Consider the following 72,089-nt stretch of genomic DNA (forward strand, 5'->3'; position numbering starts at 1 on the left):
ATGATCATTTCAGTGATTGAAAAAATATATTTTTCTCCAAAACTCATTCTTGGTTTATAAACTACGATATTGCGGATTTTTTAATTAAAATTTTGTTGTAAATACTGTAATAATATTTTTTAAAGATTTTGTGAGATATTCCGTTTAGGGATAGCCTCACTATCGGTTCAACTAAAACCTCAAAGTTGTATGTATCCAATTATTTGATTAAAACAAACCATACCCATTTCTTAAAATATAAGACAAATTACCATTAACCCTTATATGACATATATAATTGTCATTTTATTATAGAAATATACAAAATATTTATGTTATTTTTTAATCAAAATATCAATTAATCTCCATGATCTTTAACCAGCTCTAACCTCCCTCCTGCCACAACGAGTTGATACGCTATGGACCACAAAGGGATGATTTATAAGAAATTGTTACTTAATAATGAAAAGAGTAAAGAAAGAGAGAAGAAGATGATGCTGAAAAGGATTCTCTAGCAAGATCAAGGAGTTAATTATTATTTTGGTTATTTTAAGGGTTTTTTTTCTATTAAAAAGAGAATTCAATTTTAAGGGATTTTTTTTTTTTTGTGAAAGGATGAAAATGTCAATGGATTCATATGATCCTTGGTCATGGGGTTAAGATTTTGCACAATGCTTAAGAATCTAACATAATAGATTGGGAAGCCGTATTAAAAACAAACACCCAAATATTATTTAATGACATTTGATCTTAAGACCTCAAATAGAAAAAGGAAATAAAAATCAATTTTTTCGTGCCAATTTATATATAATTAATTTATAAATTGTATTTGATTTTGGCAAATAATATATGCTATTATTGTCCGAAACTTCTTTACATAAAGGTACAAATGGAAAAACTAAAACAAAAACAAATATTTTTAAGGTTTCTCTTATTTTTTTTAATAAAAGCAGAAAGTCTGAAATCGCATCACATTTGAGTAATTACGGCGTATGCTTAAAAAGATGACTTCAGTCCCATTATAAAAGACATTACTTCTAATGCAATTTAGTGCAAATACGGATCCAAAAAGACATTTCTTTTATTCATTTTATCACATTTTTTTGTGACTGATTTTGTGAACTTATTTCTTTTTATAAACTTCCAAAGTATCCAATGCATCTCCAAAAAGTAACGAAAACGTTCTTTTTGGATGTGGATTGAAGCAGAATTGATGAATTTAACACGGCCTTGTTATAGGATGGATGTCCACAATTTCAGTGTTGTAAATACTTTGGTATGATTCGAATTCAGTAGTTTGGATGTGAACAGAAAAAGTTTTTAATAGTTTGCCAAATAAATAATTTGTATAATTTTTAATGCATTCTAACGCTTGTCTGAAACATTTGACCTGAAATATTTTGAAAAACTCACACATTTTGTAGAATGAATTTAAAAAATTTTTCGACAAAATTTAAATAACTTGTACAAAAAAAAAAACAAAAAAGTTAAAATTACTCATTAAAACCCACCCAGCAAAAAAATTTGGAAGTTCTTCCAAAGGCACAACTTTAAAAGCATTTCCAGAAGATGCACTCCCAATGATGTTCTTTATTTTAACTACCCAGGAAGTTCTTTTAATTAAATTTTTTATATCTTGGTTTTTCATACTTTTAATGGGTAATTTTAACTTTTTTTGTTTCAAATAGGTTAAAAACAGGGTAAGAATTCATAAAATGGTAGAAATCATTTAAGTTTTGTCGAAAAAATTCTAAATCCAATCTGAAAAAATTGTGAATTTTTGAAAATATTTGAGGTCAAACGTTTCCCACAAGCGTTAGAATCCATTAAAAATTTAAAAAAATTATAAAAATAATTTTTTGACAAAATATCACAGACTTTTTTAATTTACATCCAAAACATTGAATTCGGATCACACCTAAAGAAGTGATGCAAATTCAGTGCAACGGCTGTTGAAATGGATGACTTCCGTCCTATGACGAGCCCATGTTAAATTCATCGCTTCTGCGTCAATTTTGCACCACTTCCGGATCCAAAAAGAACATTTTCATTACTGACGCTTTTTTTGCTGGGCAGGAAAAAAACGTCGCCAAAAAAGTAGTGAAAATGTCCTTTTTGGATCCGGAAGTTGTGCAAAATTGGCGATGATTTTAACATGGGCTTGTCATAGGACGGATGTCCACCATTTCAACAGCCGTTGCTCTGAATTTGCTTCACTTCTTATGGTGAGGTCCGAATTCAATGTTTTGGATGTGAATTATAAAATTGTGTGATATTTTGCTAAATAAATAATTTTTATAATTTTGTATTTTTTTTTTTTTGATTTTTAATGCATTCTAACGCTTGTCTAAAGCTTTTCTCCTCAAATATTTTAAAAAATTCCAAATTTTTCGAGAATGCATTTAGATTTTTTTCGAAAAAATTTAAATAATTCATACAATTTTATTAATTCTTTTAACCTATTTGAAACAAAATAATTTAAAATTTCTTATTAAAAATATGAAAAAAGCGAGTTTTAAAAAATTGTATCAGAACATCTTTAGGAGGGCATTTGTGGAAGTGCTTTTAAAGTTGTGCCTTTAGAAGAACTTTCAACTTTTTTTGGTGGGAATATGAAAAAACGCGTGTTATAAAAAAATTTAATTAAAAGAACTTCCTGTGTAGTTAAAATAAAAAAACAATTTTGGAAGTGCTCTTAAATGTATTCCATTAGAACAACATCCAAATATTTTATTTGGGTAGAAAATTTAAATTATTGTTTTTTTTATTTTTTTTTTTTTACCCACACTGTGTATTATAAGTTAGTGCATATTTTTGCAACACCCAGAAGGAGACGAGATAGACATATGGTGTCTTTGGCAATATTGCTCAGGGTCGGGCCCTGAGTCGATCTAGCCATGTCCGTCTGTCTATGAACACATTTTTGTAATCAAAGTCCAGGTCGCAATTTTATTCCAATGAAATTCAAATTTGGCACAATTATGTTTTCTGGGTCAGAATAGAACCCTATTGATTTTGGAAGAAATTGGTTAAGTTTTAGATATAGCTTCCATATTTTCAGCGAATTAAAGTAAAATTTTGCACAAAAAGTGCAACTGATTGTGTCGTAAAATGTGCCGAATTTAAATTAAATCGGTTCAAATTTAGATATAGCTCCCATATATATCATTCGCCCGATATGTACTCATATGATCCCACAAGACTGAATTTTGTCCTAATTTGCTTTAAATTTTGCATAGGGAGTAGAATTAATATTGTAGATATGAATGCCAAATTTGGTTGAAATCTCTTCAGATTTATATATAGCTCCCATATATATATCGTTCCCTCGATTTCCATTGACCACAGAGGTCATAGTTGTAATTCGATTTACGTGAAATTTTGCACAGGGAGTAGAAATAACTTTGTCACTATGCATATCAAATTTTAAGTCTACTGTTTTTTAGAAGTCTAACAAATTTTGTCCAGATAGAGTCAGATTTAAATGTATGTATAGGGAAACAAAAGCCTTTATATAGCACCCAACACATTTGACGGATTTGATGTGATATCGAAAATGTGGATCTACAAAGTGGTACAGGGTATAATATAGTCCGCCCCGCCCGACTTTAGACTTTCCTTACTTGTTTTATTTTCTTTTAGTTTTTTATTTGCTTTAAATTTAAATTTGATTCCAATTTTAACTTTCTCTATATTTGTAATTTAATGTTAAATTTTATTTTAGTGTTAATTTCAATGGGATTTTGCTTTAAATTTAAATTTTTATTTTAATTCCATTTCCATCGTTTTCTTTAATTTTCTTTAAGTTTTCAATTTACCTTAAATTTAATTTTGATTCTAATTTTAAACTTAGGCATGTTTTTATTTTAATGTTCTTTTTTTAGTTTAGTGTTAATTTTAATAGTAATTATTTGTTTTAAATTACATTTGAATTAATTTTAAATTGCATTTTTTATATTAGATTTATTTAGATTTTAATTTAATTTGACTTAATTCAATATATTTTAAATTTAATGTAATTTAATTTGAAGTGAAATCGCTATCTATTACAGATTTTTTTATGTTTACATAAAAAGTCTCTGGTCAAGATAATTTACTTTGACTTAAATATTTTTTAAATTGAAGAATTTCGTTTGGACTCATTTTTCGTTTTTTTTTCTGTTCACTTCTTTTTCTATATGCTTCATATTGCCCCTCTATCTTTAATGAATTTCATTTGCAATGGATCCCATTATAAATAGTCCATGGGGCGCCTTCCAACAACCTCTACGACTTTTCATAGCACTCTTTGATGAGTTCCTGCATCCAATTTCCTTCGGAAAAAATATTGAAACAAAGAGGGGAAAAGTACATCGACAATGAATCTTTCCATGAAGTTTAACACACAAAAAAGTGTATATTCCCTAATCTTAAATTTCCTTTCGAATCAAAGCAATACAACGGCAAAAACACCATTCATCCAACTTTCATTTCCCTTTAAACTCAATCAAAAAAAAAAGGAAAGGAAGCGAAAAAAATTTGAAATCTTTTTTTTTTTTAATTTTATACTGTAGCCACAGAAAACCCAAAGCACCGACGCAAGCATACCACAGTGAATTTAATGTGTCACTAAATGCCATCCATAGTAAAAAGTACACAAAAGTAAAAAGGCTCCCCTTCTATAGCAGAGACACAACACAACAACAATAATAACAACATACAAAAGTTGGAGCAACATAATGCCACAGTTGGGGAAAATACATCAACCGGAATATATGTGTGCAATCGTTTGGTTGTTGTTTGTACGGAGAGGTGGTAGTGGTGCCAAGACAGCAAGACCCCATATTTATTAGAGCGAGACAACAGCAGATAGGGCATACATTTAACTGTAACCCCAAGCATACTGTCATGCACTCACAATGCTTACACTTGCACGCACACACTCACAAATACTCAAGCAAAACATGCCTTATTATATTTGCAAATCTCATTTATTAACCAACCAAAATACTCTCAGTGGTATATTCTCAATTTCCATAAAATTCACTCATATGTCTCTCATCGTTGGGTTTTTTAAGGGCGGAGTTATTTCCAATTGGAATTTTGAATTGAGCATAAAGTATTTTGAGTGAAAAATCATTGGGTAGATGTTTCGTTAAGTTATACCATAGCCCCGTATTAGTCTTTTCAATTATCTGTGTTTGGTTTACTAAATGGAATATCTCAAAGTTGAATTCTTAACAGAAATGTTCAGTAAGTATTTGACTGTTAGAATATTAACAGTATGGTGTTAATGCTGATAAGAAAATTTTTGGTTTGTCTTATTTTTATGTAAACACATAAGAATGTAAGAGTGAACAATTGGAAAATCGCTAATGTTAAGCTATGTGAAATATATGCACGCTCACAAAAAATCGCTTCTGTAACATATACTCCCAAACATATTTTGCTTCAAGCATATACATTTTTGGCTATTGCCCAAACATTTATATGTTTGATCTCTTCCAATATATAATATGTTTGAAAGCATATTGGTCTAAACAATATATGTTTGGGTAGTCTAAGTTCCAAACATTTTGTATTTTTGCATCCAAATTCAATAATGTTGTCTTCCAAAAAACAATATGTTATTATGTGAACATATAATATGTTTGGAAGCATTTTGCACCCAAAAATATTATATGCTTAAAAAAATTCTCCCAAACAATATTGTGCTCAAAATTTTATTTATTTATTTATATATTTACAATCATAATGAATTATGAAAATAAACAGGTAATATAGGTGCTAACAACATAGGTTTTCGACCTGAATGCTCAAAATTTTGTTTCTGCCCAATTGTATATTCCTCCACATCTTTCTCACTTCCACGAGATTTTTTAGTTCTTAGCACCGTTTTCTGTAATACAAACATTGTAGAATAAATTATTCAATTGTATGATTTTTTTATTTTAATTTTACCTTTTGCCGGACGGGGATTCGAACAGCGGACCACACAGTTTGTAAGGATCAAAGAAGTAGCTGATCAATTGCCCAAGGAAAAATAAAATGTTAATTTTGTAATAACAAGCAACCACCACCAACTTAATTCAATATCGCTCCCTGTTAAATAGCGCTCCAAGCTACTAAACACATATATGTTTATAGGCTATTTCTAAATTAATATATGTTTGCATCCAAGCATATTATATTTACAAACATTTTATGTCCCAAACATAATATGTTCTAACATATTAACATATATGTCCCAAACATGTTATGCTAGATTATGAACATTATATGCTTGCACTCAAAAATATTGTGTTTAAAAATTTGTGTTCCAAACATATAATGTTTATAGCCAAACATATGAAAAACAGTCTTTTTCATCCGTGTGGGAATTAAAAGTTAAGTTGTAAATCTCTAAAGTTAATAAAATTGTGGATATCTAATAAAACTGTAATATGTTCAGAGCAGTCTGCATTTTACCATATCATAATTACATCGCTCCTTATCAACTTTGCATTGAACTCACACCGAGTTCGTGAGGATAAAAATGGTACAACAGAGAAATGGTACAACTGTGGCTACTACGGTTGCCACAGTTGGTAGAATTCTACAAAAATGTTTTTTTTTTTGTTTGGTAGATTAATAGAATTCATGATAATTTTGTAGATTTTGTAAAATATTCCTTTCCAATTAAGAAATACATAAAATTCTATAGAAATAAAATATTGACAAAATTTTCTATAGAAATAAAATTTTAACAAAATGTTCTATAGAAATAAAATTTTAACAGAATTTTCTATAGAAATGAAATTTTGACAAAATTTTCCATAGAAATAAAATTTTGACAAAATTTTCTTTAGAAATAAAATTTTGACAAAATTTTCTTTAGAAATAAAATGTTGACAAAATCTTCTATAGAAATAAAATGTTGACAACATCTTCCATAGAAATAAAATTTTGACAAAATTTTCTATAGAAATAAGTTTTTGACAAAATTTTCTATAGAAATAAAATTTTGACAAAATTTTCTATAGAAATAAAATTTCGACAAAATTTTCTATAGAAATAAATTTTCGACAAAATGTTCCATAGAAAAAACATTTTGACAAATTTTTCTATAGAAATAAAATGTTGACAAAACTTACTATAGAAATAAAATGTTTACAATATTTTCTATAGAAATAAAATTTTGACAAAATTTTCTATAGAAAAAAAAAACGATGACAAAATTTTCTATACAAATAAAATTTTGAAACATTTTCTATAGAAGTAAAATTTTGAAAACATTTTCTAAGGAAATAAAATTTTGACAAAATTTTCTATAGAAATAAAATAAAAATCTGTAAAAAGAAACTTTTGTCGGACTAAGGTCAATTTGGCTTAAGTCTGAAAAATTATTCAAAATTAATTAGATCGTCCTTGAATTTTGCGACTTTTTGTCGGAATCAATACCAAAATCATTAGGGTAATGACAAACTCTTTGAAACCGATCAATTTTTTTCAATGTACCCTAATTTACTACAGACCCGATATTAACCGAATTTGTACCATGTTTTATCCGCAGCAAAAGTCCGGATTTTTCAGAGAATACTATTGTAGGCGGTCCATCGTGGGGTACACTGAAAAAAATATTTACGTAGTATTAAAGAATACGCAACCTAAATTTGAGGATACGTAATTTACACAATATTAAGGGCGAATTGCTTAATTGATTAATGCAATTTTTATTAAAAGAAAGTTTATAATCTTTGCTTATAAGGACACTCCGACTTCTGTGAAAAGTTGATCGATTTTGGACAAGGAAAAAACTTGTATATACTAGAAAAATGCGTCTTCTATGCTAAGCAAAATTTGCATTCGTATTTTAAAGACATGAAATCTTTGACCTCATGACAATATTTTTTTTCAGTGCAACATCCTCTACTTGCAGCAAAACTATCAACCAAGTATTAGAATAAATTCGAGCAGTTCACTAAACCCAAAGTGAAGCACACTGGAACCTTCCGAAAAAAGGTTTATGATATAAGAAATATAAGAAATAATATTTGGACAATACTTTCAATAGAAATAAAATTACGACAAAATGTTCCATAGAAAAAATATTTTGACAAATTTTTCTATAGAAATAAAATTTCGACAAAATGTTCCATAGAAAAAACATTTTGACAAATTTTTCTATAGAAATAAAATGTTGACAAAATTTACTATAGAAATAAAATGTTTACAATATTTTCTATACAAATAAAATTTTGACAAAATTTTCTATAGAAAAAAAATGATGACAAAATTTTCTATAGAAATAAAATTTTGACACATTTTCTATAGAAGTAAAATTTTGATACAATTTTCTATAGAAGTAAAATTTTGACACAATTTTCTATAGAAGTCAACTTTTGAAAACATTTTCTAAGGAAATAAAATTTTGACAAAATTTTCTATAGAAATAAAATAAAAATCTGTAGAAATAAAATTGTCCATAGAATTAAAATTGTCTATAGAAATAAAATTTTGACAAATTTTTCTATAGAAAACACATTTCGACAAAATTTTCTATTGAAATAAAATAAAAATTTATAGAAACAAAATTTCGACTAAATTTTCTGTAGAAATAAAATTTTGACAAAATTTTCTATGGAACAAGTAAGGAAAGTCTAAAGTCGGGCGGGGCCGACTATATTATACCCTGCACCACTTTGTAGATCTAAATTTTCGATACCATATCACATCCGTCAAATGGGTTGGGGGCTATATATAAAGGTTTGTCCCAAATACATACATTTAAATATCACTCGATCTGTACAGAATTTGATAGACTTCTACAAAATCTATAGACTCAACATTTAAGTCGGCTAATGCACTAGGGTGGAACACAGTGTTAGTAAAAAAATATGGGAAACATTTAAATCTGAAGCAATTTTAAGGAAACTTCGCACTGATTTATCGCACGATATATATGTATTAGAAGTTTAGGAAAATTAGAGTCATTTTTACAACTTTTGGACTAAGCAGTGGCGATTTTACAAGGAAAATGTTCGACCATTTTTGTCGAAATCAGAAAAACGTATATATGAGAGCTATATCTAAATCTAAACCGATTTCAACCAAATTTGGCACGCATTGCTACAATGCTAATTCTACTCCTTGTACAAAATGTCAACTAAATCGGAGCAAAAACTTGGTCTCTGTGGTCATATGAGTGTAAATCGGCCGAAGGCTATATATGGGAGCTATATCTAAATCTGAACCGATTTCAACCAAATTTGGCACGCATAGCTACAATGCTAATTCTATTCTCTGTGCAAAATATCAACTAAATCGGAGTAAAAGATTGGCAACTGTGGTCATATTAGTCCATATCGGGCGAAAGATATACATGGGAGCTATATCTAAATCTGAATCGATTTCAACCAAATTTGACACGCATAGCTACAATCCTAAATCTACTCCCTGTGCAAAATTTCAACCAAATTCGGCCAAAAATCTGGCTTCTGGGGCCATATAAGTCCATATCGGGCGAAAGATATATATGGGAGCTATATCTAAATTTGAATCGATTTCAACCAAATTTGGCACGCATAGCTACAATCCTAAATCTACTCTCTGTGCAAAATTTCAACCAAATTCGGCCAAAAATCTGGCATCTGGGGCCATATAAGTCCATATCGGGCGAAAGATATATATGAGAGCTATATCTAAATCTGAACCGATTTCAATCAAATTTTGCACACTTAACTATACGACTAAGTGTTATGCTTTTACAAAATTTTAAGCAATTCGGTATAAAACTCTGGCTGCTGGGTCCATATTAGTGCATATCGGGCGTAAGATATATATGGGAGCTATATCTAAATCTGAACCGATTTCTTCCATGTACATGTACCAAATTTGAAGGCGATTGGACTTAAATCGCGAACTAGACTTTGATCACAAAAATGTGTTCATAGACAGACGGACGGACAGACGGACATGGTTATATCGACTCAGGGACCCACCCTGAGCATTATTGCCAAATACACCATGTGTCTATCTCGTCTCCTTCTGGGTGTTACAAACATATGCACTAACTTATAATACCCTGTTCCACAATGTGGCGCAGGGTATAATAAAAATCTATAGCAATAAAATTTTCTATAGAAATAAAATTTTGACAAAATTTTTTATAAAAATATAATTTTGACAAAATGTTCTATAGAATAAAACTTTGACAAAATTTTCTATAGAAATAAAATAAAATTTCGACAAAATTTTCGTTTGAAATAAAATTTTGACAAAATTTTCTTTAGAAACAAAATTTTGACAATATTTTCTATAGAAATAAATTTTTGACCAACTTTTCTATAGAAATAAAATTTTAACAAAACTTTCTAGAGAAATAAAATTTCCACAAAATTTTCTATAGAACAAAACATTTCGATAACATTTTCTATAAAAATAACATTTTGACGAAATTTTTCTATGGAAATAAAATTTCGACAAAATTTTCTATAGAAATAAAATTTCGACAAAATTGTCTATAGAAATAATATTTTGACCAAATTTTCTATAGAAATAAAATAAAAATCTATATAGTTGACAAACATTTAAAATTCGACACCCGTTTGCTCTTCGCAACCCAACTGATATTCTTTATAAGCTTTATCAATCCTCTTCTATATAGCAAGCACAAAGTCTCATAGTCCCTTTTGATGATAGAATATATCAATAAGATATTTTACTAAATTTTACCTTCCACATTGCCTCTTCCAAACACACGTTCATGTAATTTCCTTTAAAAGGTGAAATGAAATGAAATCTTTCATTTCTACAAAATGAACAAAAATTTCAGCTGATTAAATATTAGCAATATTCTTGATATCATTCATCATTTTGGTTGGAGATGTCATTAGGGAATCTAAGTGAGACCATTCTGGGTCACAACCATAATAAATGTATATTTTGACAAATTGTTTTTCATTGGCATCTATTGTTCCTTGCATTGTCCTTTGAATCATTACACAGAACGAGTGATAATATTTTGTGCAAAAATCAAGAAGGCTATCAGTGCAGATTACATGAAGAAAACACTAAACCTTGTGACATTTGAAAGGTGTTTTGTTTTTGTTTTTTTTTTTTGTGTTTGTTAATTAGGAAACCCGAATGGTTAAGCGTCAATTAAAATCAAGACAATATACTCCCTCAGGCATTTTCTTATACAAAGACAGCCTAGACATTTAACAAATGGTCTTTGACTGGGGTTAATGGATTTGGCCAATCTTTATGCAAAAGCAAGAATTGATGCGATTAATTCCAATGTGGGCAAGATAACTCATCATTAGTTTATTTTGCCGAACACTAAGTGATAGATTTTGAGGGTTGTCACATGTTAACAAGAAAGGGATAACATTTTCAAGAAATACGATTTATTTTCAAACCAATACACTAAAACAAGTAAGGAAAGTCTAAAGTCGGGCGGTGCCGACTATATTATACCCTGCACCACTTTGTAGATCTAAAATTTCGATACCATATCACATCCGTCAAATGTGTTGGAGGCTATATATAAAGGTTTGTCGCACATACATACATTTAAATATCACTCGATCTGGGCAGAATTTGATAGACTTCTACAAAATCTATAGACTCAAAATTTAAGTCGGCTAATGCACTAGGGAGGAACACAATGTTTGTAAAAAAATATGGGAAACGTTTAAATCTGAAGCAATTTTAAGGAAACTTCGAAAAAGTTTATTTATGATTTACCGCTCGATATATATGTATTAGAAGTTTAGGAAAATTAGAGTCATTTTTACAACTTTTCGACTAAGCAGTGGCAATTTTACAAGGAAAATGTGGGTATTTTGACAATTTTTGTCGAAATCAGAAAAACATATATATGGGAGCTATATCTAAATCTGAACCGATTTCAACCAACTTTGGCACGCATAGCTACAATGCTAATTCTACTGCCTGTGCAAAATTTCAACTAAATCGGAGTTAAAAATTGGCCTCTGTGGTCATATGAGTGTAAATCGGCCGAAAGCTATATATTGGAACTATATCTAAATCTGAATCGATTTCAACCAAATTTGGCACGCATAGCAACAATGCTAACTCTACTCCCTGTGCAAAATTTCAACTAAATTGGAGCAAAAAATTGGCCTCTATGGTCATATGAGTGTAAATCGGGCGAAAGCTATATATGGGAGCTATATCTAAATCTGAACCGATTTCAACCAAATTTGACACGCATAGCTACAATGCTAATTCTACTCCCTGTGCAAAATTTCAACCAAATTGGGGTAAAACTCTGGCTTCTGGGACCGTATTAGTCCATATCGGGCGAAAGATATATATGGGAGCTATATCTAAATCTGAACCGATTTCAATAAAATTTGGCACACTTGACTAAACTATTTAATAAATTCGTTTTGTCTTCATAGTTAAGTGATTCGATTTGAAACTACACTCAAAAAAAAGTTTACTTCGATCCAAAGATTTTGACCATACCATAAGGATTTTGGTATTGATTCCGAGCCAAAGATGTGGCTTCTTTAAAATCAAGAAATTTTTTAGGATCTGGGATCAATAAAAATAATATTAGGATGTAAGGATTTTATTCCGTAGACACAGAAAATAAAGAAATAAAGATACAGATCTCATTTATAGAATTTTCATTCTATTTTTGCGGTATATTAATAGAGATATTCACGTACGAACAACTGTCAGTTTAAAAATCCAAATTATAACGGATAACAGGTTCGCTGATAAGTCCCCGGCCTAAAAAGGAAAAAAACACATTTTTTGTCAAAATTCGTTTTTATTATTCAACATAGTTCCCTCAAGAGCGATACAACGATTATAACGACCTTCCAAATTTTTGATACCATTTTGGTAGTACTCCTTCGGTTTTGCCTCAAAATAGGCCTCAGTTTCGGCGATCACCTCTTCAGTGCAGCCAAATTTTTTCCCTGCGAGCATCCTTTTGAGGTCTGAGAACAAGAAAAGGTCGCAGCCAGATCTGGAGAATACGGTGGGTGGGGAAGCAATTCGAAGCCCAATACATGAATTTTTGCCATCGTTCTCAATGACTTGTGGCCCGGAGCGTTGTATTGGTGGAACAACACCTTTTATACCCTCCACCATAGGATGGGGGGTATGTTAACTTTTTCATTCCGTTTGTAACACATCGAAATATTGCTCTAAGACCCCATAAAGTATATATATTCTGGGTCGTGGTGAAATTCTGAGTCGATCTGAGCATGTCCGTCCGTCCGTCCGTCTGTTAAAATCACGCTAACTTCCGTCTGTTAAAATCACGCTAATATATATATAGGCCCCATATAAACCGATCCGCAGATTTGACCTCCAGAGCCCCTTGGAAGAGCAAAATTCTTCCCATTCGGTTGAAATTTGGTACGGGATGTTAATATATGGTATCCAACAACCATGCAGGAATTGGTTCCTATCAGTCCATAATTATATATAGCTCCCATATAAACCGATCCCCAGATTTGACCTCCGGTGCCTTTTGGAGAAGCAAAATTCATCCGATCTGCTTGAAATTTGGTACATGGTGGTAGTATATGATATTTAACAACCATGCCAAAAGTGGTCCATATCAGTCCATAATCGTACATAGCCCCATATAAACCGATCCCGAGATTTGGTTTTGGAGCCTCTTGGAGGAGCAAATTTCATCCGAGTGAGTTGAAATTTGGTACATTGTGCTAGTATATCGTCGTTAACAACCATGCCTAACTAGGTCCATATCGGTCTATAGTTATATATGGCCCTCAGATAAATCGATCCCCAATCACACAAAAATTGATCCATATCAAGTTCATAATTGTATATAGCCCCCATATAAGCGACCCCCATATTTCAATTCTGGCTCTCTACGTACAAAAAGTCCATATCGATTCGTAATTATTTGTAGACTTAACTATACATAACTTTTTTGTCTAATATATACCATGTATGGACTAAATCACAATTTAGAGAACGATGTTAAGAAGTTTTAAGATACCACAACCCAAGTAATTCGATTGTGGATGACAGTCTTTCGTAGAAGTTTCTACGCAATCCACGGTGAAGGGTACATAAGATTCGGCCTGGCCGAACTTACGGCCGTATATACTTGTTTCTTCTTCATATGGGGCCGTTTTGCCGCGATTTCGACCTTCAAACGCTCCAATAACTCCATATAATAGTCACTGTTGATGGTTTTTTCCCTTCTGAAGATAATCGATAAAAATTATTCCATGCGCATCCCAAAAAACAGAGGCCATTACTTTGCCAGCGGACTTTTGAGTCTTTCCACGCTTCGGAAACGGTTCACCGGTGGCTGTCCACTCAGCCGACTGTCGATTGGACTTAGGAGTGTAGTGATGGAGCCCTATTTCATCTATTGTCACATATCGACGGGTGTATTACGAGTTAACAGCTGCAAACACCGCTCAGAATCATCAACATGCTGTTGTTTTTGGTCAAATGTGAGCTCGCGCGGCACCCATTTTGAGCAGAGCTTCCGCATATCCAAATATTGATGAATGATATGACCAACACGTTCGTTTGATATCTTTAAGGCCTCTGCTATCTCGATCAACTTCATTTTACGGTCATTCAAAATCATTTTGTGGATTTTTTTGATGTTTTCGTCGGTAACCACCTCTTTCGGGCGTCCACTGCGATCACTGTCCTCCGTGCTCATTTCACTACGCTTGAATTTTGCATACCAATCAATTATTCTTGATTTCCCTGGGGCAGAGTCCGGAAACTCACTATCAAGCCAAGTTTTTGCTTCCACCGTATTTTTTACCTTCAGAAAACAGTATTTTATCAAAACACGAAATTCCTTTTTTCCATTTTTTCACAATAACAAAAGTTGCTTCACAAAAGACGCTCTATCTCACACGCAGGAAGGAATATGATCACCTCAAACATGTTTCAAGAGCAAAATGTTATTTTTGTAGGGTGACCATGTAACATGGTTGTCACTAAAATGTTATTTTATCGTCAAATATAACCTGCTTGCCGAAATCAGATACATGATTTCCGAGAAAATAACATGGTTGCGAAAACCATGTTACATGTTCACCACCCAAAAATAACATTTTGCTCTTAAAACATGTTTGTGGTGATCATATTCCTTCTCTGGGTGCACAAACTAATTGACTTACAGGCGTCAAATTTTGACACGATTCTTTTGAAGGTTGGTACTATTTAAAAATAATATGCATTTAATACTAGCGACGCCATCTATGTGTCAGACCGGGGACTTATCCAACCTGTTACTTCAAAGTGAAATTTTTTTTCTTAATTCCAAAAAAAAAACACTTTAAAGCAAAGATGCTAAATCCTCCAAATAAGTCTTAGCCTATGGTACATTTGAAGCGTTTTTTTCTTAAATCTAAAGCTTTAATATTTCAGTTAATTTAAGGACGATTTCTTTAAATCAAAAATGTGTTTCATAGCTTTAGGGAAAATTTGCTTTATTTCAAAGAAATAAAACTTTAACGGAGGCGCGCAAATTTGCAAAATTTGTAATGAAACTAATTTTGAAGCAAAGATTATAAACTTTATTTTCATTAAAATGTCATTATTTTAAAGAAATTTGTGCTTAATATTTTGTAAATTGTGCATCCTAAAATTTAGGTTGCGTAATCTTTAATATCATGTAAATATTTTTTTCAGTGTAGATAAGCATTAAATTGATACAATAAACATGTTTTTTCTGTGCGTGTGGGCTTGAATTATTTTTTACTACCGGAATTGAATTGATTTTGCTTGATTTGTCTGAGTGGCCTCAGGAAAATCATTATCGTACATCATAAAATATTCGCCAAAAATAAACAATAATCCTATAGAATTGAAATAAATTTCATAGTGAAAAGATTTAAACTCATGAAATTTCATAGCCTCAAGGTATATCACATAAATAAATTTTAGGATCTCAAAATAAAACCAAAACACGGGATAAAAAGCCAAATAACACTAAAGAGACTTAAACGAAAATAATTTTAAGGTTGCCTGACACAGGGATGGGTGTATGTAAGTCAAGTGTTACAGAAAATAAAAAAATAAAAATCACACAATAGAAGGAATCAAGCTATTATCATTTGTATACAAATATAAACATTTTTCCAAAAGGAAAATTTACATTTAGTGTATAACGTTTTGCGTGAATATTATACATATGTTTGAGTGTCAAAATAAATTAATGTATGTTTCATTATACCCTGCGCCACACTGTGGAACAGGATATTATAAGTTAGAGCATATGTTTGTAACACCCAAAAGGAGACGAGATAGACACATGGTGTCTTTGGCAATAATGCTCAGGGTGGGTCCCTGAGTCGATATAACCATGTCCGTCTGTCCGTCCGTCCGTCCGTCCGTCTGTCCGTCTGTCTGTGAACACATTTTTGTGATCAAAGTCTAGGTCGCAATTTAAGTCCAATCTCCTTCAAATTTGGCACATGTTCCTAATTTTGATCAGAATAGAACCCTATTGATTTTGGAAGAAATCGGTTCAGATTTAGATATAGCTCCCATATATATCTTTCGTCCGATATGCACTAATATGGACCCAGCGGCCAGAGTTTTATACCAATTTGCTTGAAATTTTGTACAAACATAACACTTAGTCGTATAGTCAAGTGTGCAAAATTTGATTGAAATCGGTTCAGATTTAGATATAGCTCCATTATATATATCTTTCGCTCGATATGCACTAATATGGACCCAACAGCCAGAGGTTTATACCGATTTGCTTGAAATTTTGTACAAACATAACACTTAGTCGTATAGTCAAGTGTGCAAAATTTGATTGAAATCGGTTCAGATTTAGATATAGCTCCCATATATATCTTTTGCCCGATATGGACTTATATGGCCCCAGATGCCAGATTTTTAGCCAAATTTGGTTGAAATTTTGCACTAGGAGTACAATTAGTAGTATAGTCAAGTGTGCAAAATTTGATTGAAATCGGTTCAGATTTAGATATAGCTCCCATATATATCTTTCGCCCGATATGGACTAATATGGTCCTAAAGGCCAGAGTTTTGGCCCAATTTGGTTGAAATTATGCACAGGGAGTAGATTTAGCATTGTAGCTATGCGTGCCAAATTTGGTTGAAATCGATTCAGATTTAGATATAGCTCCCATATATATCATTCGCCCGATATGCACTTATATGGACCCAGAAGCCAGATTTTTATCCCGATTAGCTTGAAATTTTGCACAAGGAGTACAATTGGTATTATAGTCATGTGTGCCAAATTTGATTGAAATCGGTTCAGATTTAGATATAGCTTCCATATATATTTTTCGCCCGATATGGACTTATATGGCCCCAGAAGCCTGATTTTTGGCCAAATTTCGTTGAAATTTTGCACTAGGAGCACAATTAGTAGTGTAGTTAATTGTACTCAATTTGATTGAAATCGATTCAGATTTAGATATAGCTCCCATATATATCATTCGCCCGATATGCACTTATATGCACCCAGAAGCCAGAGTTTTAGCCCAATTTGATTGAAATTTTGCACTAGGAGTACAATTAGTAGTATAGTCATGTGTGCCAAATTTGAGTGAAATCGGTTCAGATTTAGATAAAGCTTCCATATATATATTTTTCGCCGATATGGACTTATATGGCCCCAGAAGCCAGATTTTTGGCCAAATTTCGTTGAAATTTTGCACTAGGAGTACAATTAGTAATATAGTCATGTGTGCCAAATTTGATTGAAGTTGGTTCAGATTTAGATATAGCTCCCATATATATGTTTTTCTGGTTTCGACAAAAATGGCCAAAATACCAATATTGTCCTTGATAAATCGCCACTGCTTAAGCTGAGTACTATGTTCACTTTTCAAGCTGAAAACCAGCTTGTTTTCACGGTTACGTTTTATACCCTCCACCATAGGATGGGGGTATATTAACTTTGTCATTCCGTTTGTAACACATCGAAATATTGTCGATCTGAGCATGTCCGTCCGTCCGTCTGTTGAAATCACGCTAACTTCCGAACGACACAAGCTATCGCCTTGAAACTTGGCACAAGTAGTTGTTATTGATGTAGGTCGTTTGGTATTGCGAATGGGTCATATCGGTCCACTTTTACGTATAGCCCCCATATAAACGGACCCCCAAATTTGGCTTGCAATTGCTCTAAGAGAAGAAGCAAATTTCATCCGATCCGGCCGAAATTTGGTACATGGTATTAGTATATGGTCTCCAACAACCATGCAAAAATTGGTCCATATCGGTCCACTTTTACGTATAGCCCCCATATAAACGGACCCCCAAATTTGGCTTGCGATTGCTCTAAGAGAAGCAAATTTCAACCGATCCGGCTGAAATTTGGTACATGGTGTTAGTATATGGTCTCTAACAACCATGCAAAAATTGGTCCACATCGGTCCATAATTATATATATCCCCCATATAAAACGAGCCTCCGATTTGGCTTGCGGAGCCTCTAAGAGAAGCAAATTTCATCCGATCCGTCTGAAATTTGGTACATGGTGTTGGTATATGTTCTCTAATGACCATACAAAAATTGGTTCACATCGACCCATAATTATATAAGCCGATCTCCAGATTTGAACTCCGGAGCCTCTTGGAGGAGCAAAATTTATCCGATCCGGTTGAAATTTGCAACGTGCTGTTAGTCCATATCGGTCCATAATTATATATAGCCCCCATATAAATCGATCCCCAGATTTCTCCTCCGGAGCCTCTTGGAGGAGTAAAATTCATCCGATCCGGTTGAATTTTGTAACATGGTATTAGAATGTGGCCTCTAACAAACACTCAAGAATTGGTCCATATCGGTCCATAATTACATATAGCCCCCATATAAACCATTCCCCAGATTTGATCTCCGGAGCCTCTTGGGGGAGCAAAATTCATCCGATCCGGTTGAAATTTGCAACGTGGTGTTAGTATAAGGCCGCTAATAACCATGCCAAAATTGGTCCATATCGGTCTATAGTTATATCACACAAAAATTGGTCCATATCGGTTCATAATCATGGTTGCCACTAGAGCCAAAAATAATCTACCAAAATTTTATTTTTATAGAAAACATTGTCAAAATGTTATTTCTACAGAAAATTTTGTTAAAATTTTATTTTTATAGAAAATGTTGTCAAAATTTTATTTCTATAGAAAATTTTGACAAAATTTTATTTCTATAGAAAATTTTGTCAAAATGTTATTTCTATAGAAAATTTTTTCCAAATTTAATTCTATAGAAAATTTTGTCAAAATTTTATTTCTATAGAAAATATTGTCAAAATTTTATTTTTATAGAAACTTTAAACTTAATTATATACGTACTTAATCGGCCTTTTTAGTTTAATATATACTACGTATGGACTATGTGGTATATATTACGGTGTTAGGAAGTTTTAAGATACCTTGCCATCGGCTTCAGTAGAAGTTTCTACGCAATCCATGGTGGAGGGTACATAAGCTTCGGCCTGGCCGAACTTACAGCCGTATATACTTGTTTTAATTAATTAATTTAGAAATATAAAATTATTTGCAAACAATTCCTTGGATCTTTTCCATCCTATATTTGGCAAGACTAGATCAAAATATAATCGTCTTCATAAATATATTTGTACTTTTAATTTAGTGTTTTGGTGAAAAAGCCGAACATAGTACTCACCTTTAGTCGAAAATTTGTAAAAATGACTCTAATTTTCCTAAACTTCTAATACATATATAATAATAAACTTTTGCGAAGTTTCCTTAAAATTGCTTCAGATTTAAATGTTTCCCATATTTTTTTACTAACATTGTGTTCCACCCTAGTGCATTAGCCGGCTTAAATTTTGAGTCTATAGATTTTGTAGAAGTCTATCAAATTCTGTCCAGATCGAGTGATATTTAAATATTTGTATTTGGGACAAACCTTTATATATAGCCCCCAACCCATTTGACGTATGTTATATGGTATCGAAAATTTAGATCTACAAAGTGGTGCAGGGTATAATATAGTCGGCCCCGCCCGACTTTAGACTTTCCTTACTTGTTTAAATTTAAATTGTTAAATATAATAAAATATTTTTTTAGAACTAACTTTAGGTCAATTAAGCTGTTAAACGAAACTTAGCCACCTCTGGTGCTTCTCTTGTTTTTTGTTTTTTTTTTTCACAAAAAAATTTTTTTGGAGTTTTCATCTCATATTCAACTCAAAACCAACATGAAATGCCACAGGAACGCCATAAGAAAATAAAATAAAATTTTACCACCGACCTAACCATCGACACACATACCAACTGAGTGCTTTGGAAGGCCACTTCATCTAACTGCATTAACTGACCGACCGACCGCACACTTTGAGTAGGTGTGTGAATTAGGGCTGGATGCCATATGATGATCATCATCATGATGATCATTATGATGCGCCAATCTAAAGAGCCAAGCCTTAAGATTGTGGTACACCAAAAATTGGTAGTATATGATGGTTGGGGTTACTCATAGAAATTGGATAAGCAAACAAGTGCGTGTTGCAATTTTCCCCGTTGGTGATGGTGATGCCTTTGCTAGAGATATCCAAGTGTAGTGTGAAGTTTGAAAGGGAACGAGCAGGAGGATCATATTTTTTTACAATCATTAAATAGTTAAAGTAAACAACGAAAATGCCTGGCACTTGAAAGTTTACAATTACAAGTTTATGTGAAGAGATTTGTTTTGTGACCACAATGGTCATTCATGACCAGTATACTTTTTTTTTGAGTTTGCAATTTCTATTGTATGCTTTTTTTTTGCTTTTATATATTTTTTTTTTCGTATAATTTAATGATTATTATCATCATTATTTCTCGGTTTAGTGGGATAGTATTAAATGATGGCTACAATTTTTTTTACCGTTTCCAATTTCTGTTGATGTTTTTATATTTGTTTTGAAAATTTCTAATTGTGGGTGCTAGAATCATTGCACAGCGGAAAATTTCGAAAAAAAATTGGGAAATGTTTTGCAAGTAAACTACAACACCAACAAGTATACGAGTATACGACATTAAATTCGACCAGGCCGAATCTTTAATATCCACCTCCATGAATCAAATATAAAAGTTTTGTTTGCCGCAGTTGTTTACTTGAAAATGTATGGAATTTTGCAGATAGGATCGAATGGTACACACAAAAAACAAATTTTTTTTATACCCTCCACCATAGGATGGGGGATATATTAACTTTGTCATTCCGTTTGTAAAACGTCGAAATATTGCTCTAAGACCCCATAAAGTATATATATTCTGGGTCGTGGTGAAATTCTGAGTCGATCTGTCCGTCCGTCCGTCCGTCTGTTGAAATCACGCTAACTTCCGAACGAAACAAGCTATCGACTTGAAGCTTGGCACAAGTAGTTGTTATTGGTGTAGGTCGGATGGTATTGAAAATGGGTCATATCGGTCCACTTGTACGTATAGCCCCCATATAAACCGACACTCAGATTTGGCTTGCGGAGCCTCTTGGAGGAGCAAAATTCATACGATCCGGTAAAAATTTGGTATATGTTGTTTGTATGTGGTCTTTAACAAACATGTAAAAATTGGTCCACATCAGTCCATAATTATATATAGCCCCCATATAAACCGATCCCCAGATTTGGCTTGCGGAGCCTCTAAGAGAAGCAAATTTCATTCGATCCGGTTGAAATTTGGTACATATTGTTTGTATATGCTCTTTAACAAATATGTAAAAATTGGTCCACATCAGTCCATAATTATATATAGCCCCCATATAAACCGATCCCCAGATTTGGCTTGCGGAGCCTCTAAAATAAGCAAATTTCATCCGATCAGGCTGAAATTTGGTACATGGTGTAGGTATATGGTCTCTAACAACTGTGCAAAAATTGGTCCACATCGGTCCATAATTATATATAGCCCCCATATAAACCGATCCCCAGATTTGTCCTCCGGAGCCTTTTGGAGGAGCAAAATTTATCCGATCCGGTTGAAATTTGGTACGTGATGTTATTATGTAGTATCTAACAAGCATGCAAAAATTGGTCCATATCGGTCCATAATTATATATAGCCCCCATATAAACCGTTCCCCAGATTTGATCTCCGAAGCCTCTTGGAGAAGCAAAATTCATCCGATACGGTTGTAATTTGGAACGTGGTGTTAGTATATGACCGCTAATAACCATGCCCAAATTGGTCCATATCGGTCTATAGTTATATATAGCCGATCCCCAATCACACAAAAATTTATCGATATCGGTTCATAATCATGGTTGGCACTCGAGCCAAAAATAATCTACCAAAATTTTATTTCTATAGAAAATTTTTTCAAAATTTTATTTCTATAGAAAATTTTGTCATTTCTGTAGAAAATTTTGTCAAAATGTTATTTCTGTAGAAAATTTTGTCCAAATTTTGTTTCTATAGAAAATTTTGTCAAAATTTTATTTCTATAGAAAATTTTGTCAAAATTTTATTTCTATAGAAAATTTTGTTAAAATTTTACTTCTATAGCAAATTTTGTCAAAATTTTATTTCTATAAAAAATTTTGTCCAAATTTTATTTCTATAGAAAATTTTGTCCAAATTTTATTTCTATAGAAAATTTTGTCAAAATTTTATTTCTATAGAAAATTTTGTCAAAATTTTATTTCTATAGAAAATTTTGTCAAAATTTTATTTCTATAGCAAATTTTGTCAAAATTTTATTTCTATAAAAAATTTTGTCAAAATTTTATTTCTATAGAAAATTTTGTCAAAATTTTATTTCTATAGAAAATTTTGTCATTTCTGTAGAAAATTTTGTCCAAATTTTATTTCTATAGAAAATTTTGTCAAAATTTTATTTCTATAGAAAAATTTGTCAAAATTTTATTTCTGGATGAAAGTTTTGAGTAGAAGTTTCTACGCAATCCATGTTGGAGGGTACATAAGCTTCGGCCTGGCCGAACTTACGGCTGTATATACTTGTTTGTATTGTTTTTTGTTTTTTTTTTTTTTTTTTTTTTGGCAAAACACCAGTTATTTCAATAGGGACTTTCGATGTTTGTCAATTAGACGATTTCAGTTAATAACAATGTGTCGATTTCAAACACCAAAGGACGGCATTTAGATTTCGTTTAGTCCCAAATTTTTGATGTTGGATATTAGTCGATTTACAAACATACAATGACGACTTTTACTTTTGAACTCGTTTATTTGGTTTGTATCGACAAACCCATATATAAGGAAATATCCCGTTAATATCAGAAAACATTCGTCGTTGTGTATTTTGTGTAAAAAATTTTTCCCAATTTCATTCAATAACACGAAAAAAACTCTCAAAATTGGAATGTTGTAAATGTTCACCCATAACAATGTCACTATCCTATTTACGTGTAGGTCATATTATGACACCCATGTCTATATACTCGGGCCAATAATGTTGTGTGTATGATAACGTGTCATCATCATCATCAATATCGATGTCCAGTGGCACACAGATGTCATGAGCCTCAACAATATCATTCACAGCTCGATCTACCTTTGGCTATTATTTGTGTCAATAGTAAATTTTGCACATGATCTTCAGATAACTCCAACACCCGTATGGGTAACCATCACCATCATCAGAATCTGATGAACACATTTCTCCCTGATAGCTTAATCGGTACAATATAATGTGTGTACTTTGATGATGTGTTACAAAGCAAAATGTAAGAGGCTTTGTATAGATGGGCGCATGCCCATATGGCAGCGATCAGTTCATATACCCTCTTCAGTAAGTGTTCTCCTCTTGCAATGAGAGTCCAACGAAAGACTTTAAAATTAAGCTACTGAAGGCTACTACTACTACTGGGTCATGCATATGTACATCATCATAAAATGCTCCATACACATCATGCCATGGTCTAATGTAATTTTTGGCCATCAGTAGTGTGACCGAAGTATCCACCGATGTTGTATCCAAAGACGACTGGCCAAGCGAAGAAGAAACAAAGCCAAAAAAAAACGCAACACGTTTCTCAACTATGAACTTTGACAAAATATGAACGTTGTTTTCTATCCTTGCTTCGTTTTTTTTTTCCTAAATTATGTTGGTGTGTTGTGCTTTATTGTATCTGGTTTGAGTCATTGTTTAACTAATTCTTAAAAAAACTTAATGCACACATCAAACTTATTCCATCAAACAATGCATTATCATCAATATTAGGGTGGACCTCTATAAACATCAACAATTGCATATAAAACACAATTTTTTTCTCGAACATTATTTATTGTGAGAAACGCTTATGGATTAAAGAGAATTACATTCTAGTAACCTAAAGGAATGTTCATGGGCTGAATTTTAAGTACCCAAATAAAGAGATCTTCTTATATTTTGTGAACACACAAAAAGAAAATTTTGGTTCAATCACTATTTTATATGAAATATTTATATTTTTGTATTTTGACAAACTTTTCTGTAGAAATTTTATTAGAAAAGTTTTCTAAAGAAATAAAATTTTGACCAAATTTTCTATAGAAATAGAATTTATTAGAAAAATTTGCTAAAGAAATAAAATTTTGACAAAATTTTCTATAAAATAAAATTTTGATAAAATTTTCTATTGAAATAAAATTTTGACAAAATTTTCTATTGAAATGAAATTTAGACAAATTTTTCTATGGAAATAAAATTTTGAGTAATTTTTCAATGGAAATAAATTTTTGCAAAATAAAATTTTTTTTTATGAAAAATAAAATTTTTTCGAAAATTTTCTAAAGAAATAAAATTTTGACAAAATTTTATATGGAAATAAAATTTTGAAAATTTTTTCTATGGAAATAAAATTTTTTACAAAATTTTCTAAAGAAATAAAATTTTGACAAAATTTTATATAGAAATAAAATGTTGACAATTTTTTTTTTAATTGTGACAAAATTTTCTATAAAATAAAATTTTCTATTGAAATAAAATTTTGACAACATTTTCTATAGAAATGAAATTTAGACACATTTTTCTATGGAAATAAAATTTTGGCAAATTTTTCTATGGAAATAAATTTTTGCAAAATAACAGTATTTTGTTTTTTATATGAAATATACAATTTTGACAAAATTTTCTATAGAAACGAAATTTAGACAAATTTTTCTAGGGAAATAACTGGTTGGCTGATAAGTCCCCGGTCTGACACATAGATGGTGTCGCTAGTATTAAATGCAACTTTTGTTATTGTGAAAAAAATGGAAAAAAAGGAATTTCGTGTTTTGATAAAATACTGTTTTCTGAAGGGAAAATATACGGTGGAAGCAAAATATACGGTGGCTTGATAATGAGTTTCCGGACTCTGCCCCAGGGAAATCAACAATAATTGATTGGTATGCAAAATTCAAGCGTGGTGAAATGAGCATGGAGGACGGTGAACGCAGTGGACGCCCGAAAGAGGTGGTTACCGACGAAAACATCAAAAAAATCCACAAAATGATTTTGAATGACCGTAAAATTAAGTTGATCGAGATAGCAGAGGCCTTAAAGATATCAAAGGAACGTGTTGGTCATATCATTCACCAATATTTGGATATGCGGAAGCTCTGTGCAAAATGGGTGCCGCGCGAGCTCACATTTGACCAAAAACAACAACATGTTGATGATTCTGAGCGGTGTTTGCAGCTCGTAATACACCCGAGTTTTTTCGTCGATATGTGACAATGGATGAAACATGGCTTCATCATTACACTCCTGAGTCCAATCGACAGTCGGCTGAGTGGACAGCGACCGGTGAACCGTCTCCGAAGCGTGGAAACACTCAAAAGTCCGCTGGCAAAGTAATGGCCTGTGTTTTTTGGGATGCGCATGGAATAATTTTTATTGATTATCTTGAGAAGGGAAAAACCATCAACAGTGACTGTTATATGGCGTTATTAGAGCGTTTGAAGGTCGGAATCGCGGCAAAACGGCCCTATATGAAGAAGAAACAAGTATATACAGCACTAAGTTCGGACGGGCCGAATCTTAAATACCCACCACCATGAACCAAATATTAGGGTTTCCTTTAAAATTTCAGGAGGGCTTGAGGACTTGAGGACACTTTCCGAAGATAAATTTAAAGATTTCATCTATGAGGACTATATCAGATTCTGGATTTATAAGAACCATTTTTGTTTGAGTTTTAGAGGAATCATTAACATCTCTTGTAAGTGTGCAAAAAAATTATAAAATAACGTCTTGATTTGAAATTTTAAATCTGTAGAAGTAAAATCTGGAAATTTTACATTGAGTTTCAAGCAATTTTCATGATCAGTGCGCCTTCTACACCCTCACGAAGTGAAGTCGGTCTATATGGAGGCATTACCAAATGGACCGATAAAAACTTAATCCGATATACGTTTTTGTGAGCCTAAAATACCAGAATATTTACAATTTCAGGCAAATCAGATAAAAACTACGGTTTCTAGAAACCCAAGGAGTTAAATTGGGAGGTCGTTCTTATGGGAGCTATACTAAAATATGGACCGATACTCACCATTTTCGGCAAACCTCTTTATGGTCCTAAAATACCTCTAGATTTCCAATTTCAGACAAATTGGACTACGGTTTCTATAAGACCAAGACCCCAAATCGGGAGGTCGTTTTATATGGGGACCATACCAAAATATGGACCGATACTCACAATTTTGGCACACGTATTTGTGGTCTTACAATACCTCTAGATTTCCAATTTCAGGTAAATTGAATAGAAACTGCGGTTTCTATAAGCCCAAGAAGTAAAATCGGGATATCGGTCTTTATGGGGGCTATACCATGGACCGATACTCACCATTTTTGGCACACCTCTTTATGGTCATAAAATACCTCTAGATTTCAAATTTCAGGCAAATTGGATAAAAACTACGATTTCTATAAGCCAAAGTCCCCAAATCGGGAGGTCGGTTTATATGGGGACTATATCAAAACCTGGACCGATATAGCCCATCTTCGAACTTGACCTGCCTGCAGGCAAAAAACGAGTTTGTGCAAAATTTCAGCACGATTGCTTCATTATTGAAGACTGTAGCGTGATTACAACAGACAGACGGACAGACGGACATCGTTATATCGTCTTAGAATTTCTCCCTGTTCAAGAATATATATACTTTATATAGTCGGAAATCGATATTTCGATGTGTTACAAACGGAATGACAAACTTATTATACTCCCGTCACCATTCTATGGTGGTGGGTATAAAAAGTGTTGTTCCACCAAGACGACGCACCGTGCCACAAGTCATTGAGAACGATGGCAAAAATTCATGAATTGGGCTTCGAATTGCTCCCCCACCCACCGTATTCTCCAGATCTGGCCCCCAGCGACTTTTTCTTGTTCTCAGACCTCAAAAGGATGCTCGCAGGGAAAAAAAATTTGGCTGGAATGAAGAGGTGATCGCCGAGACTGAAGCCTATCTTGAGGCAAAACCGAAGGAGTACTACCAAAATTGTTTCAACAAATTGGAAAGTCGTTATAATCGTTGTATTGCTCTTGAAGGGAACTACGTTGAATAATAAAAACGAATTTTGACAAAAAAAATGTGTTTTTCTTTGATAGACCGGGAACTTATCAGCCAACCTGTTAATTTTTTGCAAAATAAGAGTTTTTTGTTTTTTATATGAAATATACAATTTTGACAACATTTTATATAAAAATAAAGTTTTTTTAGAAAATTGAAAAAAAAATAAAATTTTAACGAAATTTTATATAATTTACTTTGCTTTATAAACCCTCTATTTTTTTGTTTGCATTTTTTCCTTTTTTTATTTCTAATACATATAAACATACTAATATCAACAAAAGAATTGCACTCAAAATGTTGTAAAGGCGTTATTGCCTATTAGATAGTACTACTTATAAGTATATAATTTTTGTACTATCAAGGATCTCTAAATAAAAATATTAAATAAATAAAATTTTAACAAAATTTTATATAGAAACCTAATTTTGACAAATTTTTCTATGGAAATAAAATTTTTTAGAAAATTTTCTAAAGAACTAAAATTTTGACAAAATTTTATATAGAAATAAAATTTTGACAAATTTTTTTATGGAAATAAAATTTTGACAAATTTTTCTATGGAAATAAATGGTTGCAAAATAAGAGTTGTTCGTTTTTTATATGAAATATAAAATTTTGACAACATTTTCTATAAAAAATATTTTTTTTTTAGACAATTTTCTAAAGAAATAAAATTTTGACAAATTTTTCTAAAGAAATAAAATTTTGACAATTTTTTCTATGGAAATAAAATTTTTTAGCAAAATTTCTAAAGAAATAAAATTTTGACAAAATTTTATATAGAAGTACAGTTTTGACAAAATTCTAAAAAAATATTTTTTTAGAAGATTTTCTAAAGAACTAAAATTTTGACAAAATTTTATATAGAAATAAATATTTTGAAAAATTTATCTATGGAATAAAATTTTTTAGCAAAATTTCTGAAGAAATAAAATTTTGACAAAATTTTATATAGAAGTAAAGTTTTGACAAAATTTTATATAGAAGTAAAGTTTTGCCAAATTTTATATAGAAATAAAAGTTTGACAAATTTTTCTATGGAAATAAAATTTTTTAGAAAATTTTCTAAAGAAATAAAATTTTGACAAAATTTTCTATATAAATGAAATTTAGACAAATTTTCCAATGAAATAAATGTTTGCAAAATAAGAGTTTTTTTATATGAAATATAAAATTTTGACAAAATTTTCTATAAAAATAAAATTGTTTAGAAAATTTTCTAAAGAAGTAAAATTTTGACAAAATTTTCTATAAAAGTAAAATTGTTTAGAAAATTTTCTAAAGAAATAAAATTTTGACTAAATTTTATATAGAAAAAAATTTTAAAATTTTTTCTGTAAAAATAAATTTTTTTAGAAAATTTTCTAAAAAAATAAAATTTTGGCAAAATTGTATATAGAAATAAATTTTGACAAATTGATCTATGGAAATAAAATTTTTTAAAAATTTTTCTAAAGAAATAAAATTTTGGCAAAATTTTCTATAGAAATGAAATTTAGACAAATTTTTCTATGGAAATAAATTTTTGCAAAATAAGAGTTTTTTATATGAAATATAAAATTTTGACAAATTTTTCTATGGAAATAAAATTTTTTAACAATTTTTCTAAAGAAATAAAATTTTTTAAAAATTTTCTATAGAAATGAAATCTGGACAAATTTTTCTATGGAAATAAATTTTTGCAAAATAAGAGTTTTTTTATATGAAATATAAAACTTTGACAAATTTTTCTATGGAAATAAAATTTTTTAAAAAATTTTCTAAAGAAATTAAATTTGGCAAAATTTTCTATAGAAATGAAATTTAGACAAATTTTTCTATGGAAATAACATTTTGACAAATTTTTCTATGGAAATAAGTTTTTGCAAAATAAGACTTTTTGTATATGAAATAAAAAATTTTGACAAATTTTTCTATGGAAATAAAATTTTTTAGAAAATTTTCTAAAGAACTAAAATTTTGACAAAATTTTATATAGAAATAAAATTTTGAAAAATTTTTCTATGGTAATAAAATTTGTTGTAAAAATTTCTAAAGAAATAAAATTTTGACAAAATTTTATTTAGAAATAAAATCTTTTAGAAAAATTTTATTTAGAAATAAAATTTTGACAAATTTTTCTATAGAAATAAAATTTTGACAAATTTTTCTATGGAAATAAATTTTTGCAAAATAAGAGTTTTCTGTTTGATAGTTATTTGGTGAAATTTCCTTCCAATTTTGGTAGATTATTTTTGACTCAAGTAGCAAACGTGGTTGTATCATAAATCGAGAATCTGATTTAGTCTTCATATATTTAAATTTAATTTTAAAATTAAATTTAAAATTTAATTTGAATAAATCCTCTTGAAATTCTATATATTTTCAATTTAATCGCTAGAACGAGAGGTTTTCAAAGGAAATTACTATAATTCATTCGTAGAGGTGGGTATTTAAAATTAGGCCATGTCGAAATTAATTTTCTTAAATTATATGTAGACTACGACGGTTTGCTAAAAATACTCCCTTTCCTTAGAATACCCACTACTGGAAAAATGGTTCAATTAAATTGCTTAAATTTGGTAATCACTTCTTAATAAACCATTTTTGCCGAACTACCCTGATGTACACTCATATGTAACTATGACTTAAGTTGTATCAAGGCTTTAGATTTTACTTAAACCTGAGTAATGTTTACCCTTGCTTTTTACGTTCCCATCAGACATTCGTTATTCTTCGACTCGAAATTGTAACTAATTTTTAATGCCTTCCATATTTTGTTCAAAATCACAGCTGGTACACAGAAAACAAAGTCCATTGTTAAACTAACGCTAAATTTAACTTATTTTTATTGCAAATACATTATTTTTCTGTTGTTACATTTTATTATTGTTTTCGAAATCTTCCACAGCCCAATGCAATTTTCATTATCCTAAGTATTTCTCAAAAATTTTATGAACTAAACGTAGGTAAAAAGTTCAGTGACCATACACATAGTTCAATGCGAGCAAAAGTGGACGAAATTTTTCATAAATATAATGATTTATTTATTTTAGTTCATTTTTTTCTTCATCTAGGAGAGGATGTATACAGAAAAAAATGTCACGAACAATTTTCCAATTAAAATTTTAATTGAGTTTTAAAAAATATTCAATTAAAAATTTAATTGATTCAACAATTTTTTTAATTGAAACAAAAATCAATCACAAAAATTAATAGTATCAATTAATTTTTTAATTGGATCAATTAATTTTTTAATTGACCTTCAATTAATTTTTTAATTGACCTTCAATTAATTTTTTAATTGACCTTCAATTAATTTTTTAATTGATACTATCATATCTGTGATTGAAGACATTTCAATTAACAAATGAATTGGATCAATTAATTTCGTGATTGAACCAGAAAAAAAAATTTTTTGTGTGTAGTTGTGAATTGAAGTTAAAAAATATACCTGTATATTAAGATTTCTTTATTTTAACAAGGCTTTGTGAAATTTGTGAAGTATAATTTAATTCATTTTTCGCACGAAGTACTTCATTTTTCCCATAAAACAGTTTACTTTGTTTCTGTGTATTACTTTCTGTGCTTTCATATAAATTCAAAACTCCCAGATGCGATGCATAGTTTTCTAATTCCACAATAATTCAGAACACCTGCATAAATAAATCCAATACTAATAATAAAATCCTTAAGTAGAAAAATACTTTTAAAATCAATGTGAAAATTAGTGAGAAAGATCTAAACTTGAGCGAAGCCAAATATAAGATGTCCTTGAACAATCCATAACAAATAATGGAATAACGAACATTTGGAAGAAGATTTAAAGGCTAAACTAAAATTTTAAAGATAATTGTTCGATAAATGCTCAGGTCTAACTATATCGAGTCCGCACGACGAATTCAGTCCAGCTCATGCCATATTCAAATTAGTTTGATATCCCCGAAGTCTTACTCCATTGTTTGGTAGTTACATTGCATGTAACTCCCAAAGCTGTTTTGAAAAGTTTAGAGGATGTCATTCATATATGTATGTATCTCTTCTGCTACCGGAAACAATTATGACAAAAGTTTATGATTATAACGGTTGTTTTATGAATACATCCGCTACTGCAACAATATCCTTTGCTTTGTAAATGTCTCCATATGTATTGAATACACCCACGGAGAATATATGTAAGTATGTTAGTGTTGATAACAACATCATTTTTTTCAAAATTCAACAGGATTCAAGAGAGAGTTAGCTTAGAAGAAAATAACAAAATAGAAATACTCATGCCGCAATATGCCATGAGTATTTTGACAAAATCTTTTATAGAAATAAATATTTGATAAAATCTACTATAGAAATAAACTTTTGACAAAATCTTCTACACAAACAACATTTTGACAAAATTTTCTATAGAAATAAAATGTTGAGAAAATTTTCTATAAAAAAAAATTGACAAAATTTTCTATAAAAAAAAATTGACAAAATTTTCTATAGAAATAAAATTTTTCATTCGTTTTGTTTTGTTATTGTTGGTGTTTTTTCATCATTGATGCTGTTTTTGATTTCAGCGTAAAACCATGCATTGACAAAACTACAAGTGTAGCTTAACCAACAGAGGCAAAGAATGTTTGTCAAATTTATTTGGGCAAAGCCCTATAGACTGCAAGATGGTTGGATGGACGCACGTTTCGGAATTACCACATTCCTCATCAGCATCCTCTACTTGCTAGTTTATCAACCAATTATCAGAATAAATTCAGGCAGTTCACTACACCCAAAAGTAAACCACACTTGAACCTTCCGAAAAAAAGGTTTTACATGATAGCCGGCTTATACCGAAATAAATTCGTACGAACATATCTCTTTTTAAAATTTTGACAAAATTTTCTATAAAAATAAAATTTTGACAACATTTTCTTAAGAAATTAAATTTTGACAAAATTTTCTAATGAAATTAAATTTTGACACAATTTTCTATAGAAATACAATTTTCACAATATTTTCTATAAAAATAAAATTTTGGCAAAATTTCTATAGCAATAAACTTTTGCAAATATTTTCTATAAAAATAAAATGTTGACAACATTTTCTATAGAAATAAAATTTTGAGAAAATTTTCTATAAAAATATAATTTTGACAAAACTTTCTATAGAGATAAAATTTCGTCAAAATTTTCTAAAGAAATTAAATTTTGACAAAACTTTTCTATAAAAATAAAATGTTTACAAACTTTCTATAGAAATAAACTTCTGCGAATGTTTTCTATAAAAATAAAATTTTGATAATATTTTCTATAAAAATAAGATTTTGACAAAATTTTCTATAGAAATAAAATTTTGACAAAATTTTCTAACGAAATTGCATTTTTTGATCAATAAAAATAGAATTTTGACAAAATTTTCAATAAAAATAAAATGATGACAAAATTTTCTATGGGCAAAAAATTTACAAAATTTTCTAAAGAAATTACATTTTGACAAAATTTCTATAGAAATAAACTTTTGGAAATATTTTGTATAAAAATAAAATTTTTACAAAATTTTGTATAAAAATAAAATTTTTACAAAATTTTGTATAAAAATAAAATTTTGACATAATTTTCTATAAAAATAAAATTTTGACAAAATTTTCTATAGAATGTTGACAAAATTTTCTATAAAATTAAAATTTTGACAAAATTTTCTAAAGAAATTACATTTTGACAAAATTTTCAATAAAAATAAAATTTTGACAAAATTTTCTATCAAAATAAAATTTTGACAAAATTTTCTAAATAAATTACATTTTGACAAAATTTTCAATAAAAATAAAATTTTGACAAAATTTTCAATAAAAATAAAATTTTGACAAAATTTTCAATAAAAATAAAATTTTGACAAAATTTTCTATAAAAATAAAATGTTGACAAAATTTTCTATAGAAATAAAATTTTGACAAAACTTTCAATAAAAATAAAATTTTGACAAAATTTTCAATAAAAATTAAATTTTCATAAAATTTTCAATAAAAATAAAATTTTGACAACATTTTCAATAAAAATAAAATTTTGACAAAATTTTCTAACGAAATTACATTTTGACAAAATTTTCTATAGAAATAAAATGTTGGCAATATTTTCTATAAAAATAACATTTTGACAAAATTTTCTATAGAAATAAAATGTTGGTAATATTTTTTTTAAAAATAAAATTTTGACAAAATTTTCTAAAGAAATTACATTTTGACAAAATTTTCATTAGAAATAAAAAATTTTGACAAAATTTTCTAAAGAAATTACATTTTGACAAAATTTTCTATAGAAATAAAATGTTGGCAATATTTTCTATACAAATAAAATTTTGACAAAATTTCTATAGAAATAAACTTTTGCAAATATTTTCTATAAAAATAAAATTTTGACAAAATTTTCTAAAGAAATTACATTTTGACAAAATTTTCAATAAAAATAAAATTTTGACAAAATTTTCTATAAAAATAAAATTTTGACAAAATTTTCTAAATAAATTACATTTTGACAAATTACATTTTGACAAAATTTACATTTTGACAAAATTTTCAATAAAAATAAAATGTTGACAAAATTTTCAATACAAATTAAAATTTTGACAAAATTTTCAATAAAAATAAAATTTTGACAAAATTTTCTATAAAAATAAAATGTTGACAAAATTTTCTATAGAAATAAAATTTTGACAAAACTTTCAATAAAAATAAAATTTTGACAAAATTTTCAATAAAAATAAAATTTTGATAAAATTTTCAATAAAAATAAAATTTTGACAAAATTTTCAATAAAAATAAAATTTTGACAAAATTTTCAATAAAAATAAAATTTTGACAAAATTTTCTAACGAAATTACATTTTGACAAAATTTTCTATAGAAATAAAATGTTGGCAATATTTTCTATAAAAATAAAATTTTGACAAAATTTCTATAGAAATAAACTTTTGCAAATATTTTCTATAAAAATAAAATTTTGACAAAATTTTCTAAAGAAATTACATTTTGACAAAATTTTCTAAAGAAATAAAATGTTGACAATATTTTCTATAAAAAAAAAACAATTTTGACAAAATTTCTATAGAAATAAACTTTTGGAAATATTTTCTATAAAAATAAAATTTTGACAAAATTTTCTATAGAAATACAATTTTGACAAAATTTTCCAACGAACTAAAATTTTGCAACAATTTTATAAAAAGTAAAATTTTGCAACAATTTTATAAAAAATAAAATTTTGCAAAAATTTTCTATAGAAGTAAAATTTTAACAAAATTTTCTATAAAAATAAAATATTGAGAAAATGTTCTATATAAATAAAATTTTAAGAAAATTTTTACAAAATTTTCTAAAGAAATTACATATTGACAAAATGTTCTATAGCAATAAAGTGTTGACAATATTTTCTATAAAAATAAAATTTTGACAAAATTTATATAGAACTAAACTTTTGCAAATATTTTCTATAAAAATAAAATTTTGACAAAATTACGGAGGTTACGATCTCCCCCAGTCCTCTTTAAATTTCAAGTAACTCGGTAAAGTTTAATTGTTTCTCTGTATGTACTTAAGAGAAGCGGATGTCTCCCTATGCCCTTTTATTTTTATTAAAAAATCAGGAACCTGATGCAAATTTCGTAACCCATGTTTTCTGTAAAATTTCAGTCGGGGGAGTTTAGTTTTGTTTGAACTTTCAAAAAAAAAAAACAAAATTGGGCAAAGGGGTGGTCCCCTCCCCGACCAAATTTCGAAAAATAATGTAGCGGATTTTTGTCTACATGCCAACCCCAACATTCAATGAAAATTTCAAGCAAATCGTATAATTTTGTTCCAACTTTCAAAAAGTAGGGCGAGATGGAGGTCCTCCTCCCCATCCACATATGAAATCATCGGGTACCCCATATTAATTCCATAACCTCACCACATGTTCTCTGTAAATCTCAGATAATTTAGAGAATTTTAGTTTTTCACTGTACTTTAAAAAAAGTCGAACAAAAGAGAGGCCCCCCTCCGCCACCAAATATCGAAATAAAAAGTAGCGGATCTTTGTCTAGATGCCAACCCCAATCTTCAACGAAAATTTCAACCAAATCGGTCAACTTTGGTCCAATTTTCAAAAAGTCCGACAAAGGGGAGGTCCCCCTCCGCGACCAGGTGTCAAAAAATGAGGTACCCTATTTTCACCACATGAACGCCCCCTACGATCTCTGAAAGTTTCAAGTAAATCGGTTCAGCCGTTTCGGAGCCAACTCGGTACATACAAACAAACACACAAACAAACAAACAAACAAATAAACAAACATAGATTGAATTTTATATATATAGATAAAATTTTGACACAATTTGCTATAGAAATAAAATTTTGCAAAAATTTTCTATAGAAATAAAATTTGGCAAACATTTTCTATAGAAATAAAATTTTGAGAAAATTTTCTATAGAAATAAAATTTTAACAAAATTTTCTAAAGAAATTACATATGAAAAAATTTTCTATAGAAATTTTTGCAAAAAATAAAATTTTGCAAAAATTTTCTATAGAAATAAAATTTTGCAAACATTTTCTATAGAAATAAAATTTTGACAAAATTTTCTATAGAAATAAAATTTTGACAAAATTTTCTATAGAAATAAAATTTTGCAAACATTTTCTATAGAAATAAAATTTTGACAAAATTTTCTATAGAAATAAAATTTTGACAAAATTTTCTATAGTAACAAAATTTTGACACAATTTTCTATAGCAATTAAATTTTGACAAAATTTTCTATAGAAATAAAGTTTTGAGAAAATTTTCTTTAGAAATAAAATTTTGAGAAAATTTTCTATAGAAATAAAATTTTAAGAAAATTTTGACAAAATTTTCTATAATATTTGTTTTGATTTCAGCTTTAAAATCATTGCCTTGACTAGACTACAAGAGACTACAATTTTGATAATATTTTCTATAAAAATAAGATTTTGACAAAATTTTCTATAGAAATAAAATTTTGACAAAATTTTCTAACGAAATTGCATTTTTTGATCAATAAAAATAGAATTTTGACAAAATTTTCAATAAAAATAAAATGATGACAAAATTTTCTATGGGCAAAAAATTTACAAAATTTTCTAAAGAAATTACATTTTGACAAAATTTCTATAGAAATAAACTTTTGGAAATATTTTGTATAAAAATAAAATTTTTACAAAATTTTGTATAAAAATAAAATTTTTACAAAATTTTGTATAAAAATAAAATTTTGACATAATTTTCTATAAAAATAAAATTTTGACAAAATTTTCTATAGAATGTTGACAAAATTTTCTATAAAATTAAAATTTTGACAAAATTTTCTAAAGAAATTACATTTTGACAAAATTTTCAATAAAAATAAAATTTTGACAAAATTTTCTATCAAAATAAAATTTTGACAAAATTTTCTAAATAAATTACATTTTGACAAAATTTTCAATAAAAATAAAATTTTGACAAAATTTTCAATAAAAATAAAATTTTGACAAAATTTTAAATAAAAATAAATAAACTATAGAAATAAACTTTTGCAAATATTTTCTATAAAAATAAAATTTTGACAAAATTTTCTAAAGAAATTACATTTTGACAAAATTTTCTAAAGAAATAAAATGTTGACAATATTTTCTATAAAAAAAAAACAATTTTGACAAAATTTCTATAGAAATAAACTTTTGGAAATATTTTCTATAAAAATAAAATTTTGACAAAATTTTCTATAGAAATACAATTTTGACAAAATTTTCCAACGAACTAAAATTTTGCAACAATTTTATAAAAAGTAAAATTTTGCAACAATTTTATAAAAAATAAAATTTTGCAAAAATTTTCTATAGAAATAAAATTTTAACAAAATTTTCTATAAAAATAAAATATTGAGAAAATGTTCTATATAAATAAAATTTTAAGAAAATTTTTACAAAATTTTCTAAAGAAATTACATATTGACAAAATGTTCTATAGCAATAAAGTGTTGACAATATTTTCTATAAAAATAAAATTTTGACAAAATTTATATAGAACTAAACTTTTGCAAATATTTTCTATAAAAATAAAATTTTGACAAAATTACGGAGGTTACGATCTCCCCCAGTCCTCTTTAAATTTCAAGTAACTCGGTAAAGTTTAATTGTTTCTCTGTATGTACTTAAGAGAAGCGGATGTCTCCCTATGCCCTTTTATTTTTATTAAAAAATCAGGAACCTGATGCAAATTTCGTAACCCATGTTTTCTGTAAAATTTCAGTCGGGGGAGTTTAGTTTTGTTTGAACTTTCAAAAAAAAAAAACAAAATTGGGCAAAGGGGTGGTCCCCTCCCCGACCAAATTTCGAAAAATAATGTAGCGGATTTTTGTCTACATGCCAACCCCAACATTCAATGAAAATTTCAAGCAAATCGTATAATTTTGTTCCAACTTTCAAAAAGTAGGGCGAGATGGAGGTCCTCCTCCCCATCCACATATGAAATCATCGGGTACCCCATATTAATTCCATAACCTCACCACATGTTCTCTGTAAATCTCAGATAATTTAGAGAATTTTAGTTTTTCACTGTACTTTAAAAAAAGTCGAACAAAAGAGAGGCCCCCCTCCGCCACCAAATATCGAAATAAAAAGTAGCGGATCTTTGTCTAGATGCCAACCCCAATCTTCAACGAAAATTTCAACCAAATCGGTCAACTTTGGTCCAATTTTCAAAAAGTCCGACAAAGGGGAGGTCCCCCTCCGCGACCAGGTGTCAAAAAATGAGGTACCCTATTTTCACCACATGAACGCCCCCTACGATCTCTGAAAGTTTCAAGTAAATCGGTTCAGCCGTTTCGGAGCCAACTCGGTACATACAAACAAACACACAAACAAACAAACAAATAAACAAACATAGATTGAATTTTATATATATAGATAAAATTTTGACACAATTTGCTATAGAAATAAAATTTTGCAAAAATTTTCTATAGAAAAAAAATTTGGCAAACATTTTCTATAGAAATAAAATTTTGAGAAAATTTTCTATAGAAATAAAATTTTAACAAAATTTTCTAAAGAAATTACATATGAAAAAATTTTCTATAGAAATTTTTGCAAAAAATAAAATTTTGCAAAAATTTTCTATAGAAATAAAATTTTGCAAACATTTTCTATAGAAATAAAATTTTGACAAAATTTTCTATAGAAATAAAATTTTGACAAAATTTTCTATAGAAATAAAATTTTGCAAACATTTTCTATAGAAATAAAATTTTGACAAAATTTTCTATAGAAATAAAATTTTGACAAAATTTTCTATAGTAACAAAATTTTGACACAATTTTCTATAGCAATTAAATTTTGACAAAATTTTCTATAGAAATAAAGTTTTGAGAAAATTTTCTTTAGAAATAAAATTTTGAGAAAATTTTCTATAGAAATAAAATTTTAAGAAAATTTTGACAAAATTTTCTATAATATTTGTTTTGATTTCAGCTTTAAAATCATTGCCTTGACTAGACTACAAGAGTAGCTGTCTATAGAAATAAAATTTTAACAAAATTTTCTATAGAAATACATTTTTCAGAAAGTTTCTAAGAGATTTTTATATTCTTCCTGATTTTTTTCTATTATTCTACAAAATCTCTTGATATTTTGCCATTATCAGATTTTCTTGTCCAGTAGAATTTCTTGTATACGGTTCACCTTTGTCAGAAGATATTACTAATATAACCCCACAAATATTTTCACAAAATTGATAAAACAAATTAAAAATATTTTGAGACAATCCAATGTGAGGGTCACCAATTCATAGGGTTAATTTTGGGGCCATAAAATATGTCCAGCTTTATTGAAATCATTTCAATTAACTCATACACTCTGGGCCAGCTATAAGACAACAAGATGCATAACAAAAACCTTAAGTAATTCATTAAAATGAATATAAATGTGCAATAAAAAATTGTATGATTTAATTGACAGTGACATACTATTGAGGGCAAAATGGTATGGTGAGCAATTTCTGGCATCCCAAAGAATAACGTCTATCATTAATTGAGAGAACGTAGTTTTTTTCTATACTCATAAGTGAAAAAAGAGTAGATTTATTTTTTGCAAAGAATGCTTAGATATGGCGGCTTTTATTCGACCTAAATATTTTATGTTACTTCAGATATGTTCCTCCAACTTCATCAAATGCTTTTAGACAATAATATATTACAAAGAATTTTATAAAAATACATTTCATTAGCAAATTCACCAATATTTTAGAATTATTACTATATGGGAATGGATACAATGTTGGTGCAACAATGTTGCAACGTAACCTAAAAGATTGATGTTATTGGCAATTAATGTGTGGTTTAGTATATGAAAAGAATATTTTCCATCATTTAATCAAATGCGTTTATAAAAATAATATTTCATTAATATGTTCCAAAAAATTACTCTGGTTACTAACATATGTTGATGCAACAATGTTGCAAATACAAAAATGTATGTCAATGACAAATAAATATGTAGAAAATAATTTATCTGTTTTTATACCCTTTTTTAGTAAACGACGATGAACCTGAAAGAATTTCAGATATACTATTATTACATTGGATTAAATACCATGGGGATGCAACAATGTTGCATCAATAATACACCTAATGCAACTACAACATTTATTACAAAACAAAAATTTCATTCGTCAGCATTATCACTTCATTCAGAATTTTCTTCAGCTACTGTTTGGAAAATCCCAGCTACCCTCTTATAAAAGTAGACAAAGAGAAATCAATTATCATTGATTTTGATGATTATTTCTGCTTGCAGCTCTAACCATTCTCATCCTCAAGAAAATAATTTTTATATATATTGAAATAAGCTATACATATATATCTGAATATTGGGTTGAATCGACAAATCGAAAAAAAATTATAATAACGCAAAGTCATCGCTATTCCAAAAACTTAATAAGTGTAAGTATCTTGTAATGTTGTCTTCAAAGAAAATTATCTCAGAAACATTTTTAAGAGAACATTGTCTGGGTGAAATATTTCGCAAAGAGTTTCATTTGAGATATTATTCATAGAAAATTGCCTTTGGGATATTTATTGCATACTTGAAATAAAATTTTCTATAGAAATAAAATTATGACCAAATTTTCGATAGAAATAAAATTTGTACAAACATTTCTATAGAAATACAACTTTTACAAAATTTTCTATAGAAATAATTTTTTTACAAAATTTTCTATAGAAATAAAAATATGACAAAAGATGGAGAAAATTTACTATAAAAATAAAATATCATTCTATAGAAATAAAATTTTGACAAAATTTTCTACAGAAATCAAATATTGAAAAAATTCTATAGTTAAACATCTTTGCCAAAATGTTCTATAGAAATAAAATATTGCCAAAATTGTCTATGGAAATTAATTTTGACAAAATTTTTTATAGAAATCAACTTTTTAGAACATTTTATATAGAAATACAATTTTGACAACATTTTATATAGTAATAAAATTTTGACAACATTTTATATAGAAATAAAATTTTAACAACATTTTATATAGAAATAAAATGTTGACACATTTTATATAGAAATAAAATTTTGACACAATTTTCAATAGAAATAAAATTTTGACAAAATTTTCTATATAAATAAATTTATGACAAAGTTTTCGATAGAAATAAAATTTTTACAAAATATTTATAGAAATAAAATTTGTACAAAATTTTCTATAGAAATAAAAGTTTGCCAAAATTTTCTATAGAAATAAAACTTTTTTACAAACTTTTCTATGACAAACTTTTCCACAGAAATAAAATTTTGACAAAATTTTCTATAGAAATACAATTTTGACAATATTTTCTATAAGCATAATATTTTGACAAAATTTTCTATGGAAAAAAAATTGGACAAAATTTTCTTTAAAAATAATATTTTCTTTAGAAATAAAATTTTGATAAAATTGTCTATAGAAATAAAATTTTGATAAAATTTTCTATAGAAATAAAATTTTGATAAAATTTTCTATAGAAATAAAATTTTGATAAAATTTGCTATAGAAAGAAAATTTTGGAAAATAGAAATAAATTTTGGACAAAATTTTCTATAGAAATGCAATTTTGACAAAATTTTCTATAGAAATAAAATTTTGACAAAATTTTCCATTGAAACACAATTTTGACAAAATTTTCCATTGAAACACAATTTTGGCAAAATTTTCTGTAGAAATAAAATTTTTACAAAATATTTATAGAAATAAAATTTTTACAAAATTTTCTATAGAAATAAAAGTTTGCCAAAATTTTCTATAGAAATAAAACTTTTTTACAAACTTTTATATTTTTTTTTTTTTTTTTTTTTTATTTTTATTTACATTACAACTGAGTCATACTCATCTAGTAATTTACAATTATTAGCTCATTATCTTATTGCTAAAATATATAGCAAAGAATACAATTTTTGAGAAGAAACTCAAGACTTTCTCTCTAGTTGGGTTCTTGAACGAATTTTAGACTTTTATATGACAAACTTTTCCACAGAAATAAAATTTTGACAAAATTTTCTATAGAAATACAATTTTGACAATATTTTCTATAAAAAATATATTTTGACAAAATTTTCTATGGAAAAAAAATCGACAAAATTTTCTATAAAAATAATATTTTCTATAGAAATAAAATTTTGATAAAATTTTCTATAGAAATAAAATTATGGAAAATAGAAATAAATTTTTGACAAAATTTTCTATAGAAATGAAATTTTGACAAAATTCACTATAGAAATAAAATTTTGACAAAATTTGTTATGGCAATAAATTAAAAATCTCTGCCAAAATGTTCTATAGAAATAAAATATTGCCAACATTTTCTATAGAAATTAATTTTGACAAAATTTTTTATAGAAACCAACTTTTTAGAACATTTCATATAGAAATAAAATTTTAACAACATTTTATATAGAAATAAAATTTTGACAACATTTTATATAGAAATAAAATTTTGACAAAATTCTCCATAGAAAAAAATTTTTGACAATTTTTTTGATAATTATTGCTTAAAATTAAATAAAATTTTGACAAAATTTTCTATAGGAATAAAATTTTAACAAAATTTTGACAAAATTTTTTATGGAAAAAAAATTTTGACAACATTTTCTATAGAAATAAAACTTTGACAAAATTTTCAATAGAAAAAAAATTTTGACAAAATTTTCTACATAAATAAATTTATGACAAAATTTTCGATAGAAATAAAATTTTTAAAAATTTTTATGGAAATAAAATTTTTACAAAATTATCTATAGAAATAAAAGTTTGCCAAAATTTTCTATAGAAATAAAACTTTTCTATGACAAACTTTTCCACAGAAATAAAATTTTGACAAAATTTTCTAAAGAAATACAATTTTGACAATATTTTCTATAAGCATAATATTTTGACAAAATTTTCTATGGAAAAAAAATTGGACAAAATTTTCTATAAAAATAATATTTTCTATAGAAATAAAATTTTGATAAAATTTTCTATAGAAATAAAATTTTGATAAAATTTTCTATAGAAATAAAATTTTGATAAAATTTGCTATAGAAATAAAATTTTGGAAAATAGAAATAAATTTTTGACAAAATTTTCTATAGAAATGAAATTTTGACAAAATTTTCTATAGAAATAAAATTTTGACAAAATTTTCCATTGAAACACAATTTTAACAAAATTTTCCATTGAAACACAATTTTGGCAAAATTTTCTGTAGAAATAAAATTTTGACAAAATTTTCTATAGAAATAAAATGTTGACAAAATTTTCTATGGAAATAAAATTTTAACCAAATTTTCTATTGAAATATAATTCTGAAAAAAATTTCTATAGAAATAAAATTTTGAAAAAATTTTCTATAAAAATAAAATTGACAAAATTTTCTATAGAAATACAATTTTGACAAAATTTTCTGTGGAAATAAAATTTTGACAAAATTTTTTATGGAAATAAAATTTTGGCAAAATTTTCCATGAAATAAAATTATGACAAAATTTTCTATGGAAATAAAATTTTGACAAAATTTTTTATGCAAATAAAATTTTGGCAAAATTTTCCATTGAAATAAAATTTTGACAAAATTTTCTATAGAAATAAAATTTTGACAAAATTTTCTATAGAAATAAAAATTTGACAAAATTTTCTATAGAAATAAAATTTTTACAAAATTTTCTATAGAAATAAAATTTTGATAAGATTTTCTATAAAATAAAATCAAAATGTTCTATAGAAATAAAATTTGGACAAAAGTTTCTATAGAAATAAAATTTTCCATAGAAATAAAATTTTGACAAATTTTATGGAAATAAAATTTTGAAAAAATTTTCTATAAAAATAAAATTGACAAGATTTGCTATAGAAATAAAATTTTGACAAAATTTTCTACAAAAATAAAATTTTGACAAAATTTTTTATGGAAATAAAATTTTGGCAAAATTTTCCATTGAAATAAAATTTTGACAAAATTTTCTATAGAAATAAAAATTTGACAAAATTTTCTATAGAAATAAAATTTTGACAAGATTTTCTATAAAATAAAATCAAAATGTTCTATAGAAATAAACTTTGGACAAAAGTTTCTATACAAATAAAATTTTTATAAAATTTTCCATAGAAATAAAATTTTGACAAATTTTTTATGGAAATAAAATTTTGACAAAATTTTCTATAGAATTACAATTTTGACAAAATTTTCTATAGGAATAAAATTTTGATAAAATTTTCTATGGAAATACAATTTTCTATAAAAATAAAATTTTGACAAAATTTTTTTATGGAAATAAAATTTTGACAAAATTTTCTATGGAAATAAAATGTTGACAAAATTTTCGATAGAAATAAAAATTTGTCTCCGACTTTTGTAATTCTTGACCTATGCCAATACAAAAATTTCTATCTAACCCTTTGTAAGACTCCGAAAAAGATAATAATCACAGCAATGATCATACGTATAACTATGACTATAACGCAATGGATAAAATCAAGTGGTTATTAGTTTTATTTGTCTACCGTCCATAGTTCTTATTATTGATGACTCTGAGTGCCACAACCATGTACAAATGGGTCGCCAAGGAAATTCATTTAAATGAATAAATAACCCAGAGAAATCGTTTGAATATTGAGACACAGTTGGCACTTTTAGATGCATAGAAAGATTCCATTCATTTGTATTTAAGAATTTATTGACAAACAAATTGAATTGATTGATTTAAATTAATTTATGGTTAGTGTTTGTTTCTCTGTTTATTTCCCATGTCTACGCGAGTAGATAAATCGAAGGTATGCTATGTTGTGAATAAAAATCGAGAAGAAAAAAATTGAAGAAGAATTGAAAATTAAAGAATTGCTTTAAGAAACGAAAATATTTAGTAAAACAAAATAAAAATAATATTTAAATAAGGTGTGCAAAATTATATTTTAAATATAAAACCTCTATAATTAGAAGTTCTGAAAACCTTTCAGAAACGGAAAATGTTCGTGAACCGTTGAATATATTTTAAAATTCAAATCAATCCCCAAATGACCACTTCTGAAAGGTTTCACTGTATTTGTTGGCTATGTTGAGATTCCTACAGTCCCATCTACTACACGAATGCATTTTAATTAATGCATGTCTAGCAAATCTATTTCTCCTTTTAAATTCCGCTTAACAGACCATCATAGAAAATTAATAGTTAAAATCTTATTAACTTCCTTTAACCAAAACCATCATCCATCCGTTCGTTTCACTTCAATTCTAATTTAACGCATATCTAAGACAAAGACAATATATGATAATTGCAATACCTGCAACACTTGAACATTAACATTTGAAATAATTTCATGCCTTAATTTATTTTGTTATGTCCAAACATTGGCCTTGGTCAATGGCACAAAATATGCATTTATTTTTTGCTTTAGTTTAACCAATAAAAGGCACTCATGTAGATCGATTCCAAAGGAATTTATGACGTTATGGTATTTCATTGGAGACAACTTGGTTAATGTATGGCAAAAAACTGGAGACTCTGCTATAGACATCAGGCCTACCTGCCGCACATGGGATGGTGCCATAGGATAAAATACCCACAAGTTGTGGGGGATTTTGGGTTGTGACCAAAGGACCACCAGAATCACCCTGTGAAGAAGAAAGGAAAATATTTGTTTATGATTTCAAGCCGAATTATGGGAAAAGTGCAATATGGAAATATTGAAAAATGTTTATTTTATCTCCTAAAATATGGGATTAAAATTAGTTTTATATAATTTATTTTAATTTTATTAACTCTTAATTTATTTGATTTTTTAATAGTTTTTATTTTTCATTTAATTATATTTTTAAGCTTAAGTTTAATATAAATTATAGTTTTAAATTTAATTTTAATTTTATTTAAAAATTTATTTTAATTTTAATTTAGAATTTATTTAATTAGAATTCTAATTTTATTTAATCTTAATTTAATTTTAATTTCATTTGAAATTTTGGGAATCTAAATGGGATCTCTGTACGTTTTAGCACAGAAAATCCTATTCCATACATTTATTTCACACTCACCATACACGTTCCACGACCCTTGCTTAATATAGCACAGATTTCACTATCAGTCACTCGGAACCCTCTCCTGGAACAATCCGCATTCGATAAAGTTTTATAATTTATCTTTTGCAATTTATCAGCTAGTCCTCCCGATAATGTTGGCGCTATTGCCCCCCATCCAGTTACTGCAACATTCACCGATTCTCCAACTCGATTAACACTACCCCAATGGACAGATCCCACTGAGGGTTTATGTAAATTAAATGGAGGTGACACTTTCAATATGGCCACATCATTAATTAGCTTAGGACTGGTGGAGAAACGAGGATGTTCACGTTTCGCAAGAACACGGTGTCGTTCACCGCCCTGGCGCCATGTCAATGTACCAGCAACAACATGAATGTCCTCAGGACGCAATTTATGGGTACAATGGGCAGCGGTGAGTATATGATTAGGTGTAATTATGGATCCTCCACAGAAATGATGCCAACGATTGGAACGATAAGATTGTAGTGATACCTGATATGGAACGATTTGTTGAACTACAAAACCACCATTAATACGAGAATCATTGACCTCTTTGGATAAGTCCTTTATAATGTTAGGGTGGGTAGCAGTTTCAATATCGTCGAGTACCGATGTTGAGTTTATCTTAATATCCGGTCCTTCGAAATGATCTCTATTGTCTTTATTAAAATACATTGGACTTTCAGGGCTTCCATCCGTGGGCGAATATGAATCGTCTTCTCTTCCGTAGGAAGCTCTAAATGCCACAATGCATATAACCGCTAGTAGTTTATACATAGTCACTTACATTTACTTGATAACACTGTCATATTTTGTTTCTACTGTAGCTACTTTTATATCAAAAAATTAGGTTAACTTTTTGAGAGGTAAGAACATCACATGGTTTCATCCGGAAAATTAAGATAAGAGTCATATTTATATATCCAAAGATACAAGCGAATATTCGTGTCATATATTATGTTAATACCAATATAAGCTATATAAGCAATATAGGTAAGTGAAAAATGAAATGTGAGTTTAAAACTAGCACACACAATTTTTTAACAGGTCGTAAGTTGAAATTATCTATAAAAAAATTTGACAAAATTTTCTATTGAAATAAACTGTTGACAAAATTTTCTATAGAAATAAAATTTTAACAAAATTTTTAATAGAAATAAAATTTTGACAAAATTTTCTATAGAAATAAAATTTTAACAAAATTTTCAATAGAAATAAAATTTTGAGAAAGTTTTCTATAGAAATATAAATTTGAGAAAATTTTCTAAAGAAATAAAATTCAGACAAAATTTTCTATTGAATTAACATTTTGACAAAAATTTCAATAGAAATAAAATTTTGAGAAAGTTTTCTATGGAAATATAACTTTGACAAAATTTTCTATAGAAATATAAATTTGAGAAAGTTTTCTATAGAAATATAAATTTGAGAAAATTTTCTACAGAAATAAAATTTTGACGAAAATTTCAATAGAAATGAAATCTTTACAAAATTTTCTATAGAAATAAAATTTTGACAAAATTTTCTATAGAAATAAAATTTTGACAAAATTTTCTATAGAAATAAAATTTTAACAAAATTTTCAAAAGAAATAAAATTTTGAGAATGTGTTCTATAGAAATATAAATTGGACAAAATTTTCTATAGAAATAAAATTTTGACAAAATTTTCTATAGAAATAAAATTTTAACAAAATTTTCAAAAGAAATAAAATTTTGAGAAAGTTTTCTATAGAAATATAAATTTGAGAAAATTTTCTAAAGAAATAAAATTCAGACAAAAATTTCTATTGAATTAACATTTTGACAAAAATTTCAATAGAAATAAAATTTTCAGAAAATTTTCTATAGAAATATAAATTTGAGAAAGTTTTCTATAGAAATATAAATTTGAGAAAATTTTCTACAGAAATAAAATTTTGACGAAAATTTCAATAGAAATGAAATTTTTACAAAGTTTTCTATAGAAATATAACTTTGAGACAATTTTCTATAGAAATAAAATTTTGACAAAATTTTCTATAGAAATAAAATTTTGACAAAATTTTCAATAGAAATAAAATTTTAACAAAATTTTCAAAAGAAATAAAATTTTGAGAAAGTTTTCTATAGAAATATAAATTGGACAAAATTTTCTATAGAAATAAAATTTTGACAAAATTTTCTATAGAAATCAAATTTTGAGAAAGTGTTCTAACATATACAAATATAAATTTAGGAAAATTTTCTATAGAAATAAAATTTAGACAAAATTTTCTATAGAAATAATATTTTGACAAAATTTTCTACAGAAATAAAATTTTGACAAAATTTTCTATAGAAATAAAATGTTGACAAAATTTTCTATATAAATAAAATTTTGAAAATGTGTTCTATAGAAAAATAAATTGCACAAAATTTTCTACAGAAATAAAATTTTGACAAAATTTTCTATAGAAATAAAATTTTGAGAAAGTGTTCTAACATATACAAATATAAATTTGGGAAAATTTTCTATAGAATTAAAATTTTGACAAAATTTTATATAGAAATAAAATTTTGACAAAATTTTCTATAGAAATAAAATTTTGACAAAATTTTCTATAGAAATAAAATTTTGACCAAATTTTCTACAGAAATAAAATTTTGAAAAAATTTTCTATAGAAATAAAATTTTAACAAATTTTTCTATAGAAATAAAATTTTAACAAAATTTCCTATAGAAATAAAACTAAAAAAAAATATAGAAACAAAAATTTTTATATAAATAAAATTTTGCAAAATTTTCTATAGAAATATAACTTTGAGAAAATTTTCTATAGAAATAAAATTTTGACAAAATTTTCTACAGTAATAAAATTGTTACAAAATTTTCTAAAGAAATAAAATTTTGACAAAATTTTCTGCAGAAATAAAATTTTGACAAAATTTTCTATAGATATAAAATTTTGACAAAATTTTCTATAGAAATAAAATTTTCATAAAATGTTGATAAAATTTTCTATAGAAATAAAATAAAATTTTGAGAAAAATTTCTATAGAAATAAAAATGTTAGAACATTTTCTATAGACATACAATTTTAACAAAATTTTCTATAGAAATAAAATTTTGACAAAATTTTCTATAGAAATAAAATGGTCTTTAGAAATGAAATGTTGACAAAATTTTCTATAGAAATAAAATAAAATTTTGAGAATATAGAAATACAATTTTTAGGAATTTTTCTATAGAATTTTGAAAATTTTTTTTATAGAAATAAAATTTTGACAAAATTTTTAAAATTTTTTTTTTTCTATAGAAATAAAATTTTTAAAAAAATTTTTATAGAAATCAAATTTTGACAACATTTTTTACAGAAATAAAATTTTGAAAAAATTTTCTATAGAAATATATTTTTGACAAAATTTTCTATAGAAATATAACTTTGAGAAAATTTTCTATAGAAATAAAATTTTGACAAAATTTTCTACAGTAATAAAATTGTTACAAAATTTTCTAAAGAAATAAAATTTTGACAAAATTTTCTGCAGAAATAAAATTTTGACAAAATTTTCTATAGATATAAAATTTTGACAAAATTTTCTATAGAAATAAAATTTTCATAAAATGTTGATAAAATTTTCTATAGAAATAAAATAAAATTTTGAGAAAAATTTCTATAGAAATAAAAATGTTAGAACATTTTCTATAGACATACAATTTTAACAAAATTTTCTATAGAAATAAAATTTTGACAAAATTTTCTATAGAAATAAAATGGTCTTTAGAAATGAAATGTTGACAAAATTTTCTATAGAAATAAAATAAAATTTTGAGAATATAGAAATACAATTTTTAGGAATTTTTCTATAGAATTTTGAAAATTTTTTTTATAGAAATAAAATTTTGACAAAATTTTTAAAATTTTTTTTTTTCTATAGAAATAAAATTTTTAAAAAAATTTTTATAGAAATCAAATTTTGACAACATTTTTTACAGAAATAAAATTTTGAAAAAATTTTCTATAGAAATATATTTTTGACAAAATTTTCTATACAAATAAAATTTTAACAAAATTTTCTATAGAAATAAAATTTTATCAAAATTTCCTATAGAAATAAAATTTAAAAAAAAAATTATAGAAACAAAATTTTGACAAAATTTTCTATAGAAATAAAATTTTGAGAAAATTTTCTATAGACATAAAATTTTAAAAAATTTTTCTATAGAAATAAAATTTTGAAAAAAATTTTCTAGAGAATTAAAATTTTGAGAAAATCTTCTATAGAAATACATTTTTGACAAAATTTTCTACAGAATTAAAATTTTGACAAAATTTTCTACAGAATTAAAATTTTGACAAAATTTTCAACAGAATTAACATTTTGAGAAAATCTTCTACAGAATTAAAATATTGAGAAAATCTTCTACAGAATTAAAATATTGAGAAAATCATCTATAGAAATAACATTTTGACAAAATTTCAATAGAAATGAAATTTTTACAAAGTTTTCTATAGAAATATAACTTTGAGACAATTTTCTATAGAAATAAAATTTTGACAAAATTTTCTAGAGAAATAAAATTTTGAAAAATTTTCAATAGAAATAAAATTTTAACAAAATTTTCAAAAGAAATAAAATTTTGAGAAAGTGTTCTATAGAAATATAAATTGGACAAAATTTTCTATAGAAATAAAATTTTGACAAAATTTTCTATAGAAATCAAATTTTGAGAAAGTGTTCTAACATATACAAATATAAATTTAGGAAAATTTTCTATAGAAATAAAATTTAGACAAAATTTTCTATAGAAATAATATTTTGACAAAATTTTCTACAGAAATAAAATTTTGACAAAATTTTCTATAGAAATAAAATGTTGACAAAATTTTCTATATAAATAAAATTTTGAAAATGTGTTCTATAGAAAAATAAATTGCACAAAATTTTCTACAGAAATAAAATTTTGACAAAATTTTCTATAGAAATAAAATTTTGAGAAAGTGTTCTAACATATACAAATATAAATTTGGGAAAATTTTCTATAGAAATAAAATTTTGACAAAATTTTATATAGAAATAAAATTTTGACAAAATTTCCTATAGAAATAAAATTTTGACAAAATTTTCTATAGAAATAAAATTTTGACAAAATTTTCTACAGAAATAAAATTTTGAAAAAATTTTCTATAGAAATAAAATTTTAACAAATTTTTCTATAGAAATAAAATTTTAACAAAATTTCCTATAGAAATAAAACTAAAAAAAATATAGAAACAAAAATTTTTATATAAATAAAATTTTGCAAAATTTTCTATAGAAATATAACTTTGAGAAAATTTTCTATAGAAATAAAATTTTGACAAAATTTTCTACAGTAATAAAATTGTTACAAAATTTTCTAAAGAAATAAAATTTTGACAAAATTTTCTGCAGAAATAAAATTTTGACAAAATTTTCTATAGATATAAAATTTTGACAAAATTTTCTATAGAAATAAAATTTTCATAAAATGTTGATAAAATTTTCTATAGAAATAAAATAAAATTTTGAGAAAAATTTCTATAGAAATAAAAATGTTAGAACATTTTCTATAGACATACAATTTTAACAAAATTTTCTATAGAAATAAAATTTTGACAAAATTTTCTATAGAAATAAAATTTTGACAAAATTTTCTATAGAAATAACATTTTTACAAAATTTTCTGCAGAAATACAATATCGATGCAATTTTAAATAAAAATTCCACAAAATTTTGTATAGTAACCACACTTTAACGAAAATTTTATAGATAATTTAATAAACATTTTTATAAAAATTTCTGTTATAATTTCTCATATTGCATACATTAATTTGAACAGGCAAAACAGGCACAATGTGTCACCTTTGTTCTAGGTAACAAAGATAATTTTTTTCTTTAAATATCCTACAACCTGTGCTGTCTTTCATATATGTCATACAATATTAGCGTTTTAAGGCACATTTGTGTTTGTTAGTTTCTCATAATGACTAAAAGTTTTGTTAATAAAAAATTAAAGCTTCCGTCACCCCTCAAAGAAGCTGTATCTTCGTGTTGTCAATCTTTGTGGAAAGGCTTAACATATCAAAGGATATCATAAAGCCAAGTAAACAGACGATGTGTGTAAAAGAAAACTGCGCTTCCTAATGTCCTGGTTAGAAGGTATTAACGGTGATAATATGTTTGCATAGAAGATTAGTTCATAACGCATGTAAAGACGAGTCAAAGGCACAAAGAATGTTTACTTAAAGCTTATGACAATGTATTATCATGGAAAGGATGTCACGTTCTGTTTATGTTTGAAAATAATAAAAAACGGCAAAGGATATTAACATCACGACCAATGTGGAGAAACTAATGTGGAGACAAACCATATGACGAAAAGGATAACTGATGTTAAGTGTTTAAAATGTTTTAAATTATTTTATATTAAATTCTAGAAATGGTCTCATTATCTTTGATGGTGTACATTATATATATTTGGCCCAATTTTTTTTAAAAATTTAAAAAATTCTTTCGATTATATTAAAATATTGGTATGGTCATAAAAATATTAACATAAACTCTGATGTCAATTCGATTTTGGCCAAAAAATATACACAACAAATTTTACTTCTATAGAAAATTTTGCAAAAATTTTATTTTTTATAAAAAACTTTGTCAAAATTTTATTTTCTATAGCAACTATTTTAAAAATTTTATTTCTATCAAAAATTCTGTGAATATCTTGTTTCTAAAAATAATTTGATCAAAATTTCACTTCTATAAAAAATTTTGCCAAAATTTTATTTTTTGTAAAAAACTTTGTCAAATTCTCATTTTCTATAGCAAATGTTTTCAAAATTTTATTTCTATAAAAAGTTCTGTCAATATTTTGTTTCTAAAGAAATTTGGTTAATATCTTGTTTCTAAAGAAAATTTGGTCAACATTTGATTTCTACAGAAAATTTTGTCAAAATGTTATTTCTATAGAAAATTTTGTCAAAATTTTATTTCTATAGAAAATTTTGTCAAAATTTTATTTTTTTAGAAAATTTTGTCAAAATTTTATTCCTATATAAAATTTTGTCAAAATTTTATTTCTATAGAAAATTTTGTCAACATTTTATTTCTATAGAAAATTTTGTCAACATTTTTATTTCTATATAAAATTTTGTCAAATTTTTATTTCTATAGGAGATTTTCTGAAAATTTATTTTTACAGAAAATTTTCTCAAAATTTTATTTCTGCAGAAATTTTTCTCAAAATTTAATTTTTATAAAAAATTTTGTCACAATTTTATTTCTAAGGAAAATTTTGACAAAATTTAATTTCTATAAAAATTTGTGTCCAAATTTTATTTTCTACAGAAAATTTTGTCAAAATTTTAATTATATAGAAAATTTTCTCAAAATATTATTTCTATAGGAAATTTTTCCAAAATTTTATTTGTATAGAAAATTTTCTCAAAACTTTATTTGTATAGAAAATTTTCTCAAAATTTTATTTCTATAGAAAATTTTATTTCCATAGAAAATTTTGTCAAAATTTTATTTCTATAGACATTTTTTCTAAAATTTTATTTTCATATAAAATTTTCGCTAAATTTTATATGTATAGAAAATTTTCTCAAAATTTTATTTCTATAGAAAACTTTGTACAATTTTATTTCTATAGAAAATTTTGTCAAAATTTTATTTCTATCGAAAATTTTGTCAAAATTTTATTTTCTATTGAAAATTTTGTCAAAATTTGAATTCTATAGAAAATGTTATCAAAATTTTAATTCTATAGAAAATGTTATCAAAATTTTAATTCTATAGAAAATGTTATCAAAATTTTATTTCTATAGATAATTTGTTAAATTTTTATTTATTTACAAAATTTTCTGAAAATTTGTTTCTACATAAAATTTTCTCAAAATAGTACTTCTATAGAAATGTTTTTCAAAATTTGATTTCTATAAAAAATGTTGTCAAAATTTTATTTCTATAGAAAATTTTGTCAAAATTTTATTACTATAGAAAATTTTGTTAAATTTTATTTCTATAGAAAATTTTCTCAAAATTTTATTTCCACGAAAATTTTTGTCAAAATATTATGACAATGTATTATCATGGAAAGGATGTCACGTTCTGTTTATGTTTGAAAATAATAAAAAACGGCAAAGGATATTAACATCACGACCAATGTGGAGAAACTAATGTGGAGACAAACCATATGACGAAAAGGATAACTGATGTTAAGTGTTTAAAATGTTTTAAATTTTATTCCTATATAAAATTTTGTCAAAATTTTATTTCTATAGAAAATTTTGTCAACATTTTATTTCTATAGAAAATTTTGTCAACATTTTTATTTCTATATAAAATTTTGTCAAATTTTTATTTCTATAGGAGATTTTCTGAAAATTTATTTTTACAGAAAATTTTCTCAAAATTTTATTTCTGCAGAAATTTTTCTCAAAATTTAATTTTTATAAAAAATTTTGTCACAATTTTATTTCTAAGGAAAATTTTGACAAAATTTAATTTCTATAAAAATTTGTGTCCAAATTTTATTTTCTACAGAAAATTTTGTCAAAATTTTAATTATATAGAAAATTTTCTCAAAATATTATTTCTATAGGAAATTTTTCCAAAATTTTATTTGTATAGAAAATTTTCTCAAAACTTTATTTGTATAGAAAATTTTCTCAAAATTTTATTTCTATAGAAAATTTTATTTCCATAGAAAATTTTGTCAAAATTTTATTTCTATAGACATTTTTTCTAAAATTTTATTTTCATATAAAATTTTCGCTAAATTTTATATGTATAGAAAATTTTCTCAAAATTTTATTTCTATAGAAAACTTTGTACAATTTTATTTCTATAGAAAATTTTGTCAAAATTTTATTTCTATCGAAAATTTTGTCAAAATTTTATTTTCTATTGAAAATTTTGTCAAAATTTGAATTCTATAGAAAATGTTATCAAAATTTTAATTCTATAGAAAATGTTATCAAAATTTTAATTCTATAGAAAATGTTATCAAAATTTTATTTCTATAGATAATTTGTTAAATTTTTATTTATTTACAAAATTTTCTGAAAATTTGTTTCTACATAAAATTTTCTCAAAATAGTACTTCTATAGAAATGTTTTTCAAAATTTGATTTCTATAAAAAATGTTGTCAAAATTTTATTTCTATAGAAAATTTTGTCAAAATTTTATTACTATAGAAAATTTTGTTAAATTTTATTTCTATAGAAAATTTTCTCAAAATTTTATTTCCACGAAAATTTTTGTCAAAATATTATTTTTATAGCAAATTTTGTCAAAATTTTATTTCTGTAAACAATTTTGCCAAAACGGTATTTTACGGTAAATTTTGTCAAAACTGTGATCAAGGATATAACTAGGTTAGGTTAGGTGGCAGCCCGATGTATCAGGCTCACTTAGACTATTCAGTCCATTGTGATACCACATTTGTGAACATCTCTCTTATCACTGAGTGCTGCCCAATTCCATGTTAAGCTCAATGACAAGGGACCTGCTTTTTATAGCCGAGTCCGAACAGCGCTCCACATTGCAGTGAAACCACTTCGAAGCTTTGAAACCCTCAGAAATGTCACCAGCATTACTGAGGTGGGATAATCCATAGGAAATTTTTCCAAAATTTTATTTGTATAGAAAATGTTCTAAAATTTCATTTGTATAGACAATTTTTTCAAAATTTTACTTCTATAGAAAATATTCACAAAATTTTATTTTTATAGAAAATTTTTTCAAAATTTTACTTCTATAGAAAATATTCTCAACATTTTATTTGCCAAAATTTTATTTGTATAGAAAATTTTTTCAAAATGTTATTTCTATAGAAAATTTTGTTAAAATTTTATTTATATAGAATATTTTCTCGAAATTTTATTTGTATAGAAATTTTTGCCAAAATTTTATTTTTTATAAAAAACTTTGTCAAAATTTTATTTTCTATAGCAGGTTATATCAAGGATATAACTAGAAGTACCTGTGAGCCGTTTGGTCTTCCCCCTGTGCTACCTCGTCATTTTACCATACAAATTTTTTTAAAAATACATATATACTCGCATGGTCCTATTTAAATGTCAATGTCAAACTACATTCAATCATTTTAGAACTGACATTTTATGTCAAAATCATATATCAAGATTTACAGCAATGTTTTTGGAAGGCAATCTCCTATTTCTAGTTATACATCTAAGCCTTGTAAATGGTCAACTAGAAGAAATTACTGTCTCACTGCAAACTCCATTCGAAGTGTCTATAGAATATAAAAAAATCGAAAAACTATACCAACATCAATGTCTGGGAACAATTATTGAAGAGAAATTTATTCTAACAGCAGCTCACTGTTTTTATCAAAGCCTAAACCCCAAAGATTTTAAAGTGTTGCCATGCCAATCAGAAAATTTGCAAAATCGCTATAACGTTAGTAAAATTTTTATACATAACAAATTTAATCCTTTGCAGGGAAATGATATAGCTTTAATTAAACTTATGGAACCATTAAAACTTGATGGACATTTCCAGAAGAAAATTCCTTATAACAACAAGAAATATTTAGAAGAAAACAAGAGGGGATATGCGATTGGACGAGAGCGGAGGAATAAGAAAATGCAATCGAACAGTTCCGAGATATTATCCCAAGAAAATAACAAATCGAGAAATTCTCTCCTAAAATTAATACCAATTCATATTATATCTAATGAATTATGTCGTCAAAGAAAATTCTATCATATAACCAAAAATCAATTGTGTGCTGTGGCCTATGACTCGCCGGGACCATGTGATGTAAGTTCTAGAATTTATCAATGGCAAATTAATAAATTAATAAAAAAAAATATTCTCTTCCCTTTATTACAGGGAGATTCTGGTGGATCTTTAGTCAATCGTAATTTGACAATACTATGGGGTTTATTATCATATGGCAGATCTGTATGTAAACCATATAGAATTTATGTATTTACGCGAATATCCCCTTATATCGAATGGATCAGTGAAACTATAAAAAATGCTGGATCTTAATGTATCATGAAATATTCATGGAGAATATTATCCTTAAAAAAATTATTTCGAGATCAATGATTATTAATTAAAATCTAGAAAACGATATTAAGAAATTCATCGTTGACCCTTGTTTGTTTTCGATTCAAAAATTTGATAAATCCGTTGTTTTTATTTCCAAGATATTCAAATTTAATGAAAGGACCCAAATTGGTTCTAATTGTGTATGAAAGTCTCTTTACAGACCATCTTTGACCATCTTTTTCACCAAAAATCCATTTAGAACTCATTGCCCTCCATGGTAGTAGAGGTGTGGATAACTATTTGGATAAGAATTCAAATCACTTCAATGTGGTTCTTTTTGTTTTGTTCACATATAAATAAGCACTTCTCTTACCAAAGTTTTTTATTCCTAAGAAAAACTTTAACACCGAAACGAAATAAAAAACCACAGGAATACACAAAAACAAAAACCATCCATAAACTAAGAAATTCTAACTTTATCACAATCTGTAAGTATGGTCTTTTGTCTTAGGTCTTTTGCTCCAGAGAAAAATGATCATTTTTTGTCTACACCAGAGGAGTTGTTTTCCTGCCTTTTACCAAAACAAATTCAAAAGAAAACCAACCGAACGATAACTTTATTACTGTGAAATTTTCATGCTGATTTAAAATGCGAATGAAAAAGGCAATTTTTTGTTTTCTCACTCACCATGGCATTGTTACTATTATACATTCGAAATTTGGTGAAATATGCAAACGAGTGGTAAGGTCTTTTAGTTGCTCTTCAGTGAAATAGAATGGGCCATAAGAATGGAAAATTTGTGTATTCCCCAAAAAATATAGAGAAAAGGGTTACATTGTTTAGACTGATGGTAATACGATGCGGTGTATTTGGGTTCATTAATACATCCAGAGAAGGATAATAATCACAACTCAGTATATTTGACAATAATTACTTACCATACATGAGTTTTTCAGGGGTCATACCATAGATCAACTGCTTGTTTGACTAACATATATGTTACACGCAAAAAAATAATTCTTTCCTCCCAAACGAAATTTTAGACAAACAAAGTTCGTTTCTCATTTGCTTTTCGCTGTAAGGAAGTGTATTTGGAAGAAAAGTATATACTTTTTGTGATAAACGTTTATTCTTTTCCAGGATGTAAAAACAATTTCATAAAGACTAACTCAAAAAAAAAATTTTTTTCTGGCTAATTGCATTTTCCCTCACATCTTTCTCACTTCCACGAAGATTTTTAGTTCTTAACACATTTTTCTGTAATACAAACAATGTAGAAGAAATTATACGATTTTATAAATTTTTAAAATTTTTTTACCTTTCGCCTGGACGGAGAATCGAACCGCGGACCATGCACTTTGTAAGCCAACACACTAACCACTGAGCTATGTACCTGTTATGGTCATCAATAGATAAATATCCATATAAGTTATATTTATATAGCATAGCTTGCGGCGCCCACGAACCGAATAAACAAAGTTTATTTAACAGAAACAAACATTTAGTTTGGCACCGTGGAGCAGTGGTTGCTACGTCTGACTCTCATGCCGAGGGTCGTGGGTTCGATCCCTGCTTCGACCAAAGTTTTTTTTTTTTTTTTTTTTACATACATTCTACATATGTTCGGAAGATTCCGAAAAAAATGTTCAACATTACATTGTACTATATTAAATTTTGAACTGTAAAATGTGTTTTATTAAAGACCAAAAGTCAGAAAAGAACAGTGTTTGATATAAACGAAATGGACTCTGTTGTTGTTTCAAAAATAACTTTTTTTATTGAAAAAATAAAAACTTTGTAACAAACGAATTTTTTTGGTGATAAAAGTTTAAAATTTTCGAAGCAATTCAAAAAACTCTAACAAAAGAAAAACGTTTTCGGTACACGTTTTCCAAACGTTTTTTTCTTTGCGTGTACAATCCACATTTTTCCCATTACTTGTCCATGCTTTCAATGAAGTAAAAATCGAAAGACGAAAACTGTTATTCCTATAGAAAATTTAGTCAAAATTGTATTCCTATAGAAAATGTAGGCAATTTTTTTTTATAAGAAATTTTGTCAAAATTTAATTTATGTAGAACATTTTGTTAAACTTTAATTTCTATAGAAAAATTTGTCAAAATTTTAATTCTATAGAAAATCTTTGCCAAAATTTATTCTTATAGAACATTTTTGACAAAATTTATATCCCAAGAAAATTTTGTAAAAATTTTATTTATAAAGAAAATTTTGTTAAAATTTTATTTCTATAGAAAATTTTGTCAAACTTTCATTTCTATAGAAAATTTTGTCCAACTTTCATTTCTATAAAAAATTTTGTCAAAATTTCATTTCTATAGGAAATTTTGTCAAAATTTTATTTCTATAGAAAATTTTGTCCGAATTTTAGTTCTATACCAAAATTTTATCAAATTTTTTGTCAAAAATTTATTTCCTAAGAAAATTTTGTAAAAATTTTATTTCTTTAGAAAAATTTGTCAAAACTTTAATCGTATAGAAAATTTTGTCAAAATTTTATTTCTATAGAAAATTTCATCAAAATTTTATTTCTATAGAAAATTTCATCAAAATTTTATTTCTATGGAAATCTTTGTCAAAATTTAATTTCTATAGAAAATTTTGTCAAAATATTATTTCTACAGATAATTTCGTCAAAATTTAATTTCTATAGAAAATTTTGTCAAAATTTGATTTTTACAGAAAATTTTGTCAAAATTTTAATTCTATAAAAAATTTTATCAAAATTTTATTTCTATAGAAAAATTTGTCAAAATTTTATTTCTATAGAAAATTTCGTCCAACTTTCATTTCCATAGAAAATTTATTTTTGTAGAAAATTTTGTCAAAATTTCACTTCTATAGAAAATTTTGTCAAAATTTTATTTCTATAGAAAATTTTGTCAAAATTTTATTTCTATCGAAAATTTTGTCAAAATTTTAATTCTATAGACAATTTCGTCAAAATTTTATTTCTGTAGAAAATTTAATCAAAATTTTATTTCTATAGAAAATTTCATCAAAATTTTATTTCTATAGAAAATGTTGTCAAAATTTTATTTCTGCAGAAAATTTTGTCACAATTTCATTTCTATAGAGAGTTTTGTCCAACTTTCATTTCTATCGAAAATTTTATCAAAATTTAATTTCTATAAGAAATTTTGTTTAAATTTCATTTCTATAGGAAATTTTGTCAAAATTTCATATCTTTAGGAAATTTTGTCAAAATTTTAATTCTATAGAAAATTTTGTCAAAATCATATTTCTATAGAAAATTTTGCAAAAATTTTATTTTTTGTAAAAAACTTTGTCTAATTTTTATTTTCCATAGCAAATGTTTTCAAAATTTTATTTCTATAAAAAGTTCTGTCAATATTTTGTTTCTAAAGAAAATTTTGTCAATATTTTGTTTTTAAAGAAAATTTTGTCAATATTTTATTTCTATAGAAAATTTTGTCAAAATTTTATTTCTAAAGAAATCTTTGTCAAAATTTAATTTCTATAGAAATATTTGTCAAAATTTAATTTCTATAGAAAATCTTGTCAAAATTTTAATTCTATAGACAATTGCGTCAAAATGTTATTTCTGTAGAAAATTTAATCAAAATTTTATTTCTATAGAAAATTTCATCAAAATTTTATTTCTATAGAAAATGTTGTCAAAATTTTATTTCTGTAGAAAATGTTGTCAAAATTTTATTTCTATAGAATATTTTGTCAAAATTTTATTTCTATAGAAAATTTTGTCAAAATTTTATTTCTATAGAAAATTTTTGCCAAAAATTTATTTGCTAAGAAAATTTTGTAAAAATGTTATTTCGTTAGAAATTTTTGTCAAAACTTTAATTCTATAGAAAATTTTGTCAAAATTTTATTTCTATAGAAAATTTTGTCAAAATTTTATTTCTATAGAAAATTTTGTCAAAATTTTATTTCTATAGAAAATTTTGTAAAAATTTGCTTTCTATAGAAAATTTTGTCAAAATTTTATTTCTAAAGGGTGATACGGCCAAAATTTGGTCAATATAAACTTGACGTATTTCTTTCAACTTTGCATTTAAGAAACCTGAACACCCCTCATTTTGAAGGTGTGTGTGTGTAGAATGTTGCTCTTATTTTGGAATTCACTCTTCAGTTGTCAAAATGCCGTCCAAGCAAGAAGAGCAGCGTATCAAAATTTTGCTCGCGCATCGCGAAAATCCGAGCTACTCGCACGCAAAGCTGGCAAAATCGCTAAAAGTTGCCAAATCAACCGCTGCAAATGTAATTAAGGTGTTTGGGGAACGTTTGTCGACAGCCAGGAAGTCTGGATCGGGGGGAAATCGAAAACCGGAAGCCGCTTAGACGACAAAGAGAGTTGCCGGTAGTTTCAAACGAAACCCTAACCTCTCTCTCCGAGATGCCGCAAATAAGCTGGGTGTATCGTCTACAACCGTGCATCGAGCCAAAAAACGAGCCGGACTATCGACTTACAAGAAGGTAGTGACTCCAAATCGCGATGATAAACAAAATACGACGGCCAAAGCGCGATCCCGGAGGCTGTACACGACGATGCTGACGAAGTTTGACTGCGTGGTATTGGATGACGAAACCTACGTCAAAGCCGACTACAAGCAGCTTCCGGGACAGGAGTTTTATACGATAAAAGGAAGGGGAAAGGTAGCAGCTATTTTCAAGCACATAAAACTGTCAAAGTTCGCAAAGAAATATCTGGTTTGGCAAGCCATCTGTACCTGTGGCTTGAAAAGCAGCATTTTCATAGCTTCCGGGACTGTCAAATTTACGTGAAAGAGTGTTTGAATGAACGTCTGCTGCCTTTCCTGAAGAAACACGGTTGTTCCGTACTGTTTTGGCCAGATTTGGCATCTTGCCATTACGGTAAAAAGGTCATGGAGTGGTACGCCGCCAACAACGTGCAGATGGTTCCCAAGGACAAGAACCCTCCCAACACGCCAGAGCTCCGCCCAATTGAGATATACTGGGCTATTGTCAAGCGGAACCTAAAGAAGACCAAAAAAACTGCTAAGGACGAGCAGCAGTTCAAGGCAAACTGGCTTTCTGCGGCGAAGAAGGTGGACAAGGTGGCTGTACAAAATCTGATGGCAGGTGTCAAGCGTGAGGCCCGGCAATTCGGATTTGGAAAAGCGAAAGCCTAACTGAATATTTTTCCCGAATTTTATACTAATTGAACTTGAAAACGAAATTTAATTTGATTTTTTAAATAAACGATTTCACCGATTTACACGCGTTTTCCCTTGACCAAATTTTGACCGTATCACCCTTTATAGAAAATTTTGTCAAAATTTTATTTCTATAGAAAATTTGTCAAAATTTTATTTCTATAGAAAATTTTTTACAAAAATTTATTTCCTAAGAACATTTTGTAAAAATTTTATTTCTATAGAAAATATTGTCAAAATTTTATTTCTATAGAAAATTTTTTTCAAAAATTTATTTCCTAAGAACACTTTGTAAAAATTTTATTTCTATAGAAAATATTGTCAAAATTTGATTTCTATAGAAAAATTTGTCACAATTTGAATTCTATCGAAAATTTTGTCAAAATTTTATTTCTATAGAAAATTTTGTCCAACTTTCATTTCTATAGAAAATTTTGTCAAAATTTCATTTCCATAGGTAATTTTGTCAAAATTTCATTTCTATAGGAAATTTTGTCAAAATTTCATTTCTATGGGAAATTTTGTCAAAATTTTAATTCTATAGAAAATGTTGTCAAAATTTTATTTCTACAGCAAAATTTTATCAAAATTTTATTTCTATAGAAAATTTTTGCCAAAGATGTATTTCCTAAGAAAATTTTGTAATAATTTTATTTCTTTAGAAAATTTTGTCAAAACTTTAATTCTATAGAAAATTTTGTCAAAATTTTATTTCTATAGACAATTTCGTCAAAATTTTATTTCTATAGAAAATTTCATCAAAATGTTATTTCTATAGAAAATTTTGTCAAAATTTTATTTCTATAGAAAATTTTGTAAAAATTTTATTTCTATAGAAAATTTTGTAAAAATTTTATTTCTATAGAAAATTTTGTCAAAATTTTATTTCTATAGCAAAATTTTGTCAAAATTTTATTTCTATAGCAGAATTTTATCAAAATTTTATTTCTATAGAAAATTTTGTCAAAATTTTATTTCTATAGAAAATTTTATCAAAATTTTATTTCTATAGAAAATTTTATCAAAATTTTATTTCTATAGAAAACTTTTGCCAAAAATATATTTCCTAAGAAAATTTTGTAAAAAATTTATTTCTTTAGAAAATTTTGTCAAAATTTTAATTCTATAGAAAATTTTTCAAAATTTTGTTTCTATAGACAATTTCGTAAAAATTTTATTTCTATAGAAAATTTTGTCAACATTTTATTTCCAAAGAAAATTTCTGAAGTACCTTTTAGTTGAAGAGGAATATTTTCAAAATCTACCAAAACATCAACAATTCGAGCAATTTACCAAACAGTAAAAAACTATTTTTGGTAGAACTCTACCAACTCTTTAGGCGGACCATCGATTGGAGGGCACGGTCCAATCGACGACCCGTCTGAATTCATTTATAATTCGCATTGGTGATTTTATAATCCCCATGATTGAAGCAGTTTCTAGGAAAAAAATAATTAAATCATTTCATTTCATGATCAAATCTAACAAATATTTTTATGCACATATTGCGCTTTTTATGTTTAAAATCATTCACACCAATTGTATCACCCTTTTCCAAAACTGGACTAAACCTTTACGATTTCTTCCATATTTTTGTGTAATGCGCTCATGTAGCCTGAATAGCTAAAACCAAATTTTGTATTATCCAAGAGAATAACTTCGTATACAGATTGTCTATCTGTGTATGTGTGAGAGAGTTCGCAATAAAAACAACATTTTAATCATTTTGATCAAGAACGTCCTGCGTCAAGAATTTTATTGTTTAGTTGATGTTATGCCGCCATCATATTTGAACAACAACACATTTTAACAAGTTCATTATCAGCTTCAATGTATCTGGCCAACAGCAATGCTGATCTTCTTTACGCCGCTCATTTTCAGCTTAACCAGACCAAAAATCTGACTGGCAGACTGTTTGAAGAAACAGACAGACAGCTATGCGCCATCATTTAGATTGTATTTCATGAGATTTTTTTGAGCAGTTTTTTTTCTCTTCCTGGACTTTGCTTGAATTTCAGTGGAAATCCCCTTCGAAAAAAAAACGACAACAAAAAGAAGTGTGTGGTCACTTATTCTTTTGGAAATTGATTTTTTATGGAGATATTTAAAGTGATTTATGTCATGATGCATTTCCTCAAGGGTAGCCGATTGGCTTAGACTCTCACTGGTGGTGGTGCTAGAAGATCAGTGAAATCCTTTGGTGATCTGAGCTCGTTAAACAATTTGATTGTTTTCTGGCCCAGAACGGTAGCCAACATTAATGGTCTCGTGCTAGCGATTGACATCAGGGTTAAGACCCTGGTCTTTCGGCATTGTATTTTGGCAAATTTCACAAATATGGATATGCATGCTAAATCAATTTAGAGGATTTGGTTTTCAGTATTTGAAGAAATTTCACTATAAAGGTGAGTACTAAGTTCGAGTTTAGCCGCTAAAGTGAAAAGTAAATCAGTAAAAAACGGCACAAAATTATACATATTTGTTGCAAATTTTATTATAACTTAATGGGGAATAGCCCAAAGCAAATTTTCACAAAGTTTTTATTCCTTAAAATGGATTATGAAAGAAAAGTAATCTTGAAAAAATGACGAGTTTAGCGGCTAAACTCGAACTTAATATCCACCTGAAGCAAGGAAAATTGCATATTATGAAAAATGATTTATGAACATTAACACACGAAAATATCTACTAAACCCAATTCGCTGTAATTTTAGTAGATGAAAAATAATCTCATCTAAAAGAAAATGAAAAAATGAGATATCCACAAAACTATGATGGAAATTATTTTACCCCAATATTTACAAAAGTAAGCGAACATTAGTCATGTGTAGTTCGAAAAATTTTATCATTATTGGTTTAGTGTTACTACCGAACTTTAGAAGTTAAATTACAAATAAAATATATTTGACAATATAAATAAAATAATTGGTGGGCATTAATCTCAATATCAAATAAAGCGAGATTCCTATTACACCCATCTACTATGCAACGGTATAACAGGTATATCGGTATGAAAGTGAAAATAAAATTTTAGATCTTTCCCATAGCTTTTAAACGTTGAGCAATTGTTTGTTGTGCAACATTTAACAATGCTGTCATTTGCTCAAAGTGTGATCTCCTTCAATAACGTTTGTAATTCGGCGTCTTCAAACTTTTTTGGTGGTATTCCACGTTCTTCATTTCCCAAATCAAAATCATTATGAAACCATATTTTGCATGTTGCTTCCGATAGAGCATGATTACCGACAAACATTCGATGCGACACTGCAGCACTTTTCTTCAAATGAAAACAAAACATTAATGCTTTCCGCAAATCATCACAAAATTCGACATTTTTAACACGATGAAAAAATATGATATTGTCTCTTCAATAACTTGATGTATACTAAATATTTTTCACAGATGTCATAGCAAACAAACAACAAAAAATAAGAGCTCGTTCACAACAAATGTTCCCTATCGAGACATTTGTATCTTGACGCTCACTTCATACCGGTATACCTATCTCTTTATCCAATTGAATGGTAAGCTTCTTTCCTTCAAATATCATAATAATTAACTAAGACTTAAATATAAAATCAATATATTGTTAAATAGATGCAATAACATTATTAGAATGTGTAATAAACAATAGTGAGGAATTAAACCCCATTCAGTATGCCGAGATTCCTACTGTTTCCATCTACTAAGTAACTCAAACTATTAATCAAATATCCGCAATAGAATTATGAGGTCCAGGAAGAGTTCAAAATTTCCTGAATATTCAAATTTGCCTAAAACATAATAATCAATGTATGGATTTTGGGCGCTAAAGATATTTTAATTTATTTAAAGCTCTTTTTTCATCGAAATCATCAGGGTATAGAAAAATTTATGTTCTTTAAGAATTTTTTTATTTTATTTATTTATGCAATGTATCTAACATGAAGTTTTCTGGATAAAAAATTACTATGATTTTTTTTTGCTAGAAGCGAAATATAATTTTATCTTCAACAATAATTTTGCTCAATAACCATAGGCCATTAACCTCAAATCAATATGTTGAGATTTTTAGAAAAATTAAATTTCTTTAATAAACATTTTAATTTTATTTTGTTTAGTTTGCAATATAATCAACTTAAAATTTAAAATAAATTCTAAGATTTGTAGAAGCAAAATATAATTTCCTCTTCATCAATAACATTTTGCCCAATAACCATAGGCCATTAAAAGCAATAACCTCAAATATGTTAAGATTCCTACTGCACACATCTACTAGGTAATGGTAACGCAACAAATTTAATAATACCAATGGAACTTTTTCAAAAAAACAAAATTAATAACTAATTAGAATATGAACATATAAAAACACTCTACAGAGTATGGAAGTAATTACCAATATTGTACAATGATTTATACAATTTAAAATACTAGCATTTTAACACATTCACACATTTTTCCTACACAGCAAAAAAATAGTACTTTTTGGCTTCATTCCTTATGATTTAATCGATTTAAATATTTAATAATTGAATCACGAACATGTTAATATCAATCAGCAACACGAAATATTAACGAAATTTGTCGTTAAAATTGAGTCAATGAAAAAAAGCGTACATAAAATGAAATTTTTATTATTGTGAATAATTTTCTATTGGATAGCAAAACATTTCGTACTATAAATGCATATATTTCTTAATGCAAAATTTTCGGTGTGTCAATGAAAACATTTCGTTTGCTTAATTTTAAGGAAATTTTCTTGCTGTGTACCTCATAATGGAAGCATTTGAAAATAATTCTCTAATGATTTTATCGATTTGATCATTAACAACTATTGACTTATTTGTGCTGACCTCATGGCCAAATAGTAGCAAGTAAATTTATATTACGCAAAGAAACCATTAATAATAACAAAATAATATAACGAGATTCCTACTATACCCTTCTACTATGCAATAAATAGTATGTCAAATACCTCAAAAATGAATCATTTGTTCTTCCAAAGGAAAAATTAATAATTTAAAATAATTTCTCTATATAAAATAATTGGCTTTGAGTTTTATTAGATTACATATGCTGGGTGCTTCTTATACCTTCTAGATATAATGAAGCCAAGTACCCAAATTGACAACGAATATGACAAATACTTCTATTAGGTATTTACAGGTGATATCTTTAACAACTATCTTTCGCCGAAAACTGTGGAGGTCATTAAACACTCTACTACCAAACAAAAACATAACAAAACAATATAACGAGATTCCTACTGCACCCATCTACTATGTCATAAATAATATATCAAATACTTCCAACTAAATGCTGCAAATTTTTTCTTCTTCCAGAGCAATAACTTATAAAAATTTCTATATATGTGAATTGATCAAATTGGTTTTGAGTTTAGTTTTTGTGAATAATGTTATGTAGTCCTTATTTGGGAGGATGCAGCCACGTATCCAAGCTGACAACGAATATGACAAATACTTCTATTAGATATTAACAAGTGATACCTTTCTTTAACTATCTTTCACCGAAAACTGTTGGAGGCCTTAACCACTCTAGTACCAAACGAAAACATAACTTCTTCATCCTGTTCAAGGTATTATTGCCAAAATGTGACACACACACTCCAATTTCCTGAACTACCCATAACCAACTGTGCCAATGTCAGAAGATTGGCGACATACTGTGTCCTTCTCGTATCATGAATATTGTTTTGTTAAATCTTTTTTTTTATTATTTTAGTTTGTACTAAAGCCGTGATATTTTCAACGCTTTTTATAGAATTTCTGGGCCTTACAATGTCTGCCTTGATTTTGGTGGTGAGGGTGGGGTGTCAAGTTTTTTTGTTACTGATTACGAATTGCTGATTTGATTACAGGGAAATATAATATGTTTATATAGATTAGAGATGACGTTGGAGAAGGCTTTTCTTTAATCCAGGAAAATCACAAAATTTTTAATCAGACGAAGATTATGTATCTTCCGCATATGATCGAAAAAGATGTCATTATTTATTGCTTAGTAGATAGGTACAGTAGGAATCTGGTTATATTGTTTTGTTATTAACCCTTTGACCACCGTTGTCCACTTAGGACGACATTCTAAAACGATGCCAAACTCTACTTTTCCACTTAGTTTCGATTCATTTCTCGATGTTATTTCAAAGTAAGCTATAAATATTTTCCATATGCACTTTTATGCACTTCTTTAACACTAAACGAAAAATACGAAATTTTAAGACCATTTTTCTATTGTATGTCTCTAGTAAATGCTCATTCATACAAAAAGTATTGCTGATATTTTTCGGGTTCTTTTTTGTATTGTTTCTCACACTTCGGAAAATATTATAGGCGCGATTGCACTTGAGCCAAAAGTAATCTACTAAAATTTTACCAACAACCTACCAAACAAAAAAATTTTATTTTGCAAAATTTTATGTCTGTAGAAAATTTTGTCAAAATGTTATTTCTATAGAAAGTTTTGTCAAAATGTTATTTCTATAGAAATTTGTTTCAAAATTTTATTTCTATAGAAAATTTTGTCAAAATTTTATTTCTATAGCAAATTATCAAAATTTTATTTCTATAGAAAATTGTCAAAATTTTATTTCTATAGACAATTTTCTTCGAATTTAATTTCTATAGAAAATTTCGTCAAAATTTTATTTCTATAGAAAACTTTGGGGACATACTGTGTCCTTCTCGTATCATGAATATTGTTTTGTTAATTTTTTTTTTATTATTTTAGTTTGTACTAAAGCCGTGATATTTTCAACGCTTTTTAAAGAATTTCTGGGCCTTACAATGTCTGTCTTGATTTTGGTGGTGAGGGTGGGATGCCAAGTTTTTTTTTTACTGATTACGAATTGCTGATTTGATTACAGAGAAATGTAATATGTTTATATGGATTAGAGATGACGTTGGAGAAGATTTTTCTTTAATCCAGGGAAATCACAAAATTTTTAATCAGACGAAGATTATGTATCTTCCGCATATGATCATTATTTATTGCATGGTAGATGGGTACAGTAGGAATCTCGTTATATTGTTTTGTTATTAATCCTTTGACCACCGTTGTCCACTTAGGAGGACATTCGAAAATTTTATGTCTATAGAAAATTTTGTCAAAATTTTATTTCTATAGAAAATTTTGTCAACATGTTCAAATGTTCTCCAAATTTAATTTCTATAAAAAAATTTTGTCAAAATTTTATTTCTATAGAAAATTTTGTCAACATTTTATTTCTATAGAAAATGTTCTACAAATTTAATTTCTATAAAAAATTTTGTCAAAATTTAATTTCTATAGAAAAATTTATTTATAAATTCGTAAGGCCATTTGGTCACAATTCAACAATCAAGTTTACAGAACAAGTTTGTTTTGTAAGCAGTAAAATTGTAAAAATTTAATTTTGTTATATGTTAAAGCAAAAGAATTTCTTGTCCATTCCTAGAAGAGCTTTTTTAGGCTGGAAAATTACCTGGTGTTTAAAAATAATTCACACAGTAAACTTTCCGCAAAATCGCACACAAAAAATTGCTATTAAATTTTTTTTAGCAAAGCCTACTCAACGTTTATTTTAACAGGTGCTGACTTAGCACTTTTACACATCATAAAAACAGATATATATTTAATATTTTTTGGTAAACTATGTATTTTTGATTTATCTGTCGATCTGCATCTTAATCCATTTTTTTTTTTGTAAAAGGTTGACTTAGCACCTTTACACATTAAGCTAACGATATTGACTTTTAGTCAAGAAAAAAAAAACGATGTACCAGAGTAAAGGATATTCTATGCTAAGCAAAGTTCGCTCACGACTATATTTTTTTCAGTGTAAGGAGATTTTCATAAAAACCCGGTAAAGGCCATGCTAATTATCCACGGCATAGCCTACAAACAATAAAAAATGCAAAAACCCAGCAACTAAAGGCTATATCGAAAATCTCCCGATGATGATGATGGTGCTGGTGGTAGTGTTGAAGACATTGTTAAGTGTTATGAACTTTAAACTTTATTTGTGTATTGTTCTCCAATATAGATTTTGATGGAGAATGGCAATGAAGGCATTTGGATAAAAGCTTGAACGCCTGCTGGGTTCCCAAAGAATGAAGACGAAATGAAGGAGTAGGAAATTCTCGTAATTTCCTCTTTACGTCTACCAAACAAAAAAAGAAATCCTCTATTGTTCTTCCTTGAAATATAAGTGTGCTTATACACATACATATGTGATAAAGTTGTGCCTTATGGTGAAAGATGATTTACTATAGCCATGGAAAATGATTGGGTGGGCCAATTAAGTAAAATTTCCAAGATATGCTCCGTTTTTTTTTTTTTTTGTTTTCTACAAAGTCTCCAAAACAAGGCGCCAATTCAAAGTATGTTCACAGTTGAAAACATCACGACAGGAAGTGACATGGAAACCACACTTCATAGCAGCTCAAGCTTCATCCATAGCCTTCAGCACAGCTAATGAAAGAATGAATCTCAAACATGACCAAAGGATCTGTCTGGGTGTTCCGTATATGATGTGATTTAAATAAAGCCATTTGATGTTCCCCCAAAATCAAACCCTCAAACTGTGTAGTAGTAGCAAACAACGTATCAACAATTAAGACAGTAGTCCAAAGGTGAAGACCTCCGTTTTTTTGGAGAAAAAAAAAAAACGGAAAAAACAAACAAAATCAGGAAGGTGTGCATAATTAATTCGCACAAACTTTCAGACGACTATTGATCGATGCAAGCCACGAACTACAATCGATACATATAAACGAACATAAATGTCTGCCAACGTAGACATAAAAATCGATACAAGGGTAAAATAAAAGATACAAAAAGAAAACGCATATCAGGCCATCGAAAATCCGCAGAATTCATTTTTTGTTTTGTTTGAGGCCACACTCAGCTACACGCTATAAAGACCAAGGAACTATTAAATATTTCGATGAGTATGTAACGATATTATATGGATTTTTTTTCATGTCAGTCTGATATCGAAACAAGCGATTTATGTTCAAATATATGATTTCATTTACAACATTTTTGAACGTATGTCGCTTATTTCTATATCTAATATGAGAAAAAAAAATCAATCAAAAATCGTTACCAACTGGCCGAAATTTTCTCTATAGAAATTTTTTTATAAAATGTTCTCTATAGAATTTTTTATTCCCTCCTTTTTTATGTTCTCTATAGAGAACATTTTTTTATAAAATGTTCTCTATAGATTTTTTTTATACCCTCCACCATAGGATGGGGGGTATATTAACTTTGTCATTCCGTTTGTAACACATCGAAATATTGCTCTAAGACCCCATAAAGTATATATATATATATTCTGGGTCGTGGTCAAATTCTGAGTCGATCTAATCATGTCCGTCCGTCTGTTGAAATCACGCTAACTTTCGAACGAAACAATCTATGGACTTGAAACTTGGCATAAGTAGTTGTTATTGATGTAGGTCGGATGGTATTGCAAATGGACCAAATCGGTCCACTTTTACGTATAGTCCCCATATAAACCAATTCCCAGATATGGCTTGCGAAGCCTCTAAGAGAAGCAAATTTCATCCGAACCGGCTGAAATTTGGTACATGGTTTTGGTATATGGTCTCTAACAACCATGCAAAAAATGGTCCATATCGGTCCATAATTATATATAGCCCCCATATAAACCGATCCCCAGATATGGCTTGCGGAGCCTCTAAGAGAAGCAAATTTCATCTGAACCGGTTGAAATTTGGAACATGGTGTTAGTATATGGTCTCTAACAACGGTGCCAGAATTGGTCCATATCGGTTCATAATTATATATAGCCCCCATATAAACCGATCCCCAGATATGGCTTGCGGAGCCTCTAAGAGAAGCAAATTTCATCCGAACCGGTTGAAATTTGGAACATGGTGTTAGTATATGGTCTCTAATAACCGTGCGGGAATTAGTCCATATCGGTCCATAATTATATAT

At 27.2% G+C, this 72,089-nt stretch overlaps 2 protein-coding genes across 5 annotated transcripts; one reads left to right on the forward strand and one right to left on the reverse strand.

The window, feature by feature from the left end:
* Positions 1–5,131: 5,131 nt before the first annotated feature.
* LOC142220514 (prostate-specific antigen-like) lies at positions 5,132–57,103 on the forward strand. 4 transcript variants are annotated; one of them, XM_075289698.1, is made up of 3 exons: positions 5,132–5,211; positions 56,409–56,729; positions 56,802–57,103. In XM_075289698.1, the coding sequence occupies exons 2-3, from the start codon at positions 56,436–56,438 to the stop codon at positions 56,961–56,963; spliced, it is 456 nt and encodes a 151-aa protein (XP_075145813.1). In that variant the 5' UTR covers positions 5,132–5,211; positions 56,409–56,435; the 3' UTR covers positions 56,964–57,103. The 4 variants fall into 4 exon arrangements, with proteins under 4 accessions (XP_075145813.1, XP_075145811.1, XP_075145814.1 ...); XM_075289696.1 differs by lacking the exon at positions 5,132–5,211 and adding an exon at positions 5,222–5,272; XM_075289699.1 differs by lacking the exon at positions 5,132–5,211 and adding an exon at positions 5,238–5,305.
* On the reverse strand, positions 45,219–46,758 carry LOC142220513 (chymotrypsin-2-like). The gene is made up of 2 exons (XM_075289695.1): positions 45,945–46,758; positions 45,219–45,527 (listed from the first exon to the last, which is right to left on the reverse strand). Exons 1-2 carry the CDS (start codon positions 46,728–46,730, stop codon positions 45,363–45,365), a joined length of 951 nt encoding a protein of 316 aa, XP_075145810.1. The 5' UTR covers positions 46,731–46,758; the 3' UTR covers positions 45,219–45,362.
* Positions 57,104–72,089: the final 14,986 nt, after the last annotated feature.

Source organism: Haematobia irritans, chromosome 1, assembly GCF_050003625.1.
Source record: "Haematobia irritans isolate KBUSLIRL chromosome 1, ASM5000362v1, whole genome shotgun sequence".
NCBI lineage: Eukaryota > Metazoa > Arthropoda > Insecta > Diptera > Muscidae > Haematobia > Haematobia irritans.

Bases quoted from the DNA above. Each gene is read 5' to 3' on its own strand.
- LOC142220513 (XM_075289695.1), bottom strand. From the start codon at position 46,730: ATGTATAAACTACTAGCGGTTATATGCATTGTGGCATTTAGAGCTTCC. The intron at 45,528-45,944 runs GTGAGTGTGAAA...TCTTCTTCACAG, and splicing joins AGGGTCGTGGAACGTGTATG to GGTGATTCTGGTGGTCCTTT.
- LOC142220514 (XM_075289696.1), top strand. From the start codon at position 5,243: ATGGTGTTAATGCTGATAAGAAAATTTTTG. The intron at 5,273-56,408 runs GTTTGTCTTATT...AATCCTTTGCAG, and splicing joins TGCTGATAAGAAAATTTTTG to GGAAATGATATAGCTTTAAT. The intron at 56,730-56,801 runs GTAAGTTCTAGA...CCTTTATTACAG, and splicing joins ACTCGCCGGGACCATGTGAT to GGAGATTCTGGTGGATCTTT.